Here is a 72,089-nt window from a genome sequence, read left to right as displayed (position 1 = left end):
ATTACATTCGGCCCCCACCAACAAGCCTGGACTTGCAGAGGCCTACCGACTGAACTGGCTTGGGACAATTCACACCTCTTTAACCTTGAGTTACCTCTCTCTCTGCATCTTTGATGATTTGATTGCCTGCAGGTGCTCGCATTCCGGGGCATCTCTGACTGTGTCTATATAAACATTTCTGGAACAAGCCTTTCCATTCACCTGAAGAAGGAGCCGTGCTCCGAAAGCTCGTGTTTGAAACAAACCTGTTGGACTTTAACCTGGTGTTGTAAGACTTCTTACTGTGCTCACCCCAGTCCAACGCCGGCATCTCCACATCATTTCTCCAGTGTAAACACTGACGAAAAATATCCATTTAACGCTTCCCCTATCTCCTCTGATTCCACACACAACTTTCCACTACTATCCTTGATTAGCCCTAATCTTACTCTAGTCATTCTTTTGTTCCTGATATACCTATAGAAAGCCTTAGGGTTTTCCTTGATCCTATCCGCCAACGACTTTTCGTGTCCTCTCCTCGCTCTTCTTCACTCTTCCTTTAGGTCCTTCCTGGCTAACTTGTAACTCTCAAGTGCCCTAACTGAGCCTTCATGTCTCATCCTAGCATAAGCCTTCTTCTTCCTCTTGACAAGTGCTTCAACTTCCTTAGTAAACCACGGTTCCCTTGCTCGACAACTTCCTCCCTGCCTGACAGGTACATACTTATCAAGGACACGCAGTAGCTGTTCCTTGAAAAAGCTCCACATTTCGATTGTACCCATCCCCTACAGTTTCCTTCCCCATCCTATACATCCTAAATCTTGCCGAATAGCATCATAATTGCCTTTCCCCCAGCTATAATTCTTGCCTTGCGGTATATACCTATCCCTGCCCATTGCTAAAGTAAACATAACCGAGTTGTGATCACTATCACCAAAGTGCTCACCTACATCTAAATCTAACACCTGGCTGGGTTCATTACCCAGTACCAAATCCAATGTGACCTCGCCCCTTGTTGGCCTGTCCACATACTGTGTCAGAAAACCCTCCTGCACACACTGTACAAAAACTGACCCATCTATAGTACTCGAACTATAGTATTTCCAGTCAATATTTGGAAAGTTAAAGTCCCCCATAACAACTACCCTGTTACTCTCGCTCCTGTCGAGAATCATCTTTGCAATCCTTTCCTCTACATCTCTGGAACTATTCGGAGGTCTATAGACAACTCCCAACAGGGTGACCTTTCCTCTCCTGTTCCTAACCTCAGCCCATACTACCTCAGTAGACGAGTCCTCAAACGTCCTTTCTACCGCCGTAATACTTTCCTTGATTAACAATGCCACACCCCCCCCTCTTTTACCGTCTTCTCTGTTCTTACAGAAACATCTAAATGAGAGACAATGGTGCAGGAGAAGGAAGAGAAGCCATTGCAAGAAATGATTTGGCTATTATTAGATATATAAGCATGGAACCAGATAGGAGCAGTCCCATGCAGTTGAAGAGCAATTAGTTGCTCTTAAGAATTACATTAACACAGTATATATCCCTTTGAGGGTGATTTTGAAAGTGGTCTTCCACAGTCAAAACCAACGGTTTGTCACGTTTATCACAGATTCATACTCACTTTCTGTCTCCATCGCTTTGCTTTTGCTCTCCTTTATATTTCCTGATGCTTGTTTGGTGGTTTTGTTTCTTGATAAATCTAACTTTGCGATACAGTCTTCCATGATAGAGCTTCCTAAATCTTCAGTGAATGTTTCTTTTGATGGAGGTTTCAGTGAATTCCATCGTCAATCAGTAGATAACCAATTCAATGTTCAGGGTACATAAACTAAACTGTAACAGCAGTTGCTTTTCTCATGGTGGGGAAGGGAGTTTTTCAATACATAGTTCAATTTTGAGTGCTGTCCATCAGTTTCTATCAGAAAATCATGTCTTCCATATCCGATGCTTGTGGAACAGATGCAACCATTACAAGGGTGAACAAATGATGAGGGCACTTTATTGTCTTAATCTCAAATTTCCTTTAAACATCATATAACAAATACGTGCCTTTTGAACTTTCTCTTGTCATAAATAATATTCTGTCAATGACACCTGTTTGGCCAATGATTGCCAACATTACTGTGCTATTGTTCACAGGTATCATCAGCAGTAACTCGAGTCACAACATGGAAGTTAAACCACCCGACCACATCTTTGGTTTAACTGGTCTATTCATAAGATGAGTGGTTTAATTATATGTGCGTACGTACATATGAATTATATATATAAACTCAACTATATTAAACTGCAGTTGAACTTGTGTTATTAAACCCTGCAGAATGTTTTTATTACCTGAAGAAGATTTGGGGGTATTTTTTTACTAATTTTCGTCATGTTTCTTTGCCGCTTTAATGAAGAGATAATTATGCCCTTGCCCCCACATACCCCCGCTGACCTTGTTTGCTTTTAGCAGCTTGTGTTATCTAGCAAATGCAGTACTCTGATTCATAATGTACAAATGCAAACACAAAGGCGGCCAACAAATACTGCCATTAAACCAGTTCCTACCTTTGGTGGATAAAGTGCTGATTAGCCGTGTGGTTACTTCTCTTTTATCCCCTAATTATTATCAAAATATTAATAGCTAACGTTATCATTGTATCTATCAACACTTTTTGACCTATTTGACTGTGTGACATCTATACCTGCCCCTTTGTTCACCTTGGTACGACTTTGTACCCTGTCTACACTGAGTCATGCGTCAATATTATATATGCCATGACGCCCTCTCTGAGCGCTGTGTACTTAAGCTGATAGATACGTTTTCCCCGTTGAACTGATGGACCTCCTGGAGCCTTTCAAACATTTATGTCATTAAAAACATCGAAAGGCAAACATCAGACCTGTGTGTGAATTGCTGTACCTAGATGGCTGTTACACGGCGTTATCAGCCAAAGGACGTGTCACAGTGAGTACTGAGAATGCAAGAGGTGCAATTGGCTTCTGATAACAGCTGACCTATCGGATAAGTTGGCGAGGCAAAAGAAATCGACCTGCAATTGCAAAACTTACTGATAATGATCGTCTAGAGTGCGCATTGACAATTACTCGCTGTTTCAGAAGTTTCCTGTGGATTCCTGTTTTGCTGGGATTTGGGGAGGGGGTGGGAAGGGGGATGGGAATTGGTGGTGGGGAGGGGGAGGGGTGGCAGAGGACCAGCACCTTGGTCCAGTGATCCCCATATGAACATCAATACACGCTGTTGATCTTATTTCGCTTTCAGTAAGTCTCTGAAAGTAAGATGGGGTTGCAGAGCATTGCCAACATACCTTAGTCCTGTGGTTTATCAGCCCTGTAGCAATGAATGTGAGTCATAGAAAATGTACTGAATCAGTAATTACTCGATTGAGGCAGACCCGTACGTCTGAATACAGTCGTGACAATGTAGCTCACTTGGGAGGAACATTTAAGTGACAGGAGAATAAATTTGTTATCCTCTGCCGTTCTGCCCCTTGACCTGTCTCAGTCAGGGTTGGATATAGAATCACTTCCATACGGATCCAAGAGCAAGTTGCCTGCAATGGGCCACAACGTGCATTGCAGTCACAGGGAGTGCTAAATAGTGCGCCAATTGTTTACAACACAGTCCACCGTGTGACATTTCATTCTGCCTTCCACGATTAAAATTCGAACAGATTTCGGGGCCACCATAATTATTGACAGGGCACAGTTTTAGAAGTAATCACATCCAAAGTAGTTATAGTTTAGATTATCCGGAAATCTGCATAGAATATAATTTAACTGTATTTAAGTCCTGTCATTAATATAAAACCATAAAATGGTGTGTGATGCTTAGCCCTGTCTTTATTCAATGAAGTCATGACATCAGTTTGATTCATGCTCCCATTCCAGATGTAAATCTGCAATGGCACCAGTTATATTGTTTTAACCTTAGGAGATAGTCTTATTTCTTTATTAATATTTAATTCATCGTCTATGCGACTTACTGTTCCAGTTAAATGTATGAATGGAATATTCTGCTACGAAATCAATAGATATATATTAAAGTTCTATCCCTGTGATGAATATATTAATTACAGAAGAGTATAAGAGATTTGGCACGGATCAGTGCACATTACTTATCTGGGCTCACAATGATTCTCTATCCGGTGTTCCCCCAATAATTCGCATTTTGTAAATATGTTTGGCGTTGAAAATAAAAATCATGGTGCTAAAATAAAGGAAGAAGTCTAGAACTGTACAGAAAGGTGTGGAATAATCGCATTTTCCCACCATTGCAACTTTTTCAACAGACCTCCCCAGCCTTAATGGAGCATTAGCTGGGAATGGCTGCTTCTATATCTGGTTCGTTTTGTACTCAACGCTTGTGAGGCAACCTGTGCATGTTTTTTTTTCTCTTTCTTGCTCTCTGACTGCTCTGCTATGACGGTATCAGGGATGGCGATCGCGTTTTTCAGGTAGAGGTAAACCCAATCAACAGTCCTGCATTATTCCCTCGAGCCTGCGTATGGGACGCTTGGTTGTTGATGGGCTATTGTGCACATTTGCATTTGAAATGTAGTTAATAATAGTTCAATCAGCGAGTCCATGAAACAGACAATCATATCTGTATCCGTCTTTAAATTCGTGATTATGCGGAAATGCTCTATTTTGTTAGCCCACATTTATCCTCGATAAGATGTGGCGCCCTGTAAAATATAATTGTGGGAGCCTCAATGCATTATGCAAACTAACTGCAAAAGGCAATTCGAGTGTCCACTGTTAAGAAAGATTTCCATTTGGGTCCGTCTGCCCTCTCAGTAAAACAAAATCTATCCGTTTGGTTTAACGAACATTTGTGAAGCTTTCAATTTCACCAACACTGCAAACAAATGTCCGCGTGCATCTCACAAGAAAACTTTGGAGAGAAAAGGGGCGCTGGCGAGATAAATTGATACATTTCCCTAAAATTGAAATAGATTAAATGTGTCTGAATAAAACAGATTGTAACCACGTTTGCCATCATGGTCGGAGCGCAGAGAAATACATTTGTGCTATTCCATTTATTGGCACCAAATTCTGGAACTCTGCTGTGTTAATTCTGAATTGATAAATTGACAGGTGGTTAGTATGTACCTAACAATTGTTCTCTTTCAAGTTATTGCTGGGTGCTATATTGTTAGGGACTACTGTAACGGTAGGAAGCTCCTGGTAATATGATCTGGGATTACCTTCCAAAAAAAACCTTTGCTTCTATAAATTATGGGACAATCTGTCAGGTTGAGACAATCGGTGTGCATTCTTGGGGGTGGTCGTAATGTGCCTGACTTCGGGGAGCCACCGCACCGACCACAATCACCCGGCAGAGCAGATCACATATGTATGATAGCAGAGTGAAGGGAAACAGATTTGGCTCCATGGTCTGTGTTGGGGAGTGTTCTCATGGGTGAGACCCTCAAGGACTCCCTATCCCTTCCCCCCACCTCCCTCCAGGGCTCTGCTGAACATATGTAATGGTGGGGCCATGGGTGAGTCTTTGTCAAAAACAAGGACATTCGACTTGGCTGAGTCGTGGACTTTATTCCCTGAACTGAAGTACTTGGAATGGTGTGTTGAAGTGGGATATACAAGAGCAGGGACCATCCTGCCCCAGGGCCGCCACATGTTCAGCGTGTATGACTGTCAGTGTTTCACGTGCTGCTCTGCTATCAGAAACAGAGTCATTTCAAATCCCATTAATATTTACAACACCGACTGAATTTCCCATTAAAACAAAAGTGGTTGTTTAAATATCCATATTATTATACACGTTATGAAAATTGGCTGCTATTTGGAAATGTCGCCACAATTTCAGTTGCAATTTCAAGGTAATTTCACTGCTGCGTTAAGATGGCCTTATGAAACAGAGTGGGACAATTCCGATTTTAGTCTCCATATCTTTTGCAGTATTGGAAACATAATGGTCCCCTTCTTACCCCGCGATAACTTCAACAGTACAATTTTCACTTGCTATTTATCCAACTCTATTACTTCATTTAACTTTCGCATTCAGCACCGAACAAATCAGTTTCCTTGCGGCATTTCCAACGCTGAATGTGATCCGAGTGAATCAAATTCGTTTGTTCCAAACTGGAAGCACCCGAAGCTCAAATTCGTTTTGCAAAGCAATGCGGACACATTATTTAAAACCAATCTGAAGGGTGTGTGTGGGTGGGGGGTGGTGGAAGTGAAGTGGGGACTTGCTGGAACGTTGAGATATTTCGCATCACAGGTCTCAATCTTCGACCATTACAAAAGAACCTGCAGAAATAAACTTGTCAGCTCTTCTCAAGTCGATTGATGTAGAATAGAAGTAAAATCACACATTACGCGTTTTAAAATTAATAACATTCTCTTTAATCACACAAAAAAAAAGAATGTCAGAATGATTACTGTCACCATGGCATAAAGTGGTGTCGCAGACCCCGCTGGCTGCAGAAAAAACCCATGCTTTCAATTCTTCGCCCAATCATTGTCGGATTTTATTTTTTGAAAGTTTATTTTGATTACTGGTCCAAGTCGATTTTTCGGCAATATGAAGGTTGTGTCTCCAGTTGGTAGCAGGTTTAATCTATAATTTTATTCTTGTTTATTCGGCGTGATAAAACAAAATTTTGGGGGGGACAAAATATTATTTTCTTCGGACGCGCCTGTATTGGGAAAGGTGGTGGAGGCTGTATTGGGGGAAATGGTGTTTGAGGATATTAACTCGATTAGGGTGAGTTTTAAAAAAAGATCTCAACGAACATGTCTATTGAACGTGACTTTAAGTAAGTCTTTAAGCAGTTTCATTATTTATTTTGACTCTTGCCATACTGTTGAAAATTGATTAAAATACTGAAACAGCACGCTGACCATCCAAAACAAACCACTCCCCAGGATTAACGGTCACATATATTTTTATTTTTATTTCTTTCAAAGTGAAATATTTAAAAGAGACCGAGCACCCATTTGTTTTAAATGTAGCTGTGTATGTGGGAGTCTTTCCACTAATTCTACACATACATGCCAAAATAAATTTAAATATACATATTTATAGTGTGTGACATTTAGGGGGTAAATGTATCTAATGGGGAGAGAACTGCTATCCTGGATTATACAAAGTTGTGTTTCTCTCTTCGCCTATGTGTATAATTTGTAATTATATTTAGTTCTTTTTTTTCACGGTATAAAATCATCCACGACCTTTTTAAAGAGGTATTAACCAGCCAACTAACTGATCTGTGCAGTCACTGACCACGAGATTTCCTCCTTCATAAAATAGATCAGCTGCTAATGCAGTGTTCCTTGGGAGAATTAAATGCGCAGTGATGTATGTTATATGAATTTATATTCCAATGATATCCGTTAATTTATATCATTATTTACTCAATCTTGGACTACCATGGGACATTTCTTACATAAATGACAGGTTTGAACTTCATTTGCTTGCAGTTTCAAATGTAATATTGTGCAGTCTCTGAATGGTTTATAACCTCCTTAAACTGTACATTCCTACTTTATTTGTATAACTGAGGTTACTTTTACCCCCCCCCCCCCCCCCCCCCACACACACACACACACGTCTAGATATTTTTGGAGGACATTGGAATGAAATGAAGCAACCATTCCTCCCATTATTTCCCCTTTGCTTCAATGTACTTTGCTGGTAGATTACTTAGTTGCATTAATGCGTCGTAATAGTCCTTTTCGAGAATATAACGAGAAACACTCTAGTATTTTTGGACCAATCTTCTATGAGGCTGAAGGGGTAGGAAAAAAAATGACAACTCCGGAGGTGGGATTGATTGCATTCTGGATGGTGAGCGTTCTCTCTCGCTCTCTCTCTCCCCCTTCTCGCAGCTGAATGTGTCATGCTTTGTCACATCGTGTGTGTTTTTACTGAGCATTTGAATAAAAGCCTCTGCCAGGTATTCCTGACATGGAGGGTGGAATTTGCTACCATCCACAAAGAGTTTGCAGTTCTATTTGCATAAGGTCGGACGAGAGCTTCTGATGGAAGTTCAGCGGCATCCCTGTCTCTTAGCAACAATATGCACTTTTGGTCCTTGCATTAAATTGACGGGTCCCTTTTTATTTCTTTCACATGGTTCTACACAATGAAATGTCACCCTCAAACCTGTGTCTGTCACGAGTAGGTCAACTTTTTTCTTCCTTTAAGTCCAATTAGAAGATGCGGCTATTCACCGGACGCAAAATGGTTCGTTTTATTTGTTAATTAATATTAATAACATTTCCAGTATTAATGGACGGAGCTGCATAAACATTTTAGAGATAAGGGCCAAATTGCCGGCACCTGCACAACAATGCGGGTTTCTTCTCTCTTGTGGAGACGGTAATAGGCTTCACAGATTGGAGAGCAGCTTTTGGGTCATATTCCCCACCCATTTATTTGAGATAGGATTGAGCGCTGCATCGAGGAGTGAGTGTGCCGGGAAAATTAGTGACAACCTCTGTATGTCGATGGGAATTTCTGACATAATACAGCTGCTGAGAACTGGTGTTAATGGAGGGTCAAATTAGAACAATAGTATCCATCACTTGCCTCATAGCTCTCCTGTCACCTCGGCCACTTCTGACTGCTCTATCACCCAAGATTTTGGTTTATTCAATTACTCAGGATTTTCCCCTCAGCTGAGCGCCTATTCGCTAATTGTGTCCTTTCGCATCAATAATACAGTTAAACTGTTTCTTTTTAATTGCTATTGGGGGGGGGGGGGGTGGGAGTGATTTCGCCCGGGTATTTTAAAATCAGTAAGAATAACTAAGCACAGGTAATCCGAAGAATGATACACCTGTCCAACAAGTCTCTAATGTATGTCCACAGATACCAATACTAATACCAAACTGTCCACCTAGCCCTTGCATCCAAAAGTCATATTGCGATATTCGCAAAACTGATTTGACTGTAGGCAGGTCAGTGGCACCTGTGCAGATATTTGGATGAAGCGAGCGAGGGAGTTCACTTTAACGATGCCCATTGAGCGGGAGTGTTGTATTTCCCTATTTCGGAGTGTAAACCTACCTCGAAACAGATAGTTTCGGTCTGTGCGTCCGGTGGCAGAGCAAAATGTAAGGGCGAAGATTACTTTAATATTCCACCCAGCAATTGCCGTTCTTGAACCCAAAAGCAAAACATCACATTATGGTGACTGGCATGAAGAACTGCGTTTTCGATTATTGTTTCAGATGACGTGAATGTGACATTTGCCAATTATTTTTTGTTTATTAATTGCGGCTGGATGCCATCATTCGCAAAGAATGCCACACTGATCATATTAAACCTAGCATTGACCATGATGCCTTTATAAAATTTCCTCCTATCGGCATAGCCGCATGTCGTTAGTAAAGAGATTATTTCATGATTCTGTGTAATATTTAGAGTTGAAACCTTATTACATGTTGACACCTGTTAGATAGTACACCCATCCCCAAATATTCTCGCACAGTCCAGAGGGCCTTTCCATATCCAGTTTAGGCGCCTGTTGTACCGGCTTGACTCAGCCAGACCCCGCTCGCTGTCTGACGTCCCTCGTATCCATTTGCAGCCTTTTTATCCATCATTCTATCTAATTTATTGACTTTTTTTCTGTGACAAATGACCCGTTTCTCATGCGAGACCTTCGCTCGAGCTCTGACTCTTCGTTCTGCCTCTGAATGTTTCAGTCCAATAGCCCGCAGCCTTTGTAATGTGTATCAAGATAAATATACCGGAAATTTCGCTTCCTGAAAACAGCAGGTTAAAAGTCAAATGGGCTCTGTTTAATAATTCACATGTCATATTTCTTCTATTTTGTCAAGTTTGCTGAAGAAGATGGAACGATCTAATGGAGGAGCTGTGCACTTGGTCAGATGGCCACCACCTTACCCCTGTTTGGGCTCCATAATGGATTTCACAGAGACAACATGCTAATGTGCTATTTGAAATAAGTTCATATTTCTTTGATTTATGTTTGGACCGAAAGATGGGTATTTTCACTCATTCCTTATGCTTTGGCATTTGAGTTGCGTTAGGGGCTCGTATTCAAGATGGAGGTGTCCAGTTATATTTTTCACTTATGTCACATAAATTACATAAAAGTTATAAGACGTACTTTGGAATAGTGTAACATAGTGCCAAATACTTGGATAGAGATGCCCTAATAACGACAGTTGGATTTATTTTTGTAATAGTTTAAAAGATGCAATTCTTAATGCCCCTTTTGTTGACTTTAATAACGCATTGAGTATAGACTGTGGATCACAATAGATCTTGGACTGCAAATGCTCCCATTATCCCTAGATTTGTGTCAGAAATGTCCATTTATTACGTGCGACTTTTATTATTAGTCATTCCAAGAACTGGCGTAATCTAACCGTTACAGTGCTACATTGGAGTGTATTTTGAAATGACCTTCCAATTGTGTAAAAAATGACCAGACTCTGTGCAGAACTGGGTCTTAAATTCAACTTTTGTCCCCTAGAACTTCCTCAGAGGCTTCCTGTTGGATGTTACCTTTCGTCTCTCTGCTAACACGCCGCTGCAATAAATCTCGGCCAGAATAAACATTGTCATCAATCACCTTGAACTACTTCTGTTTGTCCGCGAAAGGGTCGTCTGCTAAACCGTGAATTAACAGAGAGAGTGAGAAAAATACTCTTTCGATTCTGTAATAAACCATGTCTGATCAACCTTAAATTAGGGGAAGTGTTTCAAATTGTTTGAATAGAAAATGTGCACTGAATGCGTGCAGTCGAGTGTGAGAGTGGGTGAGACTGCAATCTGCAGTATATAATTTTACAGTTAGACCATTGGAAGGGAGTTTACTTCTCATGTGTCTCGCATTTTAAAAGAGGAAGGTTACCGTCTCCCAGTAGGTAACCAAAATAAAGCAATTCTATTCTGAAAGTTATCACAGATCCACTTATTCGGAAAAAATTATCATCTATTTTCATGCTTGACCACATTCCCACACAGGTAATGTAGAAGGCGTTGCTTGTATTTATTATATATAGAGAGAGAAAAATACTTATATAATCTATTGGGCGATGTTGTTTGTTTATGCATGATTCAATTGGACACAAGAAAATAGGATTCAAATCAAATAAAAAACATTGTAATCAGTCTTCTCTGCAAATACAGAAGGTGTTTTTTGCATGAGTTACATTGCTTACATTGTAATCGAAAATGTATGCTGCCGTGAGATCTATATAAATGTGAATTAATATACTCTCTAAAACTTTGATTCGTGGACTAGATTGACAGATAACCTCCAACAATGTTTAAATAATGCACCATTTATTATAGAGCCTCAAATAACCCCGAAGTTTCTTGGGACCTGGCGAAAAACAGTCAGCACAGACGACCCATTCAGCGACTGAACACAGGTTTGATTTTATTTGGCGGCAGGAAACAATGTTAAACAACTGTTTTCTAGCGAAATAAATAACTGCACTTTTGATTCGGGAACGAGAACCCCGCCGGAAGTGACTCTATTAGACACACTGAAGTTGGATCTTGTACTATTGCACTTTAAAGCATAAGGCTACACTTGCATTGGAATGTAACTTTAACTTTATTATTGGAACCTGTTTTAATTTCTCCGCAGGTGCATCCATTGCAGGATCCCTGCCTCACCTCCCCCCGCCCCCCCGCCCAACCACCACCGCACACACCCCTCCCCAAAGAGCGCAAGGTCTAATGGGAAAAAAAGTGAATTATACTTTCTAGTTACCCAAAAGGTTTGACACCCTTGTGTTGACTGAGCAAACCTTCGCTTGTTCGTGCATAGAAATAAGTTGTTGGGCTTCCAGATCATACATTCGAATGCAGAAAATGATGACTGTGCTCAGCCAAGCACATTTTAGTTCAATTTGTCTGATTCCCCGCGGGGAATGTTCATAAGAATAAAGCAAGAAAGTTGTTCGAACTGAATGTTGCGGTGGAATTAACTGCCAGGAATGCCATGCCTGTCTCCGTGGTTGCTCGTTTAAAGTGAGGAACTGCCTTTGCTTCAATTTGTGGAAAAGGAATCGCACAAGAAGAGTCGTCGCTCAGACGGCCACAACAACAAAAATTAAAGCCATTGAGCCACTTTCTGTGGATTCCATTCTGCTGGCCTTGCGGCAGATTAAAGGAGAGGGAGGAAAATCAATCTCGAGGTGTTCTACTTAACAAGCCTCAGAAAACCTCTCCGTCGTCAAGTTTTCGTAGCATCTGCAGAGGAGCAGTGTTGCTTTGATCACGATGATTGCGAAATCTTTGCCATTACTTCGCCTTTGCTTTTCACTCTACGCAATTTGGTGATTTACCCATGAATACGATTTACAGAAATGGCAATGGTCAGTTCGCAGAAAGCCCGTCTCTTTTTGAAACACTAAGGGATACATGCATTTTTAACATTCTCGATAACTTATCGAATATGCTCGGAATAAACTTTCTAGCCATAATACCGAAAAATAGGCCAGACTTGGTGCTGCGTTACAGAAGCATGTTTATTTTTTATTTCGGTTCCAGTTTTGCCAGAGAGAATATCGCAATGGACGTCATGGCTATTTGATTGCATTAAATCTGCCGCCTTTGAAGTATCCATCTTTCCATCTCCCTGCCACATACGATTCAACACTTCCCAATCTCCTTGCTGCAGCATTCCATTTGCAAAGGAAACATTTTATCATGTTGACGAATGCGCTCAACTCCAATATCCTACTGTCATAATCTGCACGTGGCAATATCCTTATTAATTTCAGGATTGATGTGGAGCGAGCAGCTTGCCTGATGTGGGGGGGGGGGGCGCTGAGGGGAGTGGGTGTGTGTGTGGAAGGAGTGGGCTTAGCAGGGTCGGGGTGAGGGAGGGGGGGGGGGGGGGAGGAGACCACAGCAATATATCTCCACTGCTACAAATGTGTGGCTGTGGTGCCCACCTTCATCTCGCTAATTGTAACGAGGTGTAGACACAATGCCCCTGTGCTTCTCATCTGCTCAGATTTTGTAAGGATGCCCGTTTATAATGAGCTGTTGGCCCCTGGCTAAACCAATGGAATGGGTGTTATATCTGAACAATTGGGGGATTCACCTCCCAGTTGAGAACTTTGCTTACGCCAAGTGTGCCGGACAGGTAGACTCTGTGACAGGAAGCCGTGGCACAGCAAGATCCCATCCAATTTGTAGTTTTGATATCAGCTGGCGTTGGCTACGCAGTTGAAAGGGGCAGGAAAGAGGTGGGGGTTTATCATCCCCTCTCGTTGCAGTATGGGCGAGGTGTGCGTCGAGGTTGGAATGATATTGGGTAAGGCGAAGAGAAAGTTGGGCGTGGAGGGTGGGAACTGGGATAGCAAGAATCCAGTTGCGCAGAGAATAAAGGGCATTAGAGGGCAAAGTGCGTGAGCGAGGAAGAAGGCGAGGTGGAATCTGGAAACGATTTCTTCGACGAAATATGAAGAGAAGGAAGGGAGAGGCTGGCGGGGAGAGCTGGCGGACGAGGGGGGGGGGGGTCACATTAAACCTTCTCTCCCACAATCAGTCCTCATTAATTTGTTTTCAGGATATCGTGCTTCGAGTGTGTGAGCTGATTAGAGCAGGGTAGTATTTAGAGTTTGTTTAGGGAAGGAAGAAACTGCGTGATTGAGTGGAGAAAAGATGATTACACCAAGGCATTCGACTTACCTAGAATTTTTGATCAAGTGAAGGCTGCTCACTGAACTGACCATTCAGAGCATGTGATCTCACTTGCTGTTTCCTTCCTGCCTCTCTATGGTTTGCCATAACCTGTAATAAAATGCTTCCTGTTAGGAGTTAAACTCTTATCGACGACCAGATTTATTACCAACTGATATGCACAATGTATATATATAAAATATATGATATCCATTACAAGCTTCAGGCTTGAGAAAATAATGTAATAAACTAATGATGTACATTAGAGACATAATTCTCAGGACAATGGAAACACAGATTCAGTTTGTGTACAGTGATCACTTTTTAATGTTGGTAGCAACGGGCTGCAACTTCGCGTTCCTGTCCTGGCGGATTATTGTCCTTTGCATTGGTAGACGAGGCATTTCACCCGTATATTTTCTCCATGCAGATATCAAAGGTCTTCTGGTCAAACCGATGGGAGGTCATTCTAATAATATTCAAGGTCACTTCTGGGAGCCAGTGAGTCTCACAGTCATTTTTCATTTGCTTGCAGCATTCAATGACAGTTGCAGGGGACCTGATGTTGCCGGCAATGGACATCATGTGATGTCATCAGCACATGCCACGGGATTTTTCGACAAGCAGAAGCACGGGCCTGTGAATTAAAAAGGGAGAAAGAATAAAAGAGAGAGAGAGAGAGAGAAGGAGACATATGATGGCAGCAAACACATATCTTGCAGATCGTATTCAGTGTGTGCAAAAACTAGAAGACACGATTGTGTTTACTTTGGTGTGAACGCAAGCCTTTCCTTGGCGCTGCTCCAGCATATCTAACGTTTGGCCATTGGTACCACAGTGAAAAGTCAACACAGTTCAGTGACTGGGTCTCGAGGGAAAAACAATCGCCGGGAGTGTTGCTTGAACATTTATCTAATAAAGAGTTTCCGCAGACATCCTGCAGAACATCCCTGGGACCCCTATTCCTTCCTGCCCTACCCAACCCCCCCACAACAAAACAAAAACAATGGCAAGACTTCAGGCTCCATTGCCCTCCTCAGTGTTTGATTTACGTTTGGGCTGTAATTAAACAGTTGAAGAATAACAATGTAGACAAATTCCAGCTGAACTTAAGGCTGCTTCTCCCCTGCCTTCGTGGCCCTTCATTAGATACTTTCCTCTTGGAGCAGAAGGTCAGGGAGTATAAATATAAATTGCATTTTGCATTACTTCTAGATGAGTGAAGCTGTCAAAGCAATAATACTAGCTTTCAGTCCCACTTTCTGCCACTTCTATCCCCTTTTTCGGCCAGCAGGTCATGCACAAATTAAAACTGACAGCCCAGCCGGCATGTCCAACAGACTTATATTGTTATAGCTCTCTGTCGTGGCACAGATCTCAGATCACAGCCTCAGCCAGTCTCTGTGTCCCCGGTGCCTGCTGGAGATACTGCCAGCCTTGAGGAATCACTGAAGCAAAATAACCAAAAAGAAAACGTGCTTGAACATGTGGCAATTGATGGTGACGTAAAGATGGGGAAGCTTTTGTTGACAAAATATGTTGCCTTGCATTTCTCAACCTGCCCCTAATCATCGGCCCCACATTATTATCTGCCCCGCCACTACTTCTTCAAGCCTTCTTCAAAGCGAAGTTTCAACGTGTTAATTTGAAAATTGAAATTGAAGGCAAATGTTCTGATTTACAAGTTGATCAATGAAATTGTCATTTGAAAGGACTTTCTGCAGGATATATAATTTTTTTTTAAATTGCATTGTAGTGAAGCTCCTGTTCTGTGTCCTGAAAGTTGCTTTATATAAATGCAATACATTCTATCGCTCACATTTTCATGCAAACATTTTAATATGGCTTGTTCACTGATGAAGGATTACTTATGGAAAAGATAAAATGCTCTCCGCCATTGCCTAATGTTATTTATAAGTGGATTCGGTTTTGCCGGGTTCTTTAACTTCGTGGTCCTGTTCTTGGCGTCTATCATTTCGCTGGACCCTTTGAACGGCGATGTAAACAGACACCTGCAAAATTGTTTTACCCCCAGAAGCTGACAATTCGCCTTGTAGGTCAACCTCACCAAAACTTTAAGGTCTGCTTCCTGATGCGAAAAACATTGGTGTGTGTGTGTGGGGGAGGGGGGGGGGGGGGGGGGCTGCAGGTTCGGAGGGTGGGGGGTGGGTGTGCTGACGGAACGTTTAATATCAAGTGTTGCCTTAAATGGATACATTCAACCACACTTGTCTGTAAGGTTAAATACCCATTCACTGTTTTCCTGGCGGATATGTGTTCTTAAAACAACCTTGCAACTTTTAGTGGACTTATGTTTGGCTTTTATATTCATGTGCAAAACTTTAAAACTGTTCGCAAATGTTTCCCTCAATCTTGGGGCGTTGATTTCGCAATGTTCAAAGTTTGTCTTTGCTTGGAGAAGTATAATCTCTGTTAAGTGCAGTCCAAAAAATAATCGGTGAAATGTACATGAGGAAAAGACGGCCACAACAGTAAACTGTTGTATAATACTGACACTTTAAAAAAAATCTGACGAGTTTGCACAAGAGGTAGTTATTGCAAAGTAAATCATGTGAAAAATGTACATATTTTAATTGAATGAGAGGTGATTACCCCTAAACTGTCAATCATCCTCTTGCCATTTCTGCATAAATTATTTTACAGCTTCAGTTATCTCCTCGGTGCTGCAGTGCTCACATACTAACCCTATAAGTGATTTTCTACACTTTTCGGAGGACTCTGCCTAAAAGGCGCGCATATCAAGTGGGCTGCAGTGCAAACATTCATTGTTTCGGGCGAAGTTACTTAATTGTCTCGACTGCTGAAGGCATTCGAGTTGGGATACGGTTCTTGAACATCACGTTTCCCTCGTTATTTCACCCAATTGGCTGCGATTCAAACGGGAGCCTTAAGGGCGATTGTTGACATTAGACACAACCCCGGAGGCTATCGCACCAGGTTAAGCCCTCACGCGGCGTCCAAACATGCGCACTTCGTGTGGGGAACTGAATAGCGATAAGTCATGGGAAGCCCTCTTCCATCCAATTGTAACACCTTTATCACTAACACAGCCGAAAACAGCCCGTGCAGTGCACCTTCCCGGTCTGTATCCTTCGGGAATTTGACCCCTTCCCGAATATGCAATTTGCACCATTCGGACTGTGGTAGTTGGGCAAATTCCTAATCCCATTCTGCAACCTCAGAAATAATCATATACAGTGCCAAATGTATTCCTTCATGGGCACAAGATACTCTTCAAGGTTGCGAGTTTGAGATAGTTAAATTAGCCAAACTCTGCTTTTATTAAATGGGACTTAACGATTTTTGTTGTTAGTGAGTTGAGATAGAGAATGTGCAATGGTCTCGTTGGCAATGGGAACCCGCGATTTGTAATGGCACGATGAATCAAATCACAATGTCATTTTATGGGATTCCTGCAATTACACCAGTGTATTGGGAGCAAATCTCTTTCCATGATTCTGTGCACTTTGCTGTGAAAAGGTGTCTACCAACCACTTTATGTTAGCAGCATCCCGCCTCCATGTCACGATAAAATATCGTAATGGTATACCTGCTATGGAAGCGGCGGACATGTACAATTTCTATATTACTGCCATTCGTGACTCAAATATCGTTCAACAATAAAAAGTAACGTCGATCAGATTTGGCTCTGCCATTTTCTTTCTTGATATTGGCACATCGTTTCTGTCACCACTGGAGTAACAGTCTTGGGGCAGGGACACTGAGAGTTCTCGAAATATGAATTTACTTGAATCATTAATTACAGAAGAGTCATAACCTGTGAAATGTGGAAGAATATTATATGCCGGCACTAACATTAAAGAAGACTCTGAAAAAAGTTCAAACGTAAGAAAAACTCTGGTTAGCACTACTACCTCACAGCCCCAGGGACCTGGGTTCAGCCTTGGGTGACTGGCTGTGTGGAGTTTGCACGTTCTCCCCCTGTCTGCGTGGGTTTCCTCCGAGCGCTCCAATTACCTCCACTGTCCAAAGGTGTGCAGGTTAGGTGGACTGGCCATTATCTATTGCCCCTTAGTGTCCAAAGGTTAGGTGGTTACCGGGATAGATGGCCTAGATGGTGTGCTCTTTCGGAGGATCGGTGCAGTCTCGACGGACCGAATGGCCTCCTTCTGCACTATAGGGATTCTATGAAAGTCTTGACACAGACACCTTCCGTTTATTGAACCTGAAGGTTTTGGTGGATGCAACCTGGCCGGACACTTCAAGATCTCGATCGTGACTCAATATGTCACAGCATCTTGATGCATGTGTGATGACACCGGGTCATAAGGTATACACACAAATAGTTTCGTTCATTTTATCACTGTGAAAAACATTTTTATTACCTTCAAAATTAGGCAAATAGTTCAGGAAACGACATGCTGTTCTATTTAATCGTTCCTTATCCTTTGAGAGCAAAGTGATTTGCTTTTACAATCTGGGATCTCTCGTTCAGGTGTGAAGTAAGAAGGTGCTGAGGCTGGGCATTGGCGCGAAATACTATTTACCATGTTTTGACTTTAGCTGTGCCTGACGAGCGAAGCGCTTTTCAGCAACACTACAGATGGCGTGTGAATGTTCCTTACACTCATGTGATCGGGGCTACTGTGGTGCTCAGTAACTCACCCACCAAATCACAAAACCAATGTGTCCCTTAATAGAAATTGGCACACAAAAATGGAAAGCATACGAAATTCAATTGTAATTACCATCATACGATCACTTTCAGACCAATGAGAATCTCTTTCGAGTATGCATTATTACGTGAGGCCAGCAGCACAACATGGGATGAGGCCTTGATCTGATTCAGATGCAGTTACATGAAATCCATGAAATCCATAGAATCACTGCCATTCGGCCATTCGGCCCATCGAGTCTGCGCCGACCCTCCAAAAGAGAACCCTACCGAGACCAAGTCCCCAACCCCGTAACCTCACCTCATCTGCACATCTTTGGATACTGAGAAGCAATTTAGCATGACCAATCCACCTAACCTGCACATCTTGTCTGATCCCTTGTCCAGTGAGCGTTCAAACCGTCTTTGGATCTCACGCAGGATGTAGTAAAACTCCAATCCAGGGTGAAATTAGTTTCAAATCCCTCTCTTGGCCCTAAATGGATTTTTTAAAGTACTAAAACGAAAGCATTTTTCCCTGCCAACAAAACGATTACAGAATAGATAGAACAAAAATGACACGCTTATTTAGTTTTAACATATACCAAATATCAGAAGCATATATTAATATGAAAAAATGCCGTCGTTGATGTCTGACTGAAATCAAGCAGGAAATGCTGGAAACATCAGCAGGTCAGGCAGTATCTGTGGAGATGAAAACCACTTTAAGGTTTTGGCCATTGACCTGAAACATTAAGTTTGTTTTTGTTTGTCCAGGTGCAGTGCAACAGTATACAGGTTTCCACCAGTATTTTCGGTGCATAATGTTAATATGGGATTTAGTGTATGGGACTTTGATTAAGGTATTGCGGTATATTTAACAGATTTCAGATCTGAGACGGACTGGAGACAGCAGTTACCTAGCAATGCATGGGGTCTATCTTCTTGTTCGTTATATGGGACTACCCCATTCTCTGATATACAGGCGCTATCCCAACTTTGATATGCAGGGAATTCCTTGTCCTCACCAAGGGAACATGGAAACTCGTGTTCACACGTTTTTCTCTCCCTGGCCCAGTTGAACAGAGTATGAAGTGTTGCAATATCCAACCCACAGTTCTGCTGCAGAACAGGGTACATCGCACAGGCCTTGGCTAAAGTAGGGTGCTTGAGGTAGAATGGTAATCGCAATTCCTTGAATCACAAAATCAATTACAAAATTGTGATGGTGCAGACCGAGGCCATTCGGCCCATCGTGTTTGCACCAGCTCTCCAAACAAGCATCGTGACTTATTGCCCTTGCCTTTTCCCGTACCCCTCCACATCGTTTCTCGTCAAGTAATCCTCCACTGCCCCCTTGAATGCCTCGATTGAACCTGCCTCCACCACACTTCGAAGCAGCGCATTCCACGTGTTATATGAAAAAAAAATTATCTCTCACATCACATTTGTTTCTTTTGCAAATCTTTTTAAAACAGTGCTCTCTCTGCGGGAACCGTCTCTACTGCACTATTCTTTTCAGCCCCCTCAGGACTGTAGCATCTCTATCAAATCTCCTCTTAGCTTCCTTCTCTCCAAGGAGAACAGGCCCGACCTTTCCAGTCTATCCTCATAACTGAATCTGGGGGAAAAAGGCCTGATAGTGAAGTTTTATCTTTACTAGCAACGTGCGAAATGGTCTTGCTAGATTCCATACGGCCCAATTAAAAGTTAACTCAAATGAAACAAAGAATAATTAAATAACTTGTAGTGATGTTCTTGGTCGTCTCGAGCTGTTTCACGGTCAATTAATTACTCGTTGAACTACAATCACGGTTGTGAAGGAGACAATTACAACAACCAATCTGTGCACACTAATATCCCAGAAACAGCAAATAAGACAAATGGCTAGTTAATCCGTTTTGGCTGAGGGCCCCGTCTTGACCAGGTCACCAGCAAAATCCTCTGCTCTTCTTCAAATAGTGAAGGGGATCTTTTATAGACAGGGCAGCATCCTCAGAATAATTCCTAATCTGAAAGCCTGCTCTCCCAGAGAGAGAGAAAAAAAACTCCTCATACCTGAGCGGCAGGGTGGCACAGTGGTTAGCACTGCTGCCTCATGGAGCCAGAGACCCGGGCTCGATTCCGACCGCCTATGTGGAGTTTGCACTTTTCCCCTGTGTCTGCGTGGGTTACTTTTGGGTGCTCCGGTTTTCCTACCACAGTCTCAAAGATGTTAGATGGCTTGGCCATGCTAAATTGGCCCTTAGTGTCCAGAAGGTTAGGTGGGGTTACTGGGTTAGGGGGTAGGGCGGGGCTACATGGGCCTCTGTAGGGTGGTTCTTCTGCACTGTAGGGAGTCTGCGAGTTCTCTATGATCTGCTTTGGAACATCACCTTGAATTATACACTCAAGTCCGGGAGCACAGCTTGAATTCATAACCTCTAGAACAAGAGGCAAGGATGCTCTCACTCATGGGCTACAGAGATGAAGAGTGAAAATGAACCTTTGTCACTTCATTAACTTAAGCACACAATTGACATCGCATCGCACTCTGGACTGGTTTTTTCCCCGATCATTGTAACTAACCAGTTGTTTTGTTGTTTTTGTCTCTTTCAGGTCTGATCAGCTCTCTACCACGTCTCCAATTTGCTAAGTGGTTTAGACTCACACTTCTCTATACCTATTCAATAAACACAAAGTTCGATCATGACTAGTAACTAGTTCATTTGGTAACTTGGAAATGAGTGTGTGTGTGTTTGTGGGGGGGGGGGGGGGGGGGGGGGGGGGGGGCTACGCCCCCAGCCTAAATAAATTAGAAATGCCATCTTTGTAACTTGAAGAATATACTTTTCACCTCAGCAACTTTAGCATCGCTCCTGAAGATGTTGGGCTATGTCTTCCAATCCAAAGTTAGGTGAGAGGTCTGGGTCCTGGATATACTAATACTGGAGGGTATGGGGAGGGGGTGGGGGGAGGTGAGGGAAGCATTCAAATTGCTCGGGTTTTTGCAATGGATGCAATGCAAGGTGCATTTTCAAAGGACGTGGCTGTTACACCTGTTGGGAACGTCATCGCCATATTCTTCAGAACTTTCCATGTTAGAAGGAAGCAGAGGCGCTTGCCAGTGTTACAAAATAAACTATTTAGGTGTGTCCAACTCTTGTTTGGCGGACATAATCGCAGCCGGCTCCAGTGTGTCAGCTGCGCGTTAACAGCTGAGACCGGTACCTGGAGCAGAGGCACAGCATCAGTTTTCGCTCAGATTGACACTTGCATTGGACTCAAGCTTCTCTGAATCGGCACTGAGTGCAAAAGTGAGCCCTCCCCTATGGAGTCACATTGCTCCTTGCTCTTTTCGTGTACCCAAATGCATATGGCTGTAATACATAACAACAGCCACTGCACCTTATGAAGTAATACTTTACATGGAGATGTTGTCAGTTCAATAATAAGCTGCAACAATGTAAGTGCTAAGACCAGGAGTCCAATAATTCTCTCTTCCACCATCAATTCATAGGACGTGCCAAAATAACCATCCCCCAACACCCCCAAGACGGACACCGTCAATCCGGGGATTTCAAGAAACTCGGTGGTTTTCAATCTTTTGGAAAGCTAAGAGATTGCCATGTCGCCCACACTAAAATACCTCGCGAAAGGACAAGGCGATATTTGGCCTGGTTCCATCACCAGTCCGCTCGCCGCATCTCCCTCGCCACATCGTGCACAAGTAGAAATCGATCCTGAAATAACCTTGCATGATTACCCCCCCCCCCCCCCCCCCCCCAACGACCTTATGCATCTTGTTTTTCTTTCAAAGGAAACAGTTGTCTTCACTCCCCGCCCATCGGGTAACATCATAAAATCGGAACCGAAAGACTGGAGGAATTATAATGTGATTTACCTACAAGTCCGGGATTTTCCCTGGTCCTGGGCGGAACACGGTCATGTGGCGAGGTGCGTCAAATGTCGATCGCAATTTGGAACTTTGCCGAGTACAACAAAAAAAATCAACCATTTCTCTCTCTACCTTTATATTTTTGTTTCCCGGATCAGATTGTCAGCTGAACCGGAAAGGCGGAAATAACTTAGAGCGTTTCAGAGAAATTCCGGGTTTCGGGGCCGTAAAGGGGGCCTAAAAATAACAAATAGCGTCCAGCGATTCTACATGACACGTTTTCGAACATCGGGGACTTTCTTTTACTATCTAGTGCAGTTGTATCCTTCCTATTCTTAATTTCAAAGTGCATCTTGCTCTGCCACTATGGAGGAGAGACCTCTCCTCTTTTCCCGCTTTAATATGTATCCGAATTGCATCAACCATGAACCACTGCCCGATTTGGGCGATCCTTGTCCTTAACATTAGAGGCTCTTGGCAATTCCCAAACTCGCTTCAATCTTGGGTGGGTGTCATTTGGCAGGATTGCCATTTCAATCAAAGTGCTGCCACTTGGTGAATATCCACGTGCTGCTGGTATTAGGGACAATCACTCCAACTCAAGCTGCTGGGTGGAAAATAAATAGGTTTGGATTGGTCGTAATGTTGTTAATGTAACTGTCAGAACTATTGACAGCTGAAACCTTCATGCTGGGCCTAATGCCTCTTGCACTGGTGAGAATGGCAGGTGGCTTGTTTATGTATAACCTCCACAAGACGTCATTATGAATGACGGTTAATAGTTACATTGGAATTACAGGGACTGCTTCATAAAGAGTTAATCTGAGATTCTGAAACCTCCAGCACAATCACACGTGGAATATGTAACCATATCGTCCAAGACTGTTGTTTATTTCCCCCGGATTTCATGTTCACAGACTCACTGCAAGCTGGAAGACAAATGGCCAAATCCCTCCAGCTGGACTAACGGTAATGGGTAAGGGCATCTGCCCTCTTCCGGTACTCTTATCCCCAAAAGAAGAGGCAGGGACCAGGCAGATATCCCATCAAAATCGGCCATCGTTTTAATACTGAACCGAAAGTTGTGGGGCCTGTTACAAATACGGATCTGTAAAGGTGCTAAACTTCCGATAAGGCATCGGAGTACAGCTGTGTCAATGGCTAGGTTCTGCTTCTTAATTATTATTTTTTTTATAACCGCCTTTTGCAGAAAACAAATCTAATGCCTTTCAAATCGGCAGCATAACCCCAGATGACATTCTTTCCTGTCAGCTGGTTAGTTTGGGGTTAATTGTGTTAAATAACCAGATAAACCAGAGATGTAATGAAGTAGAAACATCAAGGTATATGTTACACTTTTGATTGGACGTGTCCTACTAATCTGCCGGTCTTCTGCGCCGAGACATTTACTTTTCATTTACTGCCCTCATTTCTTGTTGTTGGAGATATGTTAATTCTCTTCTTTTCCTTCTCTTTCTCATCTCGCCTTAATCGCTCTCTGTGGCATTTCTTACGCTTTTAATTATTTACCTTGATATATATCTAGTAGATTTATTGGCCGGTGTGACATGCTGTCTGCTAGCTTCCCCTTCTCTTCTTCATTGTCCCCGTTCTGGGGAATATTAACCCAGATTTTCTGTTCGCTTCAGATTTTTTTTAATGTTGCCTTTTTTAACTATTGCTTGCTGATCAGGTCAATTTTTAACATGACTGAAGCATAGATCGTCTGGACCATGCCTTCATTCACGGTTGGAATTGAACTACAGCCAATACTGAGAGTCTAATTAGTGCGAGACCAGGTCCTCGAGGTGGACTAATACCGTCCTTGCTTTAAAAAAAACAAGTCGCTCTAAAGCCCTCTCAAGTGTTTTGTGCCCAATCCACGCAATTGGTCCAAATGGTGAACATTGCTATAATTCCTGTTCCAGGTTGGGAAAAGTAAGTTAGGAAAAAATTGAGTTATATCAAGAATATTGGGAAAGTAAGGGACATGCCGATTTCCTGACGCCAATATCCTTACAATTTGATGTCTTCTATATCACATTAATGAACTACAAGTTAAGTGCCGAGCTAATTCTCCATTCCCCTGATGAATCCTAACGTCACCACCTTCAGAAAAAATCGAATTCAAAAACAAATATTCGCCCCAAGAATTAGGATTAGTTCTGGAATGTGTTAATTTCAATGCGTTGGCTACAAACTTCTAAATTACTTATCACCTAAAACATAAGTGCGTCTACATTTGGGGGCTCATAGGGACTAATCAATAATAGTATATGGTCTGATTCCTCCTGTAAAGTGAATGTCAGCCCCATTGCACCGTTTCGGGGGTCACGCAACAGCACCGATCTGAAACATATAAACAGGCAGATATAAAAAGGGCGAAGGATTTCAAAAAAAGTGCGCCATGCTTCGATTGGAGAACGTTTCAATTAATGTTAGCATCGGTGAGATGGTGTGCGTTGCTGTTATGCACTGTGAAATAGTATGCACCCTGCAACAACTCCTTTGAATGCACTAGCCATGTGGACATTCTAGAAACTTAGAAGGGTTAAATACTGTAATAAAATGACTGCATGCCAGTCTGAGAGAGGTGAATTCAAGTGAACTAATATCACCGAGGTTACATGAGATGAATACGCCCCGTTAGCTTCCGACTCAGAGGTTTGATTGGCTATGATTTGTACATAAAAACGAGACAGACAGGCCGGCTTGCGCTTTCCCCCTGATCAGGCTGTTTATTCTTTGAACTCCAAAGCAGCATTTTTGTGCGTGAAATTTTATTGAAATATAAAGTGTATCTGATAAGAATAATTTGTTGAGTAAATGGTTGAGTGCAGACTATCCTACACTGTCAAACACGTGCAGAGCAAATGCTTTTCTTCCTGAACGCAGAGACTCTTGCTGATTAATAGTGAGCCACTAAAGGCAGCCAGGCGTGAGGCTATTAGAAAAAAATTAAGCAGCTTGTGGTAGAGGTTCGCCACAGACAACACAACTAGGAAACTGGGCAATAATTTAATGGTAATGTCAGCTACAAAAACTGGTCATCAATCAGAACAGGCCTTTATCTCCAGTCCCTTCTATCTTACTTTCCTCAGATTCACACTTTCTCTCGTCTGCCAACTCTTCCCCTCCCCTCCATTTTTGCTTATTGCGTAAGTTCTTTGTCGCTCCTGTTTCTATTCTTCTTGTTTATTGTGGTGCACTTTTGAACACATTTTTCTTGCTCAGCCGTTTTCCTCTCCCCGCTTTGCGATCGTTTCTCGTTCTGTTCTTCCTGTTTACACTGATGTCAATGCTCATTTGTCCCACTTTCTTATCCATGGATAGTATGCATCTCAAGTTGCCTTTTTAAATTGTTTACCTTATTGCTCCACACCTTTTTTCGTTATCTCATTCTTTTTCTTCGCCTCTCTTCAAACCACCTTCCCATTTTCATCAGCATTTTCATTTTCATTCTTTTATTTTTTGTCAAATGTCTATTTGAAACACATGTCTCTTGCTGCACCAGGAGAGGGGAGAAATTTAGTTCTAGCTTTATTGATTGACAAAAGTACAAACGAGGCAACTGAGAAGCCAATTGAAAGGGGCCATGGGCTGAGGTCCTCACTAGTATCTATTAAATCCGCACCTCAGCTACAGAATTGTCAAACCACAGGAAATGTCACAAAATGAGACTTGGGTTTAAATCGATATTTTTCCCCCCAACTTATTTGACTTGTGTCCTCACGCTTATTAAAAAAATGAATCTCGTTTCTTCTTTTTTCCCAAAACACGTCGTTAGTTCATTTCGTGACGAGAACGCCCACGTATACTCCGTGAAGCCTGATTAAATCCTTCATAACTCCAACGCGCCATAGAATTTTATTTTACGAGAAGTCATTATTAATGGAATAGCAGTAGATAGCCATCACCAGTGATGATACATGGAGGACTGGCACATTAGCGTGCCTTCAGAAAGATATTATTTTTCATACACCTTTTAGTTTCAGAATGCTAAAACAGATGACAAACATTTGAAATGTTTCAAGGTAATCGCCTCTTCATTGTGAATGCCATTACAACTTCTCCAAGTTTAACCTTGTCTTTATGAAGAAGAAAAAATATTGCATAAGATTATTATAAAACCAACTATTTTCGTTAGGAAATTATGGCAGCCTAGCCCGATAGCTTTAAACCCCGCAGGCATAGCAAGATTGCAAAATGATAATTATTTTTCTTTCATTCTAATAAGGTATTAATTTCTGCATCTTGGCAGAGGTCATCCATTTACAATATTCCTGATATCACGATCTGGGTGTTTTACTTTTCTACCAAACTTTTACTTCAAGCTCATTCTTGCGCGTGACGTCATTGATGTAACCTGCATCCTGCCATGGTAAACAAAAAAAGGGTTTCTTTAAACGTCCACCTATTTGAAACTGCGCTGAATTATTCTGTTTTGTCTCTGAATGTGTTGCCTTTTTCTTAGTGTCCAGAACAGTGGAAATAAAACAAATGTACACGAGTGGGGAAAACGGGCGACAACTCTCGTGGTCAACTCGTGCTTAAAAAAAAAAGTCTTTGGCTCTTTTTAAAAAAAAATTGGACCACCACTTAATTTGATCCCCAATTTCCGCTCACTAGGGCTTTGATGGCGGAGAGGCAACAAGACAGGCAGCAATCTCTTCTTTTTCTCTGGGAGACCCGTCAGCGCAAGCGATCAGAGACGTGTCAGAACAGTGCTTTCCAAATTCACTCACCCTACAAGACATCTCTGCGCATCAAAATGCAGCCCAGTTACAGACCTCAATTTTTTGATTATGACTCCACTGATCTTGTTTTGAAATGCGAATCAGTAAAGCCTATAAGCCTTCAAACGTGTGAAATTTGAAAGATCTCAAGAAGCAATCTCAGGCTGCCTGACCCCTGACTGCCAGACTGTTCTGCCTCTGCCAGTGTCTCCCTCTCTCTCTCTCTCTCTATCTCTCTGTATGTCCCTGGCAGTATTTTCTTCGCTACAAAATAGCGTTCGCGTCCTCGTTTAATAGCTGTGGATGGCTATTCCTGTATGGGGCAAGCCTTTGTCAGGCCACATATCCAGAGTCAGTGAGAAAAAGACAATTATGTGGGTTGGAAATTAATGGGGACGGCCACCGGTCAGTTGAAAATAAACAAGGGTACCTGCAAAATGCCATATCGACCATTTGATCTCACTTTAAAAAGCTTTGATTAAATAAAGTGCGATTAAGTCATTTGATATGAGGGGAGATCTGTCAGGCAAGGCAAAAGTTTCCGTCGCAGACTACCGGTCACTGTTATACGGTAACAAGCAGTGTGTCAAACATAATTCGGGACCTGCTAACAATCGTAAATAACTGGATGCGGTTATTTCTGATTGAGAAGAATGAATGGATGAAAAGTTTGCAAGTGAAAGTTAAATACGTATTCAATACTACCTGTTTAGCTAAAGAAATGTTTGGTCCATTTGCCTTCATCGTTAAAGGCACCTTGTTGCAGAGACTCTATCCCTGAATCCCAAACCCTGCGTGATAATGGCGTGAGATGTTTGCTTTACATTTTTGACCAATAACATTCAGAACCAAAGCCTCCAGAAGCTATGCGTTTCCTTCCTTGTAACGACAAAACAGCAAAATAGGAAACCGACTACCAACTACTGAAAGTAAGCGCGTGTCCGTGCTTATTTGTCCCGGTTTAGACAATCATTATGAAACCTCTTAAAATTCCGGATTGTCCTCCCCCCCCCCCCCCCCCCCCCACCCCTCGCGCAATGTCAAGAAGCAATACTTGTTTCAGCTTGCTGGTTACATTTCACGCATTATTCTTTATTTTCTGCTTTGACGGTGAGAGAAAGTTCTGCTAAAGTAATCAGTAATTTCCAGCCTTGTTTTTGTTGAACGTCTCAGCTACCCTTTAAATTGCTGATTATCGATTCCTCAAATTTTGTACAAAATGCAACTAATTCAATCCCAACTGTCAGGTCCCTTTCACAATGCACTTGTCAATGTCCCGTCAGCCCAGAGAGATGCATGCCATGCACTGATCCCTCGTTTCTATCAATAACTGCCATTAAATAAAAAATGAGGCGTGTGGGGGGTGGTCGGAGATACATATTTGTGCAGACTGATACAGTGCATTTAGCCTGAAGAAAAGAAAAAAGCAGGAAGACTGCGTTGCTGTAACTGCACTTGGAGTTTGTAACTTCGCAGGTATAGTTATTTGCGTGGCTTCATTTGGGGGCGGGGGTGTAACTTTCTCTCTCTCCCCCCCCCCCCCCCAATCCACCGCCACCATCAGTCTCCACTCCTCACCCAACCCCAATACACACACACACACGTACACACACAGGATTTTGGACCGTAGACTATGTCATTAGATCGAATGGCAAGTCTTTATGGAAAGTGTTTTGCATAATTACATGCCATAGCCAGAATACTAACCCCGAAATTTTATGGGTCACAAAACTTTAACAATTGCCACATTATTGTCCAAGACATGAAGTACGCCACTATCGGCTCGAGGAGAAAGTAGATTTAGCTACATCTAAGAATGTGAGGCCGAAATTTTCTCAGAACCCCAAAGAAGAGAGATTATTCCAATCTGACAACTTGTTTACTTATACGAAACCGAGTTCAGCGAACTTCAGGCTTCCCTGATTGAGAACTTCATCGTGATCCCACATAGAAATCCATCAAAGAAATATACCGAATGGCTCCCTTTTACAAATCTTACTTTTTTTTTTGCGATCGTTACCTTTGTGCCGCAGTAATTAAGATATTCTTATCTGAGGAGACAGTTTCTCTGGTAACTGAATAATGTTGTGTCTTTGATGTAAACTTTTGACAGATTTCGCATCGAGGTTGAACAATTTGCGCAGATACCCGCCTTTAAGATTCGATGAAAATTATAATAAGTGAATTAACCGTGCAAAGCAATGATTCAAATTTTACCGAGCACTGCCCATTGGTATAAGTTATTCTAGGTTCAATGTAGTTTGGGTGTGGCGCAATAAACTAATAATTGCTTTAAGTTTAGACAATAATTTCCACCATTAAAATCCTACGATATGTTTGTATATTCTTAGAGGCTAAGAGAATCCTCGTTGTAGTGTAGCATTTAATTTATATTAGGTTTGCTATGAATTATGGAGATATGTTGGTTTAGAAAATATAGCAAAACACTCCTACTTCTGTTAGAATTACTAGCATCGTCTCACGTTGCATGATATCGCAGCAATATGCATTATAAAAACTTGTTTTTTTCGGTTGTGCTGATCATCTCTCATGTTATATGAAGTTTTCTTATTTTAATCTCTCTTCCAAGTCAATAAGGTCTTGAGAATATGATGAACTTGTGGTAGAGTTTAATTGGATCTGTATATCTTGTCTCAATTCACTTGAGCTGGAGATTTCTCGTGTTGGGGAAAACGTCCCTAATACATTCTCTGTGGGGCTCGCCTTTTGGGAAACGGGGTAAGGGGGTAAGTGTTGGAGGAGGGGGGGGGGGGGGGGAAGAAAAAATGGACAGTAAATCAATGCTACATTAAATCCGTCGAGCGAATGTGCCTTCTGAATGCATTGTTATTTTTTATTCCTCAAACAGCAATGTTAGGGTAAAACAATTTTAATCGACGTGTTTTTGTTTTGGTTAAGCAGCGCCCTGATGAAATATCTCCCTCATCCACACCTCAAATACAATTTCGTTTCAAGGCATTCATTATACCTGTTCCACTTGAAACTCTTCCTGCCAAGCGGAGTAGCCTGAGATTCCAGCACCTGTAACAGTGCCATCTCTGCAGGTGTGCTATACAAATGTTTGAATTGACAACAATCTGAATTGTCGATTAGGTTCGAATTTCCCTTAAAATCAGCAGGCGGTACTTGCAGCGTCTACCCTGACAGCTATGCATGCCACCGTGTTGACATTTAAAAGTGGCTGATATATTTTGGACCGTTTGGAGAGGGAAGAGGGCGGGAAGTGCATAAACAGTAACTTGTTAAATAAAATTGCCGGGGCGCCTTAAGTTGTTAAGTGGCTTCAATGCTTAGTTCGATTTCATTGAAGTTTACATTCGTTTGTTTGGAAAGTCGGTTTCCGGAGACAGGGCACAAATTTCGCTAGATAGGCCTCGCACATTCGTTCGAAATGAACCGAGCTTTTTTGACATCAGGTAGCACTAAATACAAAAAAAGTAATATTTTAAAAATTAATGAGACATTTAGTTTTACAATCCGGTGAAAATTAGTTATAAACAATAGCAAAATCTATTGAGAGGCTATGGAATCATTAAAAAGCTAGGAATGTCTCAATGGGGAGATGGTTCAGTCTCCAGTACGGATACTTTCAGCAGTGAACTTGTCCAACGTGAAGCTCAACAGGTGCTTTGCAGGAGCTCGCCATGCTCTAAGCAGTTCAGATCTATACCGGCTATACCTGTCTGAGACATTTTAAGTCTCCGTTGTGCAAAGAATGTCTAATATACTTGCAATCATCGATTGTGCTAGAATAAACCTTAATTTCTATTAATGAAACATGATTTAAAATCTGTGCTCTTTGCGGATGCCAAACTGGTAGTCTTAGCACAACACTAAAATACAGACAACAAGAGACCATTTCATAAATTGGCTTTATGGGATTCTCCTAACAGACACTGACTATTCCAGAACATTTCATTTTCTGTAAATACTATTGTGCAGAACTCGAAATGTACACATTTGTACATCACGTTGCAATTCAAATACATTTTTTCATGCTGTCTTCAGAAATTACATGCAATGCAACAAAGGGAGCATAACATATAGGTTGATAGGGTCCGAATTGACTGTGGGCAGGAGTTTACAGGTAATATTTTATTAAAGTTAGCATCATAAATATTCAAAATAACACGGTTGCTTTAATCGTTCAGATATTAGTGGACGCGCGTTACATCAGTTTACCATAACATAGAGGGAAAGATTTACAAATAAACAACCTGGCCTACACGACAACTTTCCCGTTTTAATTATCAATGTGAAAATGATTTCCCAAGCCGTCATCCAATTGACCTTACCGTCAAGGCCATTTTTGAAAGATATATCAATAGATAACTGAGCTGAGAAAACTTGAAGGAAAATATACAAATCTACCACAATCATAACCGCACGGTTGTCGGTTTCAAATGAAATAGCAAGTCATCAAAATTTGCGAATCAGTTCTGGAAAGGTTTTATTCCATTGTTAAGTAGCGGAGGGATGCACACTTCATGTGAACGTCCATCATTTGACAAGATACCCGTTATATAATGAGTAGAATTCTTATTTTACACTGCTGAAATAGTTTAAAGCATTTGGTCAAATCTTTACCTTAATTTCAATTAAAAGCATTTATTATAAGAATGTGATTTATTTTTTTGCTTTTAAACCTTGTAGCGATTCATCGAATGATGGTGCCGGTGTTGGATTTTGGCGTTTAAAATAAGTATGCCAAATGATGATTAAATATGCTTTCTGGGCACTTTACCTTTTCGCGAATTAGCGGTGCAAAATTATCTAAACTTAGACCTAATTTCACGCAGTAAACATGTTTGTCCACTTTCTTGAAATCTGCCAAGAAAATAGCCTGTTTTATAACCTGGAGTCAGCTTTCAAAAAGGAACAAAATGCAAAGAACAAATTGATTTGCTCTGGACGTTATTATATTGATGCCGCGACGGTGACAACCTGACGATTGCAAAGATTATAAGAAAACAGGAAATTAGAAAAAAAAAACACCGAGGGCTATAAACCTCAGTGAAATAGACGCTCAGAACACAGGCCATAACGGATCACAAGTAGATTGATTATTAATTTATGACAACGGCCCCATCCTTGGAACATACCTGCAATCTATTTCAAGGCAACAAATGAAAATGTAATTTGAATGTGGGGAATTACTTTTCTGTGAACTATTACTTCTGCGCCTCAGCAAATCTGTAATCAAATTTCCACAATAAATTCGTCGCGTGCAATTTTCTGCTAACTTTATTCTCTCAACAGCCTATCATTCCATATTAATGATCACAAGTCAGCATCGTTGAGCTCAAATTGCTCAAGTTCATCACTTTTCTCTTAATGTTAACGTATGTTTTACATGCGAATTGTTTTTTCCACCCTGTGTCAAAAAAGAGAGATGGGTATTCTAATTACATTGTTATCGTCCTTATGTGCAATGGTCAAAAAGTTTAATGGTAGCATTAGTTCAGTGTTGATCGCTGATATTCGTTTGGGACGGTGAGATTGGTGCCCACTTTTATATCAGCTCTTTTTTCAATTACAATCTATCAGTTCCACAAACGTCGTGGAAGAAACATGCTTTCATTGATTAGCCCCTTTCGTCTTTTCCTGGCTTATTTATCAGGGCCCCGGACGAATCCGTGGTACGACTTCACTTATTACATTTAAGAGATTTTAATGCCAAAATGTCACTTTTAATTTCACGAGACTAACAACATTCTCGACGTATAATATTCAACGGAACTGGGGCAACAATGTCTACGTTTCGGTTCATTTTGTACTGTGAAATTAAAGGAAATGTCGAGTTTCTCGCTTTTAATTGATGATAGTGAGCATCGACTTTGATTTTATTTTTAAATGAAGGCTTGATATGTTTGCATTTCCAAAACAGGCGCATGCAATTCGGAAAGACATTTTGATAATACACTGTAAGTGGATGTAATTTAATTTTGCAACCAAGTGGATTTTAAATAACACCAATCGTTGCGGTATATTTTATACAATTAGAGGTAAGCTGGTCTTTCGTTCGCAAGGAATTTAATTTTGAAATTTGATATCACCTTCGACACATATCACCTAGACAAAGAACAGGGTCTTTTAAAGCACATAATTTTGTTCGGGGACCAGCGCCTCCTAGTACCTGACTTGGTAATAACTCTAATGGTTTCTCATGAAGATTCATTATACCACATGAACTAAAACAAATAACGTGATCACAGGGCTGGGATTTTAAAGAAAGTGGACGGGCGGCAATTTTATATCCGCTAGTGCCACTCCAATGTAAAATTGTAACTTCGGAGACAGTCGCAAAATCCCGTGCAAGGGTGGGTTTCATTTCGCGGTTGTGCGAGTTCATCCTGACTTCAAACGATTCTTCAACGCGAGAAACTATGCTCACAGCTAAAGGTGTTTCACGTTTATTGGTGATTCATCATGAACGACTGTCGAAGGTGAACAATAAATGAATAAATACCAGCTTTAGGGTGGAGGAGGAGAGAAAAAAACTCATGTGGCTTTATTTTACTAGCATAAAGATTCCAATATCTGCTGTTAACTCAGAATTTATAAATCCAGCCCAAGTTGATCGACACAATCATATGTAACCGTAAAGCAGCTACTTGAGGCTCCGATTATTTCACAATCTCTTAGTCACCTAACTTTCACCTGTCCGACTTTCCTCATGTCCTGTCGTATAAACAAACACATAACAAGCGACAGCGTGTAAATATTTCGTTGCTAAAGAAGGTGCCCAAAACTTGTTAAATCGCCAGGGTGCTGTTTTGAAGGAGGCGGGAGAAGAGGGCGTGGGGGTGGGGGGTAATGTATTGTGGTCATTTCGCTACTATTTTATAATTAGATACTTTCCTATTTGATAAACTTCTATAAATTAAAATAATTTCACAGTGAGACATCCGACACTCTCTTATTTTAACTGGCCTGTTTTGCAGTTTAATTTGTGTTTGGCCCTAACGCTTTAGACCCGAGATTATTTGGTGAATTTAAAAGGGGAAAACATGTGAATGCAATCATTACGTGTAAAGTCTCTGTGCAATTATTTTGAAGGAAAGAGCGCCGTGTCTATCCTCTGATATATACTCCAGCAAAACAGTCAAAATTGTAATCTGGCTAAATTCAGAGGCTCCAGTTGGTCAGATACTTTGCAGTCGAGTTGGACATGGCTCACAAACAGGATCACAATTAATAGAAAAAAAAACGGTTTCGCTGCAAATATTTATTCCATCTATAGCTGGGTGTTGGGGGGGGGGATTAAAAATTTTAATCTGAGGATCTCTTCACTGCAGCGGTCACTGAATGGAATTGTGATATTCACATGATGTGGGTTTCGGGGCAATTTTGTTTTACAAAGATGCACAAAATCTATGTGAGGGTTTATCACGTTTCATGGATCCCCAAACAAATCCAATAATGTAAAATTCTTTTGTGTCTGTTTGTATTGCAGCATCTTGAAAGGACAGCAGGAATACCACAGATATTAGCGCCACCCCGCTGTCATTCGTGGGATATGCACTCCAAAAGCAGGGAGCAGATCAAACAGTCTTTCAAACATGACACACACATCGTTACCCTTTGTAACTTTTCATTAAATTATTGAACCTTTTATTAGACACCAACAACTGCATCCTTTTTGACGTGCTGATCCTGAACCGCTCACATTAAAATAATGTTTTTGCTCGGAGACTTAGTAGTTTATCTGCTGATGGCAAAGTTATGCAATGCTAATTAATTCCATTAGCAATCCATATTAAACGATATAAAAATGAATATTGAAAGAAAAAAGAAACACATTAATATATTTTCCATTGAATCATGAATCCGATCAATCCCTCCTTACAAACTCAAGGATGGGAGATGTAAAAATGTTTGCTCAATGTATCAGCATTTTTCTTATTCGCACAAGATTATTGTAGCGCGTCGCAGTTTTTTTATGGTTACCTTCAGACTTAGAGTTGTGAGGGTGAATTCTGCTGCTGTTAAACTTCCTGTCACAAAAGGCAAAGCAAGACTGAGGAGTTTGTATTACAATTGTGTCATAGTGTTACACCGATGCAAAACATGTAGCCAGAGGGGCTGCTAATGATTACAGTATAAAACTCGGCTCCAACAGAACAGGCAGCCTAGAAACTAGCCATTATTAATTCAGTGGTCAGGCACTTATCCAACTCTCCCTGGACTATAAAACAAGAAACACATAGCACTCCAACATAACATTTTTTTAAAATATGGTGCTTTATGTCTTAACGCTAATTATAAACTTTTCCCCTCTTCTTTTCAAGCCCAGTTCCACTCTTTATCCAGCTGATTTCCTCCCCAGCAGCATGCTACAGAACGATTAGCAGCAAATTATCCCTACGTTTTTGCTATTACATTACAAATTTATTTTATGTGACGCGCCGTCAGACCTTTCCAGCCACATTTCACTGAATGAGTAATTGTGGAGATCCAGATGGAATAGATTTTCTACATTTGACAAGACATTTGTCATTTTTTAAAGTACCAGATACGGAATATAAGTCAGGCTTTTTTTTCGTGCGTCAAGTTTCCTAACAATTCATATGATATTTTATACTGTGGAATCAAGAAATTCTTTTTTGACAATGCAAGATTAAAAAGACAAAACTGAATTCATTGCAAAATCGACACTTATTAAAGTTGGGGACTTATTAAATCTCGCCGGACGTGGCAATGCAGGTTGTAAATCATCGCCCATCGTTTTATTGAAAAGGAGCATTTGAATTCATTTCTAAGTGTTGGAGAGTGTGGAAACACTTGTAATAATGAACAGAGGGCGGAACTACTTTCTGGACATCTTTTTAGGTGTTCTTTATCTCAGAGGAAATGATTCTGATTCAGTTCTTTATTGGACTGATCAAGCCACTTTATTGTACCAATGCGAATCTCACCGCAGTTAGTTTTAGGAAAGCTGAATAGATTTCGCGTTGGAACATGGTCTCCCCCCCAGCCCCCAACGCCCCAGCCCCCAACGCCCCCCGCGCCCCCCCCCCCCCCCCCCCCCACCGCAGTAGATTTCTAATTCGCAAAGTATTTAATGAACAACTTGGACCGCTGCAAAGATGCTTGCGGATCACTGCCTCTAGACAAGCTGCAACAGCATGTAACATTGAGCCCATTTGGGCAGGCATATTTATAAAATACATCGCTCTTCAAATCAGTCCTTCACCTTACAGTTTCAGAAGATACAAGCTGTAGAACATCGCCGGTTAGTTATGCTCCAGCAAATATGTTGCAAATTTCCTGACTACCCCCAGTTTGTATCATGCTCGCGGTGATTAATAGGCACAATGCCATCGTATCTGGGTCTAAAATAAACGTGCAGGCGTGTTACTTTATTAATATATTGAACAATGCACTGTAATAATGTGAAATATTAATCGCGCATTGTAGTTACACCCCCATCTCAGCAATTTGTCCTATTGCCATTCAAATGAGCGCCTGGTGTTGGATATTTTAATAAAGTCTTGGTTTTTGTTTGATTGTCCTGAGATTATAATAAATGCAATTGTTCAGAGTCACGTGTTAGGACAGGATTCCAATCTCAGATCCGATTTAATCTACTGGCTCTCAGCTTGCTTTAATGGTCAGATCTTCGGAATGGAGTTGGGGGGGGGGGAGAAAATGAGAATTAAAAAAGACACGGGCCTTATTTAAAAAGAAAAGCAACATACACGCACAGACACAAACACACACACAAAGCACTAAGGTATGCGAGTCTATTGAACGCCACATTGGAAAAGGAGCGGAGGTATCTGGTCATTCCAAAAGACATTCAGAAGATATTCCAGACATACATAGTGTATGCATATCAGCATATATATGGTGAAAATATCATGCCACTTGAACAAATTTAATGCATGCTGTATCTAAGATCAATGTATGCTGGGATATTAAATATATCTCCGCAATCATTGACTGTGCTGGGGCTGTAGAGGCCAGCCTGCTTGGGTTAGCTGTTCAGTGTGGTCTATTTATTAAAGCAAACAACCTGCCCTGGCTATTTCCCCGATATATCAGCAATAATATGATATCCAGTTAAATGAGATTGTCTTAACTGCTCGACGGGGACATGTTGTTCTGCCAACTTTAAATCCAATGCAGTTATTTTTTTCTCTTAGTATTAACTTTAAAAAACGCCGAATCATAATACTTAGCAATACGGGCGGATTCTTTTTTATTAATACTTGCAATAAATAGTCCCACTTATCCGCGTCCACAGAATGGCGGCAGTTGATAACCTGCTACAGAGCAGCCATTTTTTTAATCGCTTAGAAATCGTGCCTGGGTGAAGTATTGATACAATAAACTGATCCGCCTAACAATCGAATCAGAGTTTTATTGCTAAATAAATGACTGCAGATCAACACATAAATAGTGCATTGCCCGAGCTTTAAACTCAGCGTGCCAAGCTAAAGCTACCATAAGTAATACTGGGAGACTAAATGTTTTAAATATTACCCTATGGTATTACTCCTGGCCAGCAGGAGCATGCTATGGTTTCAATGATAGTGTGTGTTTCTGTTTCTGTTGCCCGATTCTTATTTAGATATGCTACATGGTGATTTTTAAAAAAATAGTATCGGTTCAGTGTACCAAATTAATTGGGTACTTCATTGTAACATAACCCTATTTTTATAATTCGGGAGAATAAGAGATATCATTCAGCCTCATCTGGTTGCTGTACTTAACATACAATTTTCAATTAGTACGTGGAAGTATGAAATGTATTTAATTGTGATTCCAGAATCATGGTTCCAGACGATATACTTCCACACTTTGCACGGCCTGCCATGCTTCCTAATAAATATTCTGCATATTTTGGCGAAGATTGAGTTGAAGATTATGCTGTGTGCAATCTGCAAAAGACTAATCTGCGAAGACTTCGGTGTGATTTTTGTTTAAAAAATGCTTTACAGATTCCGCGTGCTTATTGAGAGACAGTAAGCAGATGTGGTTGAAGAATATGTCATCAATATACAAGATGTGTGAGTCACTCTGTAAATAAATTATTGCTGGCCGCCGATTTAATAATCAAATTTGAAGAGATGCTACAAGGATTAACTACTTACTATATCGCCAAATGACGCCTTATTCTGTCTCCCAGCTAATGATATTAGAAGTTTAGACTTTCTGTTGGATCTGATGTATGGATTCTTTGCACTCTGATTTCTAGACAATTGATAGAAATTTAACATTCTCATCAAACCTCGTTTACCGAGAAGAACAAACCAATCAGATTATTCAAAGGAACAGGAGTCCTCCAGGCTGGTGTTGCGTTTTAAAGCCTATGCTTTTAGTAATAAATAAATTTGCCTCGATCAATCAGGACATTATTTAGACCAATGCATCGTAGTCCAGCCGACTTCTCCTTAACTGTTGAGATCTGTCATTCAGCCATTTACACATAAAGTGCAGCTAATGCAGCCCATTGCACCAGCAAGTCGCGTTTTATGTCATCTTTCTTACAAAGATTTCTACTTTCAAATGCCTTGCAAAATGTTTATTGTCGAAGTGCATTCTGCGCAAGTTATGCTTTATGACATGGCAAAATATTCCATTCATAATGTGAACGTGCAGTGTGTGCGCCATTTGCCCCTGATGTATCTCAACATATTTCTGTTTAAATGAACCGAATTCTTAAGCAGGTTGTGTGAGAGGAAACCACCAAGGTAGTATTTAGCAGCCGTTCCAATTTTCTTATTTCTTGAATAGTTTGGGGTGCTATGCTTTCAAGTAATGGGACAGTAAATTGCCAGTGACCCTGAACTATCGCTAGGTCTGCTTGAAAAGCGTTACTCCCAAACCCAGACAAAGGTTCCATGCACACAAATACAACCTATTTAAAGACGGGTCACAATACTCGGCAGATTGAATTCTATATATATATCTATAAGGTCTCATAAGGGTTGCAACTTCCATTTAAATTTAATTTCTGTCGAAAGTTTGTCCCGCACAAGCACGTTTGTACTTCGAATACGAAGGCTGATTAGGTAAATAAAATAGCCTCCGCCTCGCTTTTCCTTAATATAGCAGATGCACCAAATTCGGGCGAGCTGAAAGTTTTTGTTTTGCATTTAGCTTTGAAGGAATAAGGAACACAAATGGGGGCACTTGATTTTTATGTACATAGATATCCACACATATATATATATTTGTGGATGGTTAGAACCTAGTGAAAGCGATGGAAGTGGGACGAAACAATAGATGTTCATAGAACGAGAGAACTTTGCAAATCTTCGTTACTGTTTTCCAATCGCAAAGTGCCAGAATGCGCCAAAGAGCTTAAAGGCTTAACGCTGGCAGTAAGTTCATCATCTGAGCGTGCTATTCTTTCAGGCTTTTTAACCATCCTTTGAGACGATTCAAACCACTCTCTCCCCGGCTTTATCCCAGAAGAAAAAAAAAACCAAAGGACCAGAGGTCGAAGTTTAACAGCATTCCCTTGACTTCCAGGTGTTCTACATGTCGTATTCAAGCATCGGCGCTGTTATACTTCACCTAAGGTTTATTTATTTTTTTAATTCAATTTTTTAAATAAATATATTGGAACACACATCGATCAAGATGGGTGTCGTGTGAGAGGCCTGCGTAAATGTCTATGTGAATAAATACATATGGAAATATGTAGCTACTGTACCGTGCCACTCACTGTTATAGACAGGGGCACAGAGTTAACTGGCATTTTACATTATGGCGCGACGGAAATTTTAGCCACGCAATCGTTTCTTATCTAAAGGTTGTGCTGATAATGGCACCAACCAACAACAAAAAAAGAATACATTTGTGTCATTACACTTTCGTAATAGGAAACCACTAGTCCGCCACACAGCACATATACTAGTTGCAACATTATCTGGACTGGAGGAGCATTCATCAAATCAATCAGTGTTGACAAATTAGAAATATTTGAAGGAACGCGTTAATTTACAACTTTCGCAATAGTTAAAAATCACCAGCATTGTAGTGGCAATTAATAACACTCTTGAGTGGAACACTCGATGACGAATGAATCCTCCTGTTCCGGGAATGATAAGCCCAGCTGTCCCATACTGATGCCGGGTGATAGAAAGATCCGACAAGGGCGGTTGGTGGGTGGGTGAGTGGGTGGGTGGATGAAATTTGGGTGGGGAGAGGGGAGGGGTGCAATAGTCAATTGGGAGAAAGCGTTAACAATGAAACGTTCTCAGGTAGGAAAAGAGGAAGGAAGCAAAGGTACAGAGGGATTGGGAGGGGGGGGGGTGGTAGGAGGAGAGAAGGGAAAACAAATAGATGCTAATTGCAATACTTCACGCCGCAACGGATGCTCGACACGCTGCCTAAAGAGCATTTTATGACTACAAGTACAGCGAACAACAGTAGGCTCCCCAAATGTCCACAACGAACGGAGAACTTACTTAAAATGTTGCAAATAAAAACCGAAGACCGACACTCCAAATAAAAGGACTCACTTACAAGCATAAAACATATACATGCGTCACAGTACGGAAATAACCGGTGGGACAGTCATGTATTTAATGGACTCCTGACATTTCCATTTTAGAGTCGGAGAGTTTTTGCAGGCCAAATGCTTTAATGTTAAACTTTCCCTCTCTCTCTCTCTCCTCTCATTCTTTCTCGCGCATGCACAACATTTACAGGCCCTTCCCCCAACCTCCAAATGCTGACACTTCGACATAAACTTCAGCTAAAATATTCTTTTTTGCGTGTGCGTGTCGCTGTTCAGCTCGTTTACAAGCATCCTTTTCAATTGACCATTTATTTTTCTATTTCTGTGTCCTCTATATCTTCCCTCTCCCTCCACTCTCTCTCTCTGTCTCTCTCTCTCTCTCCCCCTCAGCCCTTCGCCCCGTTTCTACCCACTCGGCTCGAATCACAGCAGGTCCTAACTACTTGAAATTCACCAAAATAATGACCGTTTCGGAATGATAAATCACCGTCTGCATGTAAACCTTGAAGGAGCTTTTTAGAAAATAGCGTGCTTACTGTGTATGTGTGTGCTCCGCTTCCAGTCCGATCGCTTCAACGATCCCCTCCTGTGAACAGCCAGTTCCGCACTTTACACTGGAATCTTTACATATTTTAAAAAAGTTATACTTTTCTTTTATCGGTTGCAACTTTTTGTTTTACTTTTGTTGTTGTTGTTGTTCAACGCACACTTGGCTTACTAAATCGTAGCGTGCTGCACAAAAGGAGCTACGGAATGAGATTTATGGCTTTCCAAATGAAAAGATTCATTCGGCATAAGAGGTTAACACAAAGTTCGTATGACCGTGACTTGCATTGGCAAAAAGCAGCGCCCAGTCAGCACAAAGGCAGTTCAAAGGAACCTTTAAAATACACGCAGACCCACACACACACATACAAACACACACACATACATACAGACGCACACACATACAGGCACACACACATGCAGACACATACACTCGTAAAGGCACACAGGCACTCATACAAACACACACACATACTGACACACATACACACACGCGCACACACAGACTCACCACAGACAGACACACACATACAGCCAGACAAACACACGTACAGACACACTGACATGCAGAAGAGACACACAGGCACACATACACACACACACATACAGACACTTATACAGACACACACACACACAGACGCACGCACACTCGCACCAGTCGAAACTGCGGGTTTCATATCCCTGCTATAGTTTCCAAGCCCAGGCATCCTTTTGTTCATGACTGGAGTTTTTTTTTCACTCTCTCTCTCCCTCTCCGTCTCCCTCAATCTGAACTTTGCCACTTCGGTGTGGAGTAAACCGCGACTACTTCAGAAGGCGAACAAAAAATCGTTCAAGGCAACGGGATAGAGTGAGAGGGGACGCGGTCATTTGGAATGGGCGGAATATAATTGGGAGGAAAAAAAACTGAAAATAAAAAAGGAAGTAATAAACAAAAAGGGGGGAAATGGGGGGAGAGAATGCAATGGAGAAAACAAATTAAGAAAAAAGGGGAATTGATTGGGTGTCTTGGTGTGTGTGTGTCTCTGTTTACGAGTAATAAAAGATAAAAAGGAAAAACAAGTGTAGAGATAAGACTCGCTATTTGCGATGGGGAAAAGCTTTTTAAAATAAGCAAGGAGCAGATGTGTTAGTTGTCAATCTGTGGGTTCGTGCAATGGGAAATGCTAATGAGAGAAAATTAACCCGTCCTTTCGTTATATAGGAAGGGATCGATGGTTGACCCTGGACTCTCAGGACGTCTCATTTATGCGGGGTGGCAATGATATAATCAGCCTCATCTTTAGCACGGAGCTTCTCACCAACTAGCAACTTTTGTTAAGAACCCAGGTTGCATTTCCCAAGCATCCGCACTGTCTCACCTATCAATGATAAACAGACAGAAAATGATTCTTTGCTTGCAAATCCCCATGCAGACCCGGGTGTCTATTTAATTATTAACTCCCTGTTATTTCACTTCGAGGTCGGGTTGAACGACTAAAACTTGGAGGCGCCGTTTGGCTATGCTGGGCAGTGTTGATGAAATGCTCCTCCATCTTCTTGCGAAGTGTTTGCGGCGAAACTGTCAGAATTGGAAACACTAAAGTTACAAAACCTGCTTCATTAGTAATGTAGTCGGGTTAGTGCACTTTTCTGTGTGTGTCTGCGCGTGTATGTGTATCTATGAGTGTGTCTGCCTGTGTGCCTGTGTGTGTCTGCGTGTGTGTCTGTGTGTATCTTGTGTCTGCGTGAGTGTGTCTGCACGCTGCGTGTGTATATGTGCGTGTGCCTGTGTTCGTCTGTGTGTGTCTGTCTGTGTGTGTGCCTGTGTGCCTGTGCGTGTGCCTGTCTATGTCTGTGTGTGTTTGTATGTGCCTATGTTTGTGTCTGTCTGAGCCTGTGTGTGTCTGTATGTCTGTGTGTGTGTGCTTGTCTGTGTGTGTGCCTGTCTGTGTATGTCTTTATGTGTCTATGTGTGTGTTTGTCTGAGCCGGTGCGTGTCTGTATGTGTGTGTCACTGTGTGTCTGTGTGTGCTTGTATGGGTCTGTATGGTTGTGTGTCCGCGTGTGTGTCTGCGGGTGTGTGCCTGTGTGTGTGTGTATGTGTGTGACTGTGCATGTGTATGACTGTGTTTCTATGCCTGCATGTGTGTTTGTGTGTGTCTGTCGGTGTTGTCAGGGTGCATGTCTATCTGTGTGTGTATGTCTGTGTGTAGGTACGTGTCTCTGGATGTGTTGCATCAGTTCCTGTAAAAACGATTGTTGCTGTTTAATAGCAATCAGTCCACAATGGAGTTCTCCCGGTCAGACGTACCCGTGGAAATACAAAAAAAAGCGGACACTTTCTAATAATGTGCGGCTGGTTTGTTTAAATTCTTGTTTGTTGAGCAGAGCAAATGTAATCCCCTCACGGCCTTCGAGCCCCATTCATGTATTGCGGGGTGGTGCACGATTCTGCACATGCCTTCTTCACATGCTTCCACCATCTGAGGCGCCAAGACTTGGTTTCTGTTTTTTGAGATAGGATCCGGCCAGAGGCGCCGATCATAAAGTTGGAGCAAAATGGGCGAGTGGAGTTTTTCTTCTTTTTGGGCCTCTATGTGTGGTCAAGTGTAGGCAACTGCGCAATTGACGTGGTCCGAAAACATTGACCATAACAAGGAACCTTCCGAAAACTTCGGACTGAGCCTCACAGGTGGGCAATATAGGACAGGTTTTAATAAAGCTGGAGATTGGTAATTATACGAAGCAGGGTGGGGGGCGGGAGGACGGGGGGTCCAGTAACATGGTTAACTTATGCCTGAATGCAGGCATTAAGATAATATAGCCTTTACCCCACTTTCAATCATTCTTGTCCCTGTCGTGTTTAACTTGTGGTTGAAACTCGAAGTCGGTCTTAAGTGACAATTCTGTGAATAACGGGTAGATGGCACAATTTTCTAACATTTAGAGAGCACACACGCTGAGCACTAAGTCCATTTAGAAGCACTTTCTTTGTGTGCACAGCGATAACTTGACAGACAAGCAGAACATAGACATCTCAATGAAGCCTATAAAAGTTTGCACAAAGGAATTCGCAAATCACGCATTTATGAAGAAAAATTGCAGAAGTAAAGATTATGGAGAAGGGCAACATTATTCCACGGGGCTGTCAATATATTAATTCCCCTACCAAGAAATGTCAATTTGAACCACAAATAAATAGTGCAGAAGCTTTGAGTTTTAGAAGTCTGGGCTTCGAACAGCAGCCTGCTTGAGTTGAAGGCGAATCCCTGGTGGTAAATCCATCATTAGCATTTATTTCCTTTATGGCGGCAGCTACAGTAAATGTATCCCGTTTTTGTAGCGCTTTAATAGACATTTATTAAATTACTTTGGAAAGAGCGTGGGGAGCCTTCTTCAGAAACTTAGAAACGGAGCATCAAAGGCGCAAGTTAGTAGTAATCGGTTTGTCCTACCTCACCATATCAAACTGAATATATGTATGGATTATATTTTGGCATGGCAGGATAATCGTTTTCAATCACACACCTCAGCTGGGATAGTGTATGAGTACCCAGATGAAACGCCTGGATTCGGAGCGCACAATGTTCCTTTCACAATGCAGTTGGCGTCTCCCAGTTAGCTATGTGTCCACACACACAAAAAAACTTACTCCAGACTTCAGCATGTTGGGCACAGAAGGCATAAAAACCGCGTGTGTGTCTGTTTGTGTGTTAACAATGTCATCAATAACACCTCTCTTGTCGAGGGATTTATACCATCTCTCCTCAATAGGTAACACTGCTTAAGATGAACAACCTCCTCGTGATGAGGGCCTGGGGTAGGGGTGGTAGTGGGGGTGCAAATAAAACTTGTCTGCAAAGTATGTTGCCACTCTTGTCGCCCGAAAGAGGTTTAATGGAGAGTTGCACTTTATTTAAAATCCAGACAGTTGTCCCTATTTCGCTCTTTTCCCGCCGTAATGTCAATGTCTTACGTACCGTTTTAAAGTCAACATGTACTAGGGTTAGTTGAAACTGTATGTGCGTGTGCAGTTTCATGCTTACACGATTTTATTATTGATTATGCTTCCATTGTACACGTGAATGAAGTGACAGAATGCAGCGCCATTCCAGTTAACATTTCCCTTTTCTTCCTCAAAAATAAAAAACTCCTTTCTTGAAGAATGAAATGTGTGTGTGTGTGTATGTGGTGTGCGTGGAAGTTACCCGGTGCTGTATCAAGGAGCGTTGGGACGTCGTGCAAAACCCTCGGCTCTTTCTCAAACTTTCTCGCAGAAGAAAATAAATAAATGTGACATTCGGCTAAGCAAGCGCTCATTAGTTCGCTGTACGCTCCTAATACGGGGACATAAGTGCAAATTATAGAGTTCAAACCGAGCACACGCGTTGTCAACTGAAATCAGCCCCCTAGCATCATGATAGAAATTGCTGCAAAATTGCATCTCAGTCACTTGGAGCTTGAGTGTGGTGACAATCATCTCTGGGTTGAAGGCAGCATTAAAATGAATTTTGCGTTGGAATCTGCACAGCTCAAATTTTGCAAGATATTACACCTCATCAACATTGTGCTTTTTAAAAAAAGAAAGCTCCACTGGCTTCTCCTGGTCTGAGTTTTAAGGAATGATCTGGCGATTAAATACATTTATATTGAATGAGATTAACAGCCACACATAGCGATCAAACTTTTTATTCAGCAACTCGAATCCTGTTACAACCAACGCCCAGCTTTAACTACTTCAAGATTATTGAGTAATTAGCTTTAGTTGCGTTTCACCATTAATTAGACCAACAACACAGTAGGGAGGCTTTGAAATTCGAGAAAATGGTTTGGGGGGTGGGGAGGGGGAGGGATGGGGGGTGGTTGCTGCTGTTGCAGAATCATCTGAAGGAACTTTCAGGCCAGCTTAGATAAATAAATGTGCTCGCAGGAGTTTTAAAGGTTCTGCACCTTTGCGCGGTGTCCGAAAGCTGTAAATAAAATTTCCCTCAAGTCGATGGCACGGCCAATGCAAGACTTTTGTCAAATCACTTGCGTTTTTTTTTTGTGTGTGGCTAGCTTTGTCGTGACACCATTAAACCCGAACAAGGCTGAATTTAACCCATTCGCTCTTTGCTGCGAGAGAGGATCTCAAGCGAAGTGAATGTAAATAGATTATTCAAGAGACAACTATCTATGCAAATACGCGTTATTATTTTGCGGTGCGTGTGTGCAGCCAACACATTGCACACTGTAAAAGACCATTGAATTGAAAGGCTGGCGATTTTTGTTGTTGTTGTTGTTTTTGCATATTTAAATATCAAACCACAATGGGATCGCGTGAAAACGCCGGGCCTTTCTCTTGGTGTTTTGATCTCAGGGACTGCGAGGAATCAAATCTGGTCGGCTCCAGAGCCGAGGCTCCTCATTTCCCACACACCCCACTCCCCAAAACAACCCCCCCCCCCCCCCCCCTCTGGATCGCTCTCCTTTACCATTTGCAGTGGAATAAGGAAATAAATAAGGCCCATGCATACGCCCTGCTGCTGATAGTTTTATTGGAGCCGCTCTGTACACAAATGGCACAAGAAGAGGAGGAGGGGGGTGCTGGAAATGTGTTTCCTATTAGTGCTCGCCTGGAGACGGCAGCCTCTTACACGCCGCCATGTTGGGTTTACGAACAGGACACTGAGCCCAGCCGGCTGAACACATACTTTCACACGCTCGCTCTCCGATTACAAATACAGCAGCCCACCCCACCCCTCAAAAAAATTAAACTCCCATTAAAGACACCGGGCGGAAGGCTGCACAAAACTTTCTACCACAAAGAAACCGCGTCCTTTGCAAAAGCAACCTTCAGAAATCGCATTGGCGTTGGTGCAGTGCAGATGGGTGTAATATTGAGTTGTATCCGCTTAATTGGGCTTTTTTCCCCCCTTCTTCTTTCGCTTGTGTGCGTGTGTGTGTTATTGTTGCTGTTTAAATATCGCCAAGCCGCGTTGTAAAACATGATCTGATATACCGCCCCCTCCCCTCTCCCCACACCACCACCACCCTCACGATTTTGTCATTAGCGGTTGAAGGGAAATCACTTGGTTGCTGAGAATGCCGAGTGAACTCATATTGCACAGACCTCCCTTCACTGGCTCCGGGGAAAAAAAGTGTTCAGAGAAAGAGAGAGAGAGAGGGAGAGAGAAGGGGGCGGCACGCCAGATCCATACAAGCTTGCAGATCATGTTTGGCTGGTTTCTTTTAACCCCTCGCACAGAAATGCGAAGCACAGATCAGATTTGGAAGAAAAAGAGGCCGCAGGAAATATAAATGGACACTTCAGGCGCGCCTCGCCATATTTCAACAGCCTCAGATCTTGCCAGTTAAAGGACAAGCTCGTCAATTTCAAACCCTTTTGTCAGCTTCTCCCCCCCCCCCCCCCCCCCCCCCCCCCACCCCCACCACCACCCTCCTCCCCGGGTTAATTTCATTGTTCTAAAGCAGCTAGGTTGGGGGTAACCTTTTTGGGGAGTGAGGGGGCGGGCGGGGGGAGTGAACGGGAAGGATTTAGTGTATCAGTATTTCTAAACTAACCTCATCTAAATTGTAATCAAGCGATCTGCAGTTGAGAAACTTTACTGTCTAGAGATACAGTTCTCATTCTGGGTAGATACCATTATGCATCATAGATGATTATGGTCAAGGCCTCCGCTTATCAATATTTAAATTAAGAACATAGGGAATAAAACAGTGAGAGCCTTTGATTCAAAGCCATAAATTATAATTTAATACCAAGAACAATTTACAACAAAAACGCTGTATACAATTGCTAACACAAACAGGAGCCTGGCGGAGTAACTCCAATACACATATTACTTGCAATAAAAAAACATCTGAGAAGGCTCGATCTATAAGTTAGAACAGCGGAGCAATACCCTGAAGTAAAAAAACGTGGGTCAGCTGCAAACGTGTTAATAATCACAACCATACATCATTTCTGGTCCAGATCTGTCTCTATAACAGGTAAAGATCACTGTTCCATCAACTATACAAAACGATTTTTTTTTGTGTGTGTAACCACAACATGATGTAGTACGTGGCTGGGAAGCCACACACACAAAAAAAGTTTTTTTTTTGTCTTTTTTTTAAAAAGGGACAAAATGCAAGTTTTCACACTGCAGTGTAGGTAGCAGCACTACCAGAAAAGCTCGGAACAAATGGCTTGGCCAACTCAAACCAGCTCGCTCTGTTTTTTTTAGTTGTTTTGTTTTTAATACAAGGGTATATGGGAGCACTGAAGGCAAACATTCGCCAAAATGTATATCCTCTATACAATCCAACATTTACATGTATGTAACAAATGTAAAATGTGTTAGCGACCTGTGGCCATGCTCTCACAGTCTATTCCCATATATAAAAATTCAAATGATTTTATATGTATATACATTAAATCAGGCTCACTTATAGTGCTACACATCAAACGTCAGTCACATCATCCTCAGTTTGAAGAACTTCCAATAACAAAAATTGGCAACCACATTTTCCAGACATACTTTTTTTGAATAAATCTCATTTAATATATTTTATTTACAATCAACACTGTTCCTAGTAGCAATTGCTTGTTTAAGTGTGTTCTGTGCGTGAACTTTAGACACAATAAGCTTCAAAACAAAATCTTGACCATTAAAACACATAATGATCCATGCTTCCTAACACCTGTCTAATGTACATTGGTTGCACAGGCACTTAAGTTAGAACTAAATAAGGGTCGGTGGTCAAAATCCCTATGGCATTTTGAATTTAAAAGAGGAGGGGGAACGGCGTTTCGTATTGGGGATCTTTTGACTGTATCTTTAAGGTGTCACTGCTAAACCCAAAAGACAATGAGCAGCATGAGCCCACGGTTTAAATCCTTTCATCGAAAGAGCATGTGGTTTGTCCACTACTACAGACAGTGGTAGTAAACCATACAGGTATATCGAGTAAATAAGACAAATAATCCACGAATTGTAATGACTCCAGTAAACTGCGATGTTTGACCATTGTAATGAGATTTTCTTTCCCTTGGGTGAATATACAGTTGTAACAGCGAAAAAGTTCCATATATCAAATAATATTATAATCTCCGAATACTTTCATTTTTTCTTGAATATAACACACAAGACTGACCAAACAATCCAATCATAACTCTTTACAGTACAGAAATGTTGCACTTTAAAAAAAAACCTTCAGCTTGTATACACGACTTGTAAACTCTAGATACTTAATTAACCACATGTCAAATAGTAAGTGCCGACATAGAGTTCCATGCTGAATCCAAGAAAAGAAATTGTGGCATTACACTTCCTTTAAAAGGGCAATGGGTTGGTAATTGTTACAAATGGGCTGGAAATATACAAACAGGCGCTTTTATTTTTGGAGCCTGGTCGGACTCTATACTGCAACAGGAACTAAATGGAGCCACATTCAGATCACGAAAATGTTCTTAAATTTAATGAAACAAAATTGTACTGTGTCTTGGACACATAAAAGATTTTTGCTTTCAGTAATATACCCACAAAGTACTCCTCCTCCCCCCCCCCTCCCCCCCCCCCCCCCCACATGTCAATATTAACGAGTTTTCAACAATGGATTTTTAAATTACAAGTGTGTATCATTTAATACAGGTCTGCAGTCCATTTCCCCCAAATTAAACGTCTCATGAGTTAACACTATAAGTGCGTTTCCAGCATTAAGTTTCAATTCTGTCAATAAAACCTTTCGTCTAACTTTTTAGTGGATTCAGTTTTAATTCTTGCAGAACATATTTACGTGATACACCGTATCTGATAAGAAGCAATGGTTATATCAAAATTATTAGTAGAGAATCACAGAGGAGACTGGTTTGAAACCAGGAAAAATACAAAACAGCTATAGATACATAGACACAGGACAATTTATAATTTGGAAAATGTTATTTTCTTTCCTCCTAATTTTGAAATTCTTGTTTAAATGCACTTATCTTTATATCGATATTTGTCAAAAGTTTACAAAATAAACCAAAATAAAAGACTAATTTCCTTTTGTTACAAAAATGATAAGTAGCAAGTTGTTCTGAACGACACAGGAGAGTTTCTGAATGCGTTTTTTTAAAAGTTCTTGTACAGTCATTGAAATCCACAGTCCTTTTTCTTCCCTCGCTTCATTTTTTGTGTGTCACATAGGTAAACTTGTAACAGCCTTTTATTTCCTCCCTTACAGAAGGAATTTGCAAAATAATGTCACTTGCCTTTTTTATTCCCCCCCGCTTCCTATTTATTGAATCGACATGTAAGGCCAGTTGAAGCTGCTCCCGGATAGTAACATATCACGGATCAGGGTTTCTATGGGGGTTTTACCTACCAAACGGACGAAGAATAATTGCTCGATGACAGAAGATGAGACGGTGCGAAGAGAAGGGAGACGAAGTAAAAGCTTCCCAAAGCGGGTCGGTTGGTTCGGATACTGGCTGCGGACATATTCCTCCAGAGCACATTGCGATTTCTCCTGTAAGCTTTCTATATGGGCCACATCAGACAAGCCACAAGCATCTTCATTAAGGAAATAGAGCCGGAGAAATGAGTGAGGGAGAAAAAAAGAAATATATTAGAAAAAAAGTGTCGGATTAAATAAATTACACCCATACGTGCATAGGACCTTTAATTAGAGAGCATAGGTTATGACCTGACCCAGCCATTGCATCTTGCAATGCTCTAGACCCAGCCCAACAGACGCATATTATTATAGGCATCAAAGAAAACACAATGCACAGATACAGCAGCCATTCACAACCACATTCTACATAATACTTTTTCTTTTGGTTTTCTAAACTTAAACCAGATTTAACTATCTCTGGCATGTAGCATTGCACATTTATGCAATAAATACTCCCCCCCCCCCCCCCCCCCCATAGCATGTAACAGCAAAGTGCTCACAAAACAGTGAGTTTGCCTGGCTGCACACAGGGCCTGACATTTTACAAATAGTAATAAATTAACTGCTATGGTAATGTCATCGATTGCTCTTGGTTGAGTAGGATCAAGTAGACTGAACAAACAAAATAAACCGCATAACATTTAAAAGTGTTTCCAAGTCGGTTAGTAATTCAAGTATATAAAAAAAGACTAAGAAAAATAGTACTTCACAAAAACTGGCATGTGATAACTTAAAGCAAACACACAACACGTCACCCCCACTTAAGCTCAATCGCCTGGATATTTTCCCCTCTAACTAAATGCTCGCTTCTAATTTGATTAGTTTGGTTTCAAAAAAGACATTTTGGGAAAGCGTGGTTATTTTTTATGTGTGAAGTAATAATATAGGAAAGGAAGTTCAGGTCACGACCCGAGCACTGGAAAGGGTCCAGAGAGTCCTCTGGATACCCAGATCACCCTAACACAACAAGGAAAGGATTGTGGACTGCTTTCCCACAGAAACTGAACATGTCTGTTTCCTGATATCAACCCATGAAAGCTTTATTTCAACCCCAGATGAATACTTGCGCTACTCTGCGAACTTGCATGCAGCAATTTTGCACACAATATGAAGGGGCATTCAATGCAATCTGCAATGTTTGTAAAATGGCAAAATCTAACTATATTTTCATCGCCACCCTGGTTTTCATTTGCACTTATGCTTTAAAAAATGCTATTGGGATGGGGTTTCAAGCGAAACGTTGTACATTTTGCAGTAACTGTCTTTGAGATGAAATCACTAACAGTCATTAAATGTGTTTTTTAAATGAAATTGTTCTAGTTATATTTTTAAATTTACATTATGCTAAAACATGACGACTTTGAAGCCGTAGCTTTGTTCATGTGTAGATGTTGTATAAAGAGTGCATAACACTACCCTGAGATCAGAGCTTAGTATTTGACTGCATGTTCATTCTGACCTGATAGCATGGCTGTTCTCATTGCTGATCAGCCATATTTCCGAATGGATATTTGCCTACCTGAGGTGAAGAGGACGATGGCCTTCAAGCAGCTGTACTCTGCCGAGTCGACATGCAAAGCCTTGAGTTTCTCGACCTGCTCCTGGAAGATCCTTATGTGATCCATGAAGGCGACGACCCTGTCTGCAGACATGGGGGACGCGTGCAGCCCGGCGGCGGCCAAGAGAGGTGCCACATGGAGAGGCATGGAGCACTGGGCAGCGTTCAGAACAAATAACTCACTCCAGGTCAGCCTCAGCAGGGCTACCTGGTCTGTGATCTGAAGATCCGGGAAGAAAGGAATATTCCTCGCCCATTCCACGGCGCTGAAGAGCAGCCGAGCGGCCAGTTCACAAATGTTCTCAATGCCCATAATATTGTTCGGCTGCATGCACTGACTACCGTAGCGGGAGGTCGGGTAGGGCTCGGCCCGCAGTAACAGGGAGATATATCCCGATAAATAGGAATGGCAGTTGAGTGGATCTCCGTTTGTCAAGGCGAACTGGCCAGGAGTCGGTTGTGTAGGTGGCATTCTTCCTCTTTGGACTGCTGCAGTGCGAAAAGAACAGACTACAGATATTGAAACCTGAATCTTACCACATTTTCAGACAGTTTGCATACAGTAACACACCCCTAAACCATTTACAAACAACAATAGCTGCTGCTGCACGCACTATCATTTTTTGTTTTGTTTAAAGCTCCCAGCGATTGTACAACATGAAGCTATAGCTTTCAAACCTAGCCGGCATATTTTACACCGAGCACTGCCGTGCGATTTTGCTATGTCATTTCCCTAAAGCGTGTAAAAAAAACTGATTGAATTTTTTTTACAACAATGGCTGATTTATTTTCCTATCTGGACTTTACTCTGTAAACTGCTCCAACTTGCACAGTGCCTTATTAACACCCTCCCCTCTTTTCATGTTGAGTTTCATGTGTAACATAACACATTTTTTCAATATAGATTACAATCAAAGCACGCTTTCTGCGGCCAGTCTACATCTTAGTATTTTCAAAGAGCCCCCTTCTCGCTCTCCCTCTCACACACAGTTTTCTCACATAAATACAGTTTTCTCTGTCTCTCACCCGCACACACTGAAATGAAGGGGGGGGGGGGGGGACATTTAAAGAGATACCCGTAAGACTTTCTCAACCAGAAGTACCCTGCAAAGTACAGACTCAAGCGATAGCCATTGATTTTAACTGGCAGGCGGGGAGCACACTTGCAACTTTATAGAATTAAGTCAGAACAGTTCGGCTTCTTTTCGGCTGAGTGGGAGTGGGTGCTGGCTAGAGTAAAGGCAAACATTTAAAATAAATGAATTCTCAATACCTTCCCGTCTCATGCCGACTTTCAGGCATTTTTTCAGGCGACAGTACTGACACTGATTGCGGTGGTGCTGGTCTATGGGCAGTTCCTGTTGGCACGACATGTGTACGTCAAGTTTCTGCGCACACTTCTCTTAAAGAAACTCTTGCAACCCTCACAGGTGAACTGGCCGTAGTGTTTGCCGCTGGATTTGTCACCGCACACCACACACTCGATATGCTGCTGCTGCTTCTCGCCTTGTTGCTGGTTCTGCTGGTTGGATTGGGCCGGGGTGCCCGGGGCTCCCGGCTGGCCTGGGGTCTGCGGGGTAAGGGGTGCTCCAGAAGGCGGTTGCGGTCCTTGCTGAGGCGGGGGTGGCTGTGTGCCCTGCGCTCCAGCCACGTCGTCTTGCGGGTCTCGCCACGTACTAACTACCATTGCCATATCTCGGGCAAGAGTGTAATCAGACAAAAAAAAAACCTGTCTTCTCTTTGAACCGGCTGATGAGGAAAATGAAGGAGGGAGAGTCGATGAGCAGACAACAACACACAAAAAAAATACAGAGAAGGGAGGGAGAGAGAGAGAGAGAGAGAGAAAGGGAGAGAGAGAAAGAGAGAGAGAGAGAGAGAGAGAAAGAGTAGCAGTTCAAACCAGATCGGCACAGAAGAAGCGAGTGTCGGGGGGCCAGGACCAGGGCAGCACGCAGTCAGCCATTCAGGAAACCCATAAAAAAAGGACGAAGGGGGGACGAAAGGTTAAAGATTTTTTTAAAATAGGATCGACTGTTGAAGGCAGATGCACGATCCGGAGTAGAACTGCCCGACCATCAACTGATCATAAATTCTTCGCCGTACTGGTAGGAACTGCACACATACACACACACACACACGAAGAGAGTCAACAACTCGCTAGCAAAAAAGAGAGAGAGAGAGAGACTACAAAAAAAAGGAGTCGACGTCGTGGAAAAAAAGGGAGCTATAGAACCTCTCTCATGCGAGAGGAGGCAGAAAATAAGGAACGAGGGAGAAAATCAAACTGATCAAATATGCAAAAGGGGGGTTGGAAGTGAATCCGATTTGAACGAGCGGGCTTGCGGAGTAATTTTTCTGAAAGGGGGAATCTGCGCGGATGGCTGTATATAGTGAACTTTGACACGACTATTGAAACTGACACGTTTCTATGGAGATGCTTTCCTTATATGGCGCTGCCGAGTGACGGAGCCAAGCGGCGGCTGCTGGCGACTGACAATCAAAGGCGACTGGTCAGAGCTTTAGGTTCGAGGGGCTGGGACATCTGGCCCGCCCCTTGCACCGCATTGGACAGGCACCTTACTTATTATCCAGCACGTCCTGGCCGGGAAGAAATTTACATTACATCCATGCGCAGAGGTCTACTTGGAGAAAATAAGTTTTTTAATTCTCTCTCTATCTGCCCCCCCCCCCCCCCCCCTCCTCCCAACACACACACACATTATTTCATTTTTATACAATCTGGAGAGATTTGGGGGATGGCTCAATGTTTTAAATATTACTACCACAAATTAACAGGATACATATATTAACTGATCTAATAAAGAATATTAAGCAGAGAAGGCTCAGGAATGCCACAACATTGAACATTCCCCAATTAAAATTATTTGATAAACACGTCCTTTTTTTAAAATGCAGGTGGAATCTTGCCACGCGAAAGGCTAACTTGACATTAAAAAAGAATCCACGGCATAGCCGCCAAAGAGCGTGGCTGTAACACATATTTTTAAAAAAAAAACAAGCTTCTTCAGCAATACCAGGGGAAAAACACACACACACACACACACTATTCACAAATTAGTATGGCCGAGGACAAAAGTTGATGTTGAAAGATGTAACATTGGTGGCGGTGCTTTTGCATTGATTGAGACGTCCTGACGGGAGTTGATTGGAAGTGTGGCGAGGATTATTAGAGATTTTATGAACGTATCCAAATAAAATTAAGGGCAACCTTGTGAAACCTCAGCCACGGCTGGTTTGTGAAGAATTATTTGTTCCTGTACGGTTGCAGAAGGTGTGTAGCCTGAGAAACGCCATGGATGCTCGTGAGGGTCTCATTCATCTAATGAACCATTATTAATACGGATAAATATCACGTTTACTTTGAAATACTTAAAAGTGAGAACAGCTTTGAAGTGTGCGTATACTTAGCTAGATACACATAAACGTACATAGTCAGACATGCACATAGATGCATGAGGATTAATGAATAATTTCGCTTTAAATTCCCCCAAACTATCTGGAAGAGCGGCGAATCTTTGGAGCCGAGCTGCCCGGATAACGCTATCCCCCCTCTCTACCCCTTTGTAATAATGGATTCGAATTTCCAATTCTTTATTTTGGAAGAAAGATAACTGTATTTATGCCACATTATATCTGGTAGTCACCCGGGTTTGGTTGGGGTTAGTCTATTGGCAGTGCTGCTAGAATTAACTTTTTTTTTTAAATGGACGTTTCAACAGAACAAAATAGACAAATGTTTCTACGTCTGTGAGTAATATACAGGCTCAGATCAATTAATTGGTTTGGGGGGCTCTGGTCGCATTGTGGGCTATATTTATTTGAAGGAATTGGATGATGAGTGAAATTTATCTCGCCTGCTAAGTGAGTACATGCGATTGAACTGGCGCTTGGGGAGAAAAAGAAACAGATTTTATTCTTGTAGGAAAATGTTCAGAATTCGCTGGTCGCTGACTTGCGGATGAGCATTTCACAGGATTCATCATTCTGAAAGATGCACTCCAGTGCACATTTTAGAGGAATCCTGTACATTTCACAGGTAAGTCTTGGGAAATTAAAAGTATGTTCTAACTGTTAATGTTCCAATATTTACACGCTTGAACGATGACTGCAAGTTGTACCAGCTAATATATAAAATATGAAATTATGAACATTGGAGGGACACGGTTAGGGAAACATTGCATTAAACAGGTGTTCGATTTGAGGTGGAGCGGGCGAACACATTAAATACCGTTACACCACTGAAATGTTTACCCTCTGCCTTGTGGACTTTCTTTTAGAAATTTGCCTGAATGTAGATACTATGTGGAAACAACCTCTTGGCGACGTGTTTACAATTTCATGAAGTATTCAAGAATTGTAACACACCATATTATGGTTACTTGGGGGGTAAACAAACTCAATTCCATCATGATGCTCATTTAATGCAATCGCACAGAAAGCATGCCCCGGTCACATTAGCAAAGAATGGACGAAACCTTCGGCACAGCATCGTCAGTAAGATATACTGTATATTGCAATCTGCAAAATGCATGCATCTTTTCAAACGTAACAGTTTACAATAGAAAAGGTCAGAGAAAAAGATAAGCATGAAGTATTGACATTCAACAACCCAAAACGCAATATGCGGTTAACTTTTGAGAAATATGAAGTGAATAATCTCATGTTATTAATTAAACTAACGTGCCAAAACACAGTGTTATCTGTCGAAGTATGCAGAATGCCAGGGGGCTTTTTTTTTGCTTAGAAAGGCACATGAAAGTTTGGATTTTATCGGTTTTCAGGAGCACGGGTGTAATGACTATCTTCTTTATTGCAAATGGACAGGTTGCACTTTGCAATGATTTCAAAAGTAACTTTGGGTTTGCTTGGAAACAACTCAGCGAGGCAGTCAGAAGCCGCCATTTAAATGCATTTTATTTTTTTTTAAAGATGAGGAAAAGTATGAGATTTGGTAAATTGAATATTGTAACGGGTGCCAACCGGAGGAACCTATTTATAACACGAACTGGTTGCCACTTACTTCTCAGTTCTCTGATAACCAGTTAGATCTATTCAATTTGAGTTCCCTGTGATTTTGCCCTTCTTTTTCCACCCCCCTCTCTCTCTCACTACATTGCAACACGATGAATAGGGAAAGTGGTTCCCATTGTGTCCCGGTGATCTCAAAGTCATTGCAGTTTTTAAGCGGTGACTTGTGGCACTTTGATAACCGCCGGGAGCTGTCAGAGCAGCGGGCTTCTGAAAAATTTACAGTGCTAAATCGCAGCATATGCTGGAGAATTTGTCAAAATCTTGTACAGTATCTGGCTGCCACCTAGCGTATGGAGTGTCGCTGTAGAACTCCAGAGGAGAAAAGGCATTCAAAAGGATCGCGGCGCCTCCTCGCTCACAACGCGCCCTTTATACCCCGCAAAAAAACTTCTGCACCCTTAATGTGATTAATTCTTTAGGATTTTTCTCTAATTGACTCGGACGTTGCTGAGCGGGACTGCTGATCTCCGTCGCTTTGTGCTTTAAAAAAAAACAGATCTGCCTGGACGCTTGCTTTACTTAGGTGGTTGGCGTTGTCTGAAACAACCGACTGGTAACAGATTTTTTTTTAACTCTAAAGCGATTCTTCTAACGCAGTTAAAGCCAGATCGAAGCCGGCTGCTTCCTACTCCCACAAATAAATATGCTCCCCCCACCCCCAATCATCAGATGGCGTGGATCTAGATTAAAAGGTGGTGAGTACTAATTTCTAATACCCAGTTCAAATAGGAAAAAAAAATCTGTTGATTGTAGCAATGGCTATTTTCTTATTTGCCGCGAATCTGTGTTTTTTTTTCAAAAGTTTAAAAAAATAAGCGCACCAGGGATACCTAGTATTGTAAATCAAAGCACTATTAGACAGCAATTTAGCAATGAGTGGGGAGGTGTGTGGCGGGGGGGGGGGGGGGGGGGGGGGGGACAAATCTAATTCATTAAAAAACAGGAGCAAAGTGGCTTTGGGAATCTATGCACACAACGGTAACCCGCCTCAGGAAGGTTCGAAGTCCCCCTTTATTTCTAAGTTGGCAAATTCGTATTATTCCTGCTCCTTCTGTTGTCTAATGCTAATATTACACAGTGGGGCGATACTGCGACCCAATCGCAGTGCGACTGAATGTCCGACGGACGATATGTTACATTGGGAGACATATAGACAACGACCCGGATCCCGAAAGGCTGTGCACCACATTATCAAAATAACATGAGCAAAAAACACAAGCCTGATTTAAAGTCATTTCAGAATAACAATCTAAAATGAGCTGAAGCCAACATTTAATTGTTTGAACGGACATTGAATATGCTCCGAGGCAGAGCATGTGTTGAAGTTCAAAGCCTGCTTGGTGTCAAAATAATATAGATTAATTAATAAATACAGGTGTTTAAGAACGATTCTGTATTGCGCAAGGAAAGCGAATCTTCCCTCGGCTAAGTAAAACATATTTATTAAAACATACCAAACATCATTGCTTGCAATTGTCTTTGTTCGGTGTCCGAAATTATTTGCGTCGTGATGGGTTCGAGACTCCTCTCTGGACACAGGAAGTTGTGAATCTTGGCGGAACTGAGTTGCAAACTACTGAGTGAGATGAATCTCTTTTTTTTCTCTCTGGCAGGTGAACTGAAGGAGGGTTTGTCTCCTCCTCACCTGATCTATTTGTCTATTGAAGACAATCATTCATTTCATCGACCGTCATATGTTTGCTCGACCGATAGTGTAAACTGATAAAAAAAAGGCTAGCCTTTGGCGAGAAGCGAGAGGGGCTCTCCATGCATATTCAGAAAGCAGGGAAGTACTTTCGATTTTGCAATTTAACTTTCGCCCCATCTCTCGGTAAACTTCTTACGGGATTGACGTTACCGCCGAGATGCAGGAAGTGCCAGCCGCGCAAACACCCCAAAACGACGAGCTCTCTGCAACTTTTGACTCTTTTCCTGCAATCAGTTCCACGGCTTTCACTAAAATTCCCCAATAAATCTTGCCTCTCTTTTAAAGGCGACGACCTTGGAAAGCCATGAAAACAGCAAATAGTTCAGAACTCGTGCATATAGTCTAAAACCAGATCTGCTTTGCCCCTGAGTTAGTTAAACATGGTAAGAGAGAGAGAGGGATGATAATTGAATCAGAACCTTTTCACCCCCATCCCCAAATAGTGTCAGATGTGTGTGCTTTCTGGAGTTTGGAAAACTTCTCTGTTGTCAAAGCTCATTTGTTTCTTCTATAAACTTGCTTATTCTCAGAATATGAAGGTGATGATTCCCACCAACGCTTAAACCACCCCGCCTTTACCCCATCAGCCCGTCTAAGAGCTAAGATTACTTTGAGGTTTTTTGAGACGAATTGTTGATTATAGAACGTGGGTTTGTAGCCAGTGGAAAATTATCGGCGCGGTATCCGAGAGGGTATCTGTAGCTTGCGGAGAATCCCCCCAGCCTCAGGCCTTTGTCTCGGCAGAGTTGAGAGGGGATTGTGTGTGAATCGTGTGAAAAGGACGGCCAGGGTCGCTTCAGATCGATTTTTATTTGTCCGCTCTGTCTTTTCGGATCAGCGCCCTTCAATGGTCACATAGGCGCTCTTTCAAGAGAAAAATCTTGTGCAACATTTCTAGCCTGATTACAGCTAAATACTGCTCACTGTCCGGATTCTAGGGTAGGAATCTGCTGCAATTAAATCATTAAGTACATGTGCACTTCCAAATCTTGCCAGTATTAGCCGCTCCACTACTTTTCCATACAGCCATTTCTAATAGCACAATAGGTGAGAGAACCTAAACATGGTATAGACGTTTTCTACTAACACTATAGGTATATATATGTATTAAAACAAACCCGTTTGTGCAGCACTATTTCTTGATGCTTTTGTGTTTTCTAACTACAAATAATGCCTCAGCGAGGGAGAACCATTTAAAGTGCATTTGAACATAAGCCATGCCCATATGTGGAACCCTATTTTAATTGGCAAAGATGCAAAAAAGAAACTAACTGGATATTTTATATGTGTTTAATGTCTGCAGACCCCCCCCCCCCCATCCCCACGCCCCGCTGCCAGATATCACCCATGCAGTTTCTCAAAAGGCTTGATGTGGTTAAATTGTGAAGATGCCGCTCGTCAAGTGAATAGCTACGCAAAGCTAAAATTTGTTAAATTCGAAAAAGAAAACCTTTTCCTTTTGGTTTCAATTATTTTAAACATCACATTGAAAAGTACATTTGAAAGTTGACTGGGGGCGAAGTCCAGTGGTGTCTGCTTGACGTGTAACTGAGCAAATAACGTGGCGACTTAATTAAGAAGGAATAGATGAGACTTAAAGATCAAAATGCAATGCTGGCACTCTGGTCTTGCCAGTAAATATTTTGCAATGAAAGTTAACACTGCAGGGTCGCATCTCAAAAATAAAATGTCTCCTTGATTTCAAACTTCACCTTTAGCTAGCGTGCCCAGTCAAACGATGGCCCATCTGCGGAAGTTACTGCGGTTTAAGGCAAGAAAAAAAAATAGAATGAATACCGTTTTAAAAGACCAGACCTAAGAATGTATGGCATTGTTGGAGAGAAGCACGATTCAAGCATTGCCGGGTTGTCTTGTGAACGCAGGGCCACCGCCTCATTTCAGGTTAGCGCCAATACTTGTGCTGGATAAAACTATTAAGCAGTTATGTGCACTCTCGCCTTAATAAGAGTCACTCCGTTTTATGAATGGAAAGTTGATAACAAGACAACTAGCTTATTAACAATCGCGTCGCATTAAAGGGATACTGGGCGTGACTCAGAGGTTGAGTCAAGAAGAAATTGATCTTAACAGAAGAGCAGGAACAGAGAGAGAGAGAGAGAGAGAGAAACGTGAAGGGCTAGAAAGGTATACCTTGGAGACAGCAGTTGTCTACATATTACAGCACGCCTCCTATTGGGTCCTGTATCGATTGGGAGGGAAGCTGAAGATGTCACCAGACCAAATATTTACTGATCACACACAAATAACACGGGCATATCGATTGTGTTTTTTTTGCTGGTGAGCAGAGAGCAAAGGGGTAAATCATTGTGTGTAAAGAGAGAGAGGTTTTAAAGGCATGTTTAAGATGCTGGGATAACCGGATAAAAAAAGAGGTGCGAAAATCGATAGACACTGATTAGGAGGTGATTTCTGACAGTGGGGAAAGTGCTATGTTAAGGATAAAAAAAAGCAGGCTGTCATAGAAAATTATGGGAAAGGAGCAGAGGGAGCGAGCGAGGACAAGAGATACTCGTGTTAGCTTTAGTGCAGTGAACAGCATTTGCCATTTGGCTGAAGTGTAAATACTAAAAAAAGAAAGAGTGCGAAGAAGATGGGCGGTACATCCCTCCTTTATGAAGATCCTATATCTATGCATTCCAATGCATATACAGAGATGAATACTAGGTGTCACAACATCGATGTAAATAGATAAGCTTTAAAAACAGCAGGATGCCGAAGCAAAGCTGCACGTTAACATTTTAAACAAATGAAGCTTCTATCTATATTTAGCTATAAAGCTGCACAGAAGCGAAAAGGCAAACTGCATCCCGAGGTATCTGGGAAAGTCTAATTAGCGATTTGTAGAGTGTCATCTCCTGTTTTGCACTCCCTGGAGATAAACTGAGAGCTGCAGGTGGAGAGGATGATAGTGATAGAGAGAGAGAGAGAGAGACGATGCATTCACCGTCACCTTCCAGCCAGAATCCCGCACTGCAAGCTCAAGATGGGCGCCTCTGACCCCCAGGCCTCCCGGTGCTGCCCTGATTAACCCATCCCGGCCCAAGATATAGCAAAGGTTAACCAGGCTAATGAACACGTAAAACAAATCTGATGGAGTTTGAAGGCGAGGCTAGAAGCGTTAGAGCGGACGGGAGTTCTATTGGAAACTCATTGGTGTTTCGTTGGCTGGAGAGTAGCGAAATTGGTATAGTTCTCTTGTGACAAGCTTCTCTGGATATGGTCTGATGGGAGAATATGAGAAAATAGGTGATTAAATTAGTCTAATGTAAAACTGGTTAGAGATCAGGGACTATCAGAATTTCAGAAATAGTTTATAGTATTGGAGTTCTGGTGAAATTGCAGGTTATGAATTCTGCTGATTTTTGGCCTGGCTGATTTTGTAATCAGCGTTTGTACAAGGGATTCCTCTCGCCTTTCCCTACACGTTGCCCCGATTCAAATTAAGAATCCGCACATTTTTCCGACCCAACATACCAATGGAAATTGGCAGCACATGTAGATGTCTCACTTCAAGTCAATTTCGAATGCCTTCAGCCGACCCAACTTACGACGTACTTTGCACTCGCTTATGTTACACGATTAATGATGCTGAAAGGTAGCACGGCAATGGGATCGATAGCTACAGACCCCAGAAACAAACAATAAACAAGAGCTGTCAACAGGAGGTGTCAGAAAGATTATTTGAGGCGGAAAAAGTGAAAGTTTGGTTAGCAAGTGATGGATATCGTGAGGACTGAGTGCAGTGTTAGGAAGTGGAGAGCAAATAGAATTTAATAAAGGCACTTGTGTCGTGAATGCGTGTCCAGCCTGTTCTTGTCTGGACAATGGAAGCAAACATATTTATTTGGAGCTAAGAGAATTCAACTTTTCTTCAAACAAAAAAAACTACTACGAAAAAGCTGTTTTGCTTTTTAAAAAAAACTTTGGTACTAGCTTGCAGACTGCTGCAGACACGATTTGTGTTACCGATGTAAACCAATTTGTCACTGTCCGCTTTAATTATTGGGGAAACGCCAGGGTTCTACAACCTTTCCTCTTAATATATTGTTTAAAGGCGTCCCCCGATACCCTTTTTCTCAACGTAACTTCACACATCCCTTGAATTCGGAGATCTCTCCGCGCAACATTTCCTGAGCCCAAGTTTGTTCTCAAACGTCAATGAAGTATTGCAGCAAATGATTAGCCTCTCCCTACCCCCTCACCCGCCTCCCAACCCCCCAGACCACAACCACCCCAAACTCAATAAGATCACTGTGATACAGATGCGAAATTAGCTTTGCAAAGCTCCACGCCCCCAACAACCCCCCCCCCCCCGCCCCCATTCCTATTTATTAGTCAATCGATAGGAGTTTCCCTTGTTTGCAACTGGTTCCAATTCATGTTTAAGATAACTGAGCCCTTTATGGCTTATGTTGAAATATGACTAAACCAGGCTTATTTTTATGTGCCAGGGTGGATACCAACCGCTTCATTTTAAAAAAATACTTCAATTTTACTAATAATTAACGGTCCTGGGATAGTGTCATTAAAAAAAAAGAAACAAAGTACCATATTGTTTACACAAGGTGTGGGGAGCACACATTTCACCTACTGTCTATCAGCTTCGTCTTCCTCTGCGGACAGTCAATTCAGTGTTACATTAATCACCGACTTGGATGCTGCTTTAACTTTTTGGGGTTTCATTTATTGTTCTTCCCACTTCTTCCACAAACACTTTGTTGTTCATTTAAAGGTGCAGGTTACATGCCCCCCCCCCCCCCCCCCCCCCCCCCCCCTCTCTCCTTTCCCCTTCTCTATCTGTCTCTGTGCCCTCAGGGACAATCTGAGAACATGCAGCCAGTAGATTGCTTTCAGAGGCTGGCTCTGGGATGATGGATTGCCATGTCAATTTAACCGGCGAAGGATTAATTTGTTTCAATGATTTCTCTTTAGGCAGAACGCCAGCATTTTTCTATCTCTTCCTCCCCCCCCCCCCCCCCCTTCCCTCTCCTCTTTACAACCAAAGTAGATGTAGTTTGTAAGGGTGATAATAGTAAGAGATAAGTTTGACTCTGCCGTGGCGTGACATTGCAATAGGGTTACACAGTGATTTTCTATCTCCGTAAAATGACTGCTAGCCAGCTATCTGATCAGAACTTTACATTCAAATGTATTATGTCTATGGGTGCTTGTTTATAATGCAGCACAAAGGAGTTTGAGTAAACCACCTTTTCCGAACACTATTTAAATGCCAAATGCAAAATCAATCGTTTTAAAGTTTGGTGCATGTTTTTTATGCTCAACTTATTTTCGAAGAAGTATTTAAACGGAGGACATTTTTGGCATTACGTAACATAGCGCGAGCAAACCGGAACATTATACTGATACAGACAAATTTATCAAGCCCCAACTCTGTTCTCTTAAAAGATAATGGTCTAGATGCCCTGCTATCTGATATAACTGGCTCGCAGCAAGCTCTCCCCACCCACAGTAGAGCGCGCCCCCCTCCTCCCTAACGCAAGCAACTTAATTGCTTGAGTCCACTGCGCAAAAATGACTTGCTGAAATCTTGTTTCCTTCCTAATTATTCCAGCTAATAAGTTGGTAGACCTGCTGCTCAAAAACGGACTAGTTGATCAATAAAACTCCATAGTGCATAAGAGCTAAGTTTTGCTTCTGCACTTTCAATAATGGTGTATACATCAAGTGGCCTCGCTTGAAGAGTTCCCCCTCCCTCCCTCCTGTGACTGACATTTATATTACACGTAACATTTCCGTGCAAGATATTAAAGTATTGATCAATTCGAATTAAATAGATTTGGCATTCGATTTTATTTATGCTCTTCCTGGAACCGTACAGGCGGAGTAGCTCAAGCTGGAAGCTCCCTTCTGCCCTTCTAGATGACAATTTAGATGTTAGCAGATCACATGGGCGCAAATAGCTGTAGACTCCTATCGAAAACTTGGTGAAGAAGATTAATAGGACTCGTCAGAGCTATGAAAGCACAGCTTTGCAGCAAATTTATGCTCCAGGAAGATAAATTGCTGATGAAGATTTTAGTTATCAAACATCTCCAGTCCTCGGATACTAGATTTAATTAGTATTTTCTTCCTCTCCAAAATCTGAAATTATGTTGTGTCAAAATCAGCTTGGTAAGATAATTAAAGCATGTCTGTTTCAAACGTTGCTCCTTCTGACTACTTCTTTCGGGCAAACCTTGCATTTATGTCCAATGGGTAAACTGCCTCCCCCCTTTCTTCGTTGCTTTATTTGAAATATTATGCTTACCCTTTAATTCTCAGCCAGCATTATTCAAATCGCTGATTTATGATCAATAGCAGCCGACAGAAATGTGTGTATTATTTAACTACCTCCTTCTTCAGTGATGGAAATAGCTGTAAGGAGAAAATATAACATATCCTTCATGCCAGGAGTTTAGGGGCCACAATAGAAGCTGGCGGTAAAGTGTGTAATAGAATAATAACTTTGCATATTCATTGTAAGATTCGATGCTTTCACAGAAGTGTCTCGCACCTGACACGCAGCTCCTCCATCACAGCGGTTCACTGGAGTACCTGCCTCAGAAGTTGCAGTGCAGGCCCGGATTACATTTCCTGAACTTTAAACATTTTGATATTGCAAGACAATTAGAATGGCCAGTGTGTGTGTGTGGGGGGTGGGGGGGGGGGGGGGGGGGGCAGGTCGCTCCTGGTGTAAATCAGTGGGAGAATATGTCACTTGCGAGAAAAATGAAAATAAGTTATTTTTAATGTACTTGTGTTGTGAATCGAGCAAACAGAATTGATCCCCTGATAGATAGTCAACTGGGTCTGAGGTCCATTGGAAATTGTTGCTTTAAAGTCTACTTGTCTTGTCTTCCAACTTTGCAGCAACCTCCATAACTGTTGACTTAGGCAAGTGATTAGAACAGAGATGAAAAAAATAAACATGCAAAGTTAAACTGTAATTAAATTTAACGCTTCATTTCACCTCGAAACATATTTGCGCCTTTCACATACTCCGATTGGGCACAAATAAAAACAATTGTATCTCATTAAAATGGGAAATGTGATATATTATGAGAATGTGAAGCTTTATATATTAATATAAATCATTGAATAAATGCAATTTGTATCACCAAGGGTTTGGCACAGAATGCAATATAGCAGAGGAGGATTACTTAACAGTACAGTACTCGAATTCATTAGACACAAATTTGGGACTTCGCTGCGAATTGAGCATTGAATGCAGCTTTTTTTTCTCCAACGTGTTGACACAAATATTATTTTGGCCATGGTTCATTTAAAGCTGGAACATACATCTTTTCTCTCTACCAATAATTTCGAGACTCTATTATCGACAACGCTGGAAAGAAGCGAATACATTTGGCAAGAGGGATGTTTTAGCTTTATTAAAATATTTTTTAAAATGTCACATATCCTTCATAGAACATGCTTGCGTCGCAGTATCAGACCAACCTCTTTGGCTCACAGTGCACTTGGACTTCAGTTGAAATGAAATGTAAAATGTTACCAGAAGCAAATGCAATAACAATATTTTGATTTAAAATGACATGTTTTAAAGCATTGTTATATTTAAGGTAGAGGACAATCCCTTATATTCGGTTTCTTTAAAGATAATCGGCTGTCAATTTTCAACACACTTCAAATTAACACTGTGCACGAGTTGCAAATTGTAAAATGTGCTGCTAAATTGTTGAATTGAAATTATGGATCCTAAAGTCACCTTTTGATCCAGACCCTTTATGTTTAACAGGTGCATCCTTAGATCTATCCATACTTAGATCTATGAGTTGCCCAAGGGTTGGCAAAAAACGCAAGATGTATTTTCTGTAGCTTTGTCGGAATGAAACCATTTATTTATCTTCACAGTTATCCTATTAATGAGCTATTATATTCTGAGATGATGAAATCGGCTGCAAAATAAATATTTCTTTATTTCTTTTCAGGATGATGTGCCCGATTTCCCCGAAGAAGAGCAACCATTCTAAACTGCATCATGCCGGGTTAAAAGGCCAACTGCATTTTCCTTGAAATCCCAGTTTTAATCTAATTAATTAAATCTGACTGTCGTTTGATTATTTCAGGAGCCTAACAACGTATTTCCAGCACTTCAACGATCGACTTCCTGACCCATCTCCGAGTCTCTGACCAACTTGAGTCAATTTGGATACAGCAATGAAACTGGTCGTAGTCCATAAACTGACCCACTTTCTCACATGAAGCATTAGAGAATATCGCACCTGTGATATTTATTTCCATTCTTATCGAGGCAAGGTGGGGTCATTGTCAAACTGTCACTAGAGGCAGAAGATTCAATATGTTCTCCTCTTAAATTGTTGAACTTCAGTTCGGAAATTTCACTCATGGGATAATCTAATTATTATGCAATCCTTTTTACATTTAAAAGTCACGCGTCTAACCGCAGGTGTTATAGCCATGCTGAATTTAAACTGGTTTAACATGTCCCCATTCATCGACCGAATTACAAGCCTAATGCATCCCTGGCCATACCTCATCTGCAAAACCAATGAATGTTAACTTTGCAGTTGAATTTCCCATATGAATTAATGTGCAAATGTTTATTTACATTCAGTGTGCAATGAAGGGGATGATAGTAGTCAAATATTAATTGGTAAGAAAAGTCAAAACAAAGCATGAATTATGAAATAGTTCAATTACTTGTAACTCTGCACCTTTATAGTCTGCAATGTTGTTTGGATAATAATGCAGCACCTTCTGCAAAAAAAAGTAATGATTTAATTTCAAACAGTAATCCTTCCTGTTAAAAGTCTGTTGTGCAGGAGCCAAGTGTAAAATAACATATATATGAGCAAAGTTTGATCGTAACCAAATCAGAAGATGCTGAGCTCCATTGTTGTGCCATATTTGGACAGTATAATTCAGCCTGGGACCAGCAGCAGGTGCTCAGAAGAAAGTCTGTTCTGTGTGACTGCTGACCATAATACTGTAACACTTTGATTTAAGTTGCACATCTTACACTTTGCAGTTTTAAATACCGTTGAAGACGAACAAGTCAATAATCAGGCTGCTCTTCGTGAGTGTTTATGCTGGAATTCCATGAGGAGCAAAGCTAAGTGAAGAAATATCAATTGATATTTCATTGAAAAAAAAATCCTTGTTCATGGTATAATCAGTCTTTAAAATGTTACTTTCAGCACACCTTATTCCTTCTGAGATTTCTTATGCCAAGGAACATTTCAAAATATTCAGAAACCTATGTGACTTTGCTATTCAATATACATTAACAAAAATAATTGACCTTGAACAGTTTTCTAAAAAATAGGAATAGCTTTATTTCAACAAGTTTAAACAAGTTTCAATTTCTATAGATCAGTGAAAATCTTTTAAAATTTCTCAATGAAAAGACAATGAGAAATTTAACACATCAACATATATACGTTCGCATGGGTGCAGCATGGTGGCACAGTGGTTAGCACTGTTGCCTACGGTGCTGAGGATCCGAATTTGATCCCAGCCCGGGGTCACTGTCTGCATGGAGTTTGTACATTCTCCCTGCGCCTGCGTGTGTTTCACCCCCACAACCCAAAGATGTGCAGGGTAAGTGGATTGGCCATGCTAAATTACCCCTTAATTGTAAAAGAAATGATTGGGTACTCTAAATTTATTTTTAAAAAATATCTATACCTTGGCATATTGAGGAATGCAAATAGATGCCATTATTATTGGAGAAGGAAAAAGTAAATATCAAAGAAAACGTTTGGACTTTAAATGCAAATAACATTTTATGTTCAGCATTGACTTCAATCCAGCTGTATCTGTTTGTTCATTTTACTAGCTACTTCAATATATTTTTCCAGGACTTCTTGTTGTCCCTCAGTTTGTTTAACATAGCATTCATCTGTTTTTGACTCTTTGTGCACCTTGGGATCATCAAATGATATGTCTCAGACATATTCATCTTTGAATTTACTTTTGACCTCAGTCCTAGTTCCCTCTCTTATTTTTAATGCAGACATTTACAATGTCCATCACCCCAAAGTAATGGTCATCACATTCACTATGGTAACAACCTCAAAGGAGGCCCCTGGGAAATGTTCCAAAATACACTCCCTAGTTATTTTCTGACCATAAAATCCCTAAATTGCAGAATGAGACCATTCAGCCCATCGAGTCAGCACTGGCCCTCTAAAAGTGCACCCGACCTAGGCCCAATACCCCACCCTATCTCGCCAACCCCACCGAGGGGCAATTTAGCGTAGCCAATCCACCTAACCTGTACATCTTTGGACTGTGGGAGGAAACTGGAGCACCTGGAGGAAACCCACGCAGACATGGGAAGAATGTGCAATCCACACACAGTCACCTGAGGTTAGAATCAAACTCGGGTCTCTGGCGTTGTGAGGCAGCAGTGCAAACCATTGCACCCCCGTGCTGCCGATGAATGAAACATTTTAGAAAATTGAGCAATTTTCCATCTCGGGACTCAGCGTCAGCACCAATTCTCAATGTGTTGTGATAAAGAATATAGCTGTCTGCACTCTTTTCAAACATGTGCTTTAGGACTCAGTTTAGAAGAGCACTTACGATTACACTACTGTGATGTATTCCCACTTTCTACAGTATCTATGCCTTGACCTCGCTAAAGAACTTTATAGCTATTGTACTAAATTTTGACTGTTTTAATTTGTGTGTCTATGTCCACTCAGAAATAGGCTAAACAAAATTTTACACAGTACATTCTCAACAACAACAATATGCCTGATATGGTGCCTTGAAAGTACCAAACATCCGAAAGCACTCTGGAGGGATACAATCAGATAAAATTAGTGCCAAATCATATAGTCATATTAGGGTAAGTGGCCAAAAGCTTGGCAAATTTTAAAGGAGGTCAGTGAGAGGTGGTGAGGCTGTGGAGGTTCAGGGAGAGAATTCCAGCATTTAGTACCTATGCGGTTAGAGACACTGCTGCTGATGATGGCGAACAATGACTTGTTAACATTAGATCACAATTAGTACTTAAAATGAAAAATAACCAACTCCATCACTTTACCTTACAGTACTCGTCAACACTGGAGGTAGCAAATTATCATTGAATGTTAAAATGCAAAGTGCGCTATTAAGGATAGCAACAGTAAACTGCCAGAGGAGAGAAAGCACAAGGCATTATTTACTATATTCCTGTTTTAGGTTGTCAGATTACTGCTGTAGTCTTCAAACAGTAAAGATAGAGAATAAACATCAGTTAACCATCATGCCTTTAAGCAATTAAATTTTCATATGCAATTGCCTACACGACTGAGATATTTCAAAAAAACAACGTGATAATGTATTGAGTCTGAAGGGCTTGTTTGGCAAATGTTCCAGACAATTTGAGTTCTAACACAAACAAACTAATTTGATTGTTTAAGGGTATTAGATGCTGGCTTATTTAAACCTCCTGCAGTTCTTTTGCTTTATGAGCACTGGATTCCTTTGTAGCTTGGAACTTTCAAGCTATGTTGGATGGATATTGTATTGTGAAACTGCAATCAAAATATTTAGTTAACAAAGACTTGACTGTATGTTAACAGGTTTCCAGTACCATGCATTTTCAAAATGGTCACATTTTTAGTATTCAGCAAGATCCACAAAACACAAGACCTAATCAGGGTAAGAGAGGAAGTTAAAAGTATCATGCAAAGCTCAAAACACAATCAGATCAAGCTATGAGTATGAAAATATGACTTCTTATTCCATGCTCATTGTCACAGAAAATTGGAAGCCATGGGAATAACATCTCCCTCCTTTGAACTAGCCAGCAACACCCCAGTGCATTTGAAATTAATGTCATACTGCATTATCGTACACCTTTACGGGAAACATATGTGGTAAAGGCAGATAAACATGCATTCTCTGCATGTTCCACTACACAAATTGCTTTGGGCTACAGTGCTTTTTCATTCACAATATTTCAAATTGAACATTCTTTTGCTGTTGGTTGCCAGTTGTCTATTTTGCAGAAGCTGCTGTTTTGATGCAGCATTGATTTACTTTCCTGCATTAAACTGAAAATGTTAAAAAATGAATGTATACAGATGGGAACTCATGACCTGGTAAAGAATTTGTCTTCATAAGTATAATGGACAAAATGGTTTAGATAATATGTTTTAAGCCACAGCTAAATCATTTGTGGTTTCCTTAGTTCTTAACTATATATCTTAGCAATTCATGTACAGATCACAGACTCAGCCAGCTTGGCTATATCCTGAATCAAACATAAATCCTTATTTGTGGTCAAAAGTAAGTTTTCATAACACGAATTGGTAGCTTAAAAAAAATATGATGCAGAAAAGTAGTTCTCTCTTGGTTTACATTTTCCTCTCTCAGGTTTTGTCACACAATGCTGGACACAATAGAAGTTACCAGGAAACAAAAATATTTTCACAAGTATTCAAAAGATATGAAAGATTGTTTGAGCTTGTAGATCTAATTGGAAGCAGCTCCATTCTAATGAGGACTGCGGGGATTCAGAACCACTGGTCACTGGTGCAAATATTCTAGAATGTATGCCCGTTGGTACTTCCAGACAAGTTTCAGAAAAACCTTAGCTTGCACCAGAATTACATTTTACAAAATAATCAATATTTAATGCAAAATATGAATATGATTATGTCAGTGTATGTATAAGTAAATTGTGCCTCTTGCACTTATCTGGAACCAGAAAATTAATTCATTAGATATTCTGCAGATTTTTCATTAGACTAACATTACTTGAATTTGTTTGAGTGTTTATTTTCACAGGTTTAAATTGAACCAAATAAGTTCTTTGGACCTTTCCTGTCTCTCGGGTTCTTAACCATCCTGGATTGCCCTGGAGTCTTCAGGAATGAAATATTCATCTCCATGAATCTAGGGAGAAAGAACCATTGAAGTGTGAAAAACGTGTGCATTTTTCACTTTTGTTTATTAGCTAGAAAAGGACTTATTTTTCAAGAAAGCTGTTTAACTGAGTGGGATGGTTAAAGGCAAGAGATTATGCGATGAATCCTTCAGGAATATAGCAACCAGAATTGGCAAACCTACTTGTCTCTGTGCATTCGTATGTCATTACTTCTCTGGTTTAGCTATTATGTTGATGGTGAAAGTCTTAATCCAGGAACAAAAACATGGAGAAAAAGTGTTGATGTTTCTTTATTTCTTTCTGAAATATAATTTGGATGGATGGCTGGGTAACACCAAGCAACGCAGAATTCGTAAATGCGGTTCGGAAAGTTGATCAAGAAACACCAGTAAATAAGTGGACAAAAAAAGTGTATGTGCCGGTAGTCAATGTAAGACAGCATTTGGGATCAATTAACCAAATGGAATGTTCAAGTTTCTTGTTTACACATTCCTTCCCTTGATCTGTGGTTATAGCCACAGAACAGTCCAAGGTCTGAGGACAGA

The 72,089-nt window shown here is 41.3% G+C and overlaps 1 protein-coding gene and 2 long non-coding RNA genes across 3 annotated transcripts in view; 1 reads left to right on the top strand and 2 right to left on the bottom strand.

Annotated features, from left to right (window-relative positions):
* Positions 1–13,786: 13,786 nt before the first annotated feature.
* Positions 13,787–41,409, bottom strand: LOC119974591. The gene is made up of 2 exons (XR_005462527.1): positions 40,926–41,409; positions 13,787–14,279 (listed from the first exon to the last, which is right to left on the bottom strand). It is a non-coding gene; the product is annotated as an uncharacterized LOC119974591 (long non-coding RNA).
* Positions 41,410–49,656: 8,247 nt separating this feature from the next.
* On the bottom strand, positions 49,657–54,383 carry LOC119974194 (COUP transcription factor 2-like). The gene is given in 4 exon segments (XM_038812915.1): positions 49,657–50,456; positions 51,860–52,387; positions 53,172–53,246; positions 53,249–54,383. Coding segments are annotated over 4 exon segments (1,221 nt in total). The 5' UTR covers positions 53,592–54,383; the 3' UTR covers positions 49,657–50,181.
* A 2,431-nt stretch (positions 54,384–56,814) lies between these two features.
* Positions 56,815–72,089, top strand: part of LOC119974195 — a 15,499-nt gene continuing 224 nt past the window's right edge. The window contains exons 1-2 of the long non-coding RNA XR_005462484.1: positions 56,815–57,645; positions 66,629–72,089. The exon at positions 66,629–72,089 is cut by the window's right edge and continues 224 nt beyond it. This is a non-coding gene — a long non-coding RNA (uncharacterized LOC119974195). The remainder of the gene's footprint in view (positions 57,646–66,628) is intronic.

The sequence above is a fragment of the Scyliorhinus canicula genome, chromosome 12, assembly GCF_902713615.1.
Source record: "Scyliorhinus canicula chromosome 12, sScyCan1.1, whole genome shotgun sequence".
NCBI lineage: Eukaryota > Metazoa > Chordata > Chondrichthyes > Carcharhiniformes > Scyliorhinidae > Scyliorhinus > Scyliorhinus canicula.
The sequence above is the reverse complement of the archived record's forward strand: the minus strand, read 5'-3'. Positions and strand labels throughout refer to the sequence as shown.